At 42.3% G+C, this 72,089-nt stretch overlaps 3 protein-coding genes and 1 long non-coding RNA gene across 7 annotated transcripts; 2 read left to right on the top strand and 2 right to left on the bottom strand.

The window, feature by feature from the left end:
• Positions 1-4,686: 4,686 nt before the first annotated feature.
• LOC128460636 (ubiquitin carboxyl-terminal hydrolase 42-like) lies at positions 4,687-9,281 on the top strand (the record flags this gene model as incomplete). The annotated part of the gene is made up of 12 exons (XM_053445880.1): positions 4,687-4,876; positions 5,518-5,724; positions 5,887-5,997; positions 6,212-6,311; positions 6,952-7,019; positions 7,119-7,189; positions 7,318-7,400; positions 7,499-7,610; positions 7,724-7,864; positions 8,223-8,323; positions 8,871-9,178; positions 9,253-9,281. Coding segments are annotated over 12 exons (1,521 nt in total), but the record flags the coding sequence as incomplete, so codon positions are not given.
• A 4,745-nt stretch (positions 9,282-14,026) lies between these two features.
• On the bottom strand, positions 14,027-22,761 carry LOC128459925 (serine/threonine-protein kinase Sgk1). 4 transcript variants are annotated; one of them, XM_053444887.1, is made up of 10 exons: positions 22,479-22,761; positions 18,397-18,472; positions 18,130-18,205; positions 17,807-17,995; positions 17,559-17,690; positions 16,586-16,822; positions 16,378-16,473; positions 15,833-15,988; positions 15,638-15,727; positions 14,027-15,474 (listed from the first exon to the last, which is right to left on the bottom strand). In XM_053444887.1, exons 1-10 carry the CDS (start codon positions 22,504-22,506, stop codon positions 15,307-15,309), a joined length of 1,248 nt encoding a protein of 415 aa, XP_053300862.1. In that variant the 5' UTR covers positions 22,507-22,761; the 3' UTR covers positions 14,027-15,306. The 4 variants fall into 4 exon arrangements, with proteins under 4 accessions (XP_053300862.1, XP_053300860.1, XP_053300861.1 ...); XM_053444885.1 differs by having other exon boundaries at positions 22,546-22,761; XM_053444886.1 differs by lacking the exon at positions 22,479-22,761 and adding an exon at positions 20,363-20,522.
• Positions 19,251-20,461, top strand: LOC128459927 (uncharacterized). The gene is made up of 2 exons (XR_008342169.1): positions 19,251-19,504; positions 20,342-20,461. It is a non-coding gene; the product is annotated as an uncharacterized LOC128459927 (long non-coding RNA).
• Positions 22,762-27,399: 4,638 nt separating the features above from the next.
• Positions 27,400-68,790, bottom strand: LOC128460635 (uncharacterized). The gene is made up of 7 exons (XM_053445879.1): positions 68,702-68,790; positions 68,006-68,106; positions 58,214-58,333; positions 47,603-47,771; positions 42,656-42,895; positions 30,715-30,930; positions 27,400-27,483 (listed from the first exon to the last, which is right to left on the bottom strand). The coding sequence occupies exons 2-7, from the start codon at positions 68,023-68,025 to the stop codon at positions 27,400-27,402; spliced, it is 849 nt and encodes a 282-aa protein (XP_053301854.1). The 5' UTR covers positions 68,026-68,106; positions 68,702-68,790.
• Positions 68,791-72,089: the final 3,299 nt, after the last annotated feature.

Below are 72,089 nucleotides of genomic sequence, written 5' to 3'. Positions count from 1 at the left end.
AGATGTTCCTTCTTTGCGGCACTGTTCCACAGTGTGGTTTAAAACTTCTTTATCTTGCACTTATTCAATTAGAACTGTTTTTATTTAAAAAAAAATACCTCTATGGACTCTGGCTGTTTGCTTGAAAGAGGTAGTGTCAGTTTTCATTTTGTTAAATCCACAATGTGTATTTTGGTAATTAAGGCACAATATTTAATTTTTGTTTTAAAGTCTTAATGGTGCACTGCTACTTTTTCTGGTAGAGGGTCCTCCACCTGCTTGTTTTGTGTAGATGGTCTTTCTTTGCGGCGATGTTCCACAGTGTGGTTTACAACTTCTCTATCTTGCACTTATTCAAGAAGAACTTTTTTTATTAAAAAAAAATACGTCTTTGGACTCTGGCTGTGTGTTTGAGAAGAGCTGGTGTCAATTTTCATTTCGTTGTATCTACAATGTGTATTGTGGTAATTAAGGCACATTATTACATTTTTGTTTTAAAGTCTTAATGGTGCACTGTTACTTTTTCTGGTAGAGGGTCCGCCACCTGCTTGTTTTGTGAAGATGTTCTTTCTTTGCGGCGATGTTCCAAAGTATGGTATAAAACTTCTATCTTGCACTTATTCAATTAGAACTGTTTTTATTTCAAAAAAGTACCTCTATGGACTCTGGATGTTTGTTTGAGAAGAGGTGGTGTCAATTTTCATTTCATTTAATCCACAATGTGTATTGTGGTAATTAAGGCACAATAACAAACTTTTGTTTTAAAGTCTTAATGATGCACTGTTACTTTTTCTGGTAGAGGGTCCGCCACCTGCTTGTTTTGTGAAGATGTTCTTTCTTTTCGGTAATTTACCAAAGTATGGTATAAAACTTAGAACTGTTTTTTTTTCTGTTTTTTTCAAAAAAATACATTAACAAACGTGCATTCTTACTGTGAGGGGGCTTACCTCTCCACAGATCTGACCTGAAACCTGGCCTGTTGAAGCTTCTTTGTATGTTGTATACATTGAAAAAAATGCATCCAATTGATTACAACTATTGAAAATGGCTGTTAAATAAATATCCTTAAAAGTGTTATTTTCCTCTCTTGCCTTTTTCAAGATGTATTTTTGCATGTTTTGGTTTAGGCCTAGTAGAAATAATTTTGCAGCTTTAGAAGTACATTTTACATAATAACTTGATTATTAAAACATAAAAAATACAGCACATCATGAATCTATTTTATGTATAATATACAGAACCGCTCCATTTAAACTGCAAAGTTTTACTGTTGTTCTACCAGTTTAAATAAGTTTATGTTTGATATTTCCCTGTTAATTTTATAATTTATTGATGCACAATGAGCAATTATTGGATGTAAATAATACAGGAAATGGTCTATTTATATACAACACCGTTATGCAAAATTAACAGTTTTTTTTGTAGACGTAATAGTTTTTTAATGTGATTCCGATGTAATTTCATTTACTGTAAATCAATTTACATATTTTATCCGTAAAGTTATCTACTGTGCTGCTGTATTTTTTACAGGAATTCTCTGGTAACCACAGCTGCCAGCGTTTTCCTGTAAATACAACATTTTTTTTTTTACAGTGTACCTCCTCTGATACGTGTATGAACACTTGTAAAAGCTCTATTACGGTGGACTGGAGAGGCGGTGGACTAGTGGCAGAAATTTGGACTATGGGCAGAAAAGGTCTCTGGTTCGACTCCACTGAGAAACAACAAAAAGACGAACCTGGATTGATCTGTCCAAAAATCCAAGAGGATTACCCTGTCTAGTGCCCCTGAGCACCTTACTCCCCCAACATCTGCTCCCCGGGCGCCGTACATGGTCGCTCACTGCTCTGTGTGTCCTGCACCAGATGGGTCAAAAGCAGAGGTTCAATTTCCCTACCTGCAAGAGTTTGCCTGTGCATGACTCTGCATGTGTTTGGGACAAATAAATGCGTCTTAATCTTAATCTTAATCAAAAGCTAAGACATCTAGATCCTGACACCAAGGCAAACCGTAGTTTGTCAAATAAAAAAAGCACGGCCAGTGTTGATTTGTCCCCACAACTCAGTTCTGACATCAGGGCTGGCCCTGGCAATGTTGGCGCCGTTGGACTGTATACAGCTGCACACACTGCCCTGTTCTATATGCCAATAAACACGTGTGATTTCTGTCCTCGACGACCAAATTATGATGTTTTACTCAGTTTCAAGATTCAAGATTGTGTGTGTGTGTGTGTGTGTGTGTGTGTGTGTCAGGACAAGAGAGAGAGAGGTAGAGAGAGAGAGGAGTAAGGTCCCGGTCACACATACCTGACTATATCAGTCTTCTCCCTCCAATTTACAATCTGTGCAAGCGAGGAGGGGAATTAAGCTTTGGCTTCCTGTGCTTTCTGTGGCCGAAATCGCTTTGACCGTGAAGAAAGATTTGACCAATCCGAGGGACGTTTGAGTCATTATGTGGTGATCAGTGTTGATAATGTGGCAACAAATCAGCGTATGGACACAGAGAAGGGAAAAAACACGCTTGGTTAATTTGTGAAACTGTTGCAAGTCCTTCACATCCCAGACCACCTCAGTATGGAGTCAAATGGAGCTTTAGCAAGTGTTTAGCGCGCGCAGTGTGTTAAAGTTGTATCGTTTACATGCGTTCACACTCGGATTTGATCTTAAACCAACAATGATCAAAAGCACATACGTGTTTTGTGGTAGTAACAAATGCATGCATTTGTTTAATCTGGAACTTCAAGAGAAATGCAACACTTTTCAAACACAATTTTTTTTATTATCCTGTTGAATGAACACAGTTTATTAACGTTACAAACGGACAGCACTGATAACGTCTACTTTACAGCTCCCACATTGACATAAGTCATTTTATTTGTAGCCATAGCCGCTAGATCAGGGGTGTCCAAACTTTTTATCCTGAGGGCCACATACAGAAAAAAATGTGAAGGTCTAGGCCACTCACGCCGCCACGCCCCCCTGCACTGGAGCGGACTGTTGACAGTGCGCCTCAATCGCGTAGCTTAGGGCGGGGGGCGTGGCGCCACCTAGTGTAAAAACTGAGTAGTACAACACAGTGGGCCATAGTCCATTACATTACAATTAATTTAGCTGACGCTTTTATCCAAAGCGATTTGCAATCAGTGCATTCACGGGAAGGGGAGAGTGGGGTAATGTGAGACACCCCCTGTATCTAGGCAACGGAACAGATTTGTGGTCATGTGATCATTATGTTTTCAAGCCCCTCCCATTCCACCCTTGCCATGAAAGAAAAGTTGGTGCTGATGCTGTGGTTAGAATATTTTTTTCACAAAAATGTTCTTTTTGCATGTAAAAGTAAATTATCTTGCATCAACTGTTTTGTCAAAACAAATTGATTCAGGTAGAAAAACTTATATCATACATGTTGGTGAACTTCCAACATATAAAACCATGTGATTGATGCTAGCTGAAGATTAGTCTGAATTGCTAAGAGATGTAGTTTTTTCTAAAATGTTGGCTGTGGGGTAAAGTGAGACATGTAGCAAGTTTAAGTTAAGTTTAGTCTTAACCATATTTTAGTGTAATATTACATTACATATGTTTTATTTTTAATGCCTTAAACATTGTAGAAAAGCCATCATGCAAAGAAACTACACACCAGGAAGACAACCTGGGGCCAAACACCCCTCCCAGAGATGGAGAGTGAAGACGCTGAGGTCATGCAAGGAAAGAAGTCCTTAAGAAAAGCTGGAAGGGATAGAAATATTGATAAGACAACCCTCAAAAGATTCATAAAGAAAAAAGAGAAAGGGGAAGTAAAATCAGTAGCCTGGGGTGCAGTAGCTGAGGCAAAGAGAATATTCACAGATGAGATGGAGGAGCTGGCCAAACACTTGAAACAACTAGCTGACCAGTTCCATGGCCTTGCTCCAGTTAAGTGCCGTGAACTGACATTTGAATATGCAGAGAAAAACAATATCCCTGTCCCTGCCAATTGGACAGAGAAACAATGTGCAGGCAAGCTAGGGTGTGCAAGAGATCACATGAATCATAATAATCATTAATGTGCTTAATTGACCTATTACAACATGTGTTGTTATGGTATTTTTAAAGTGGAAAAGGTAAGTGGATCACTCTACCCTCTTGATTTCTCCAATGCTAGGAAACATCCTGAATTAATGGGAAATGTGTACATTTTACTGATATATGATTTTAGCTCGCCTAGAGGGGAGCAAATGTAAAAAATGTCTCACATTACCCCGCTCTCCCCTACTCGAGTGTACAAACCTAGAACAACAAGAATCAAGAAAGTACAATTTCTTCAAAAATAGAGCAAAACTACATAGTGCTATAAGTAACTGCCATTTCAGTGCTACTTATTTGTTAGGTTAAAAAAAAAAATGTATTATAATTTTTTTTTTTTTTTTTTTGAGGCGGGCCAATTTAAAATGGATGGCGGGCCGCAGATGGCCCGCGGGCCGTAGTTTGGACACCCCTGCGCTAGATGAATACCGGAGCGGGCGCGCTGTGCATTAAAGTTGTATCGCCCCGTTTACATGCGTCACACTCGGCCTTGATCTTAAACCAACAAAGGTCGAAGGCACATACATAGGCTTTATGTTTCCTAATTCAACAAAGGCATTCCTTTGTAATACATCCCATTAAGAACAATATATTTAAAGTGTACACTTCTGTTTCTGTCGTCATACAGCAGTGAACAATTAACATAGTTGACAGATCTTCAGAAATGTCTTGCCACGAGTCAGACGGGTGTGACCGTTCTCCCTTCACCAGTGGAGACGCGGGGATGGACGGCACCTGTTCCAGCAGCTGGGCGGTGGGTCCCACCGTGCCGAGTGACTCTCCTCATCTGTATGATAGTTCTGTCTCATCTGTGGACCGGCCCAAGGAGCAAGGTAGGAGCAAGCAACAGTTAAGCTTATACTTGAGACAAATGTCCAAATTTTGCCACTCATATTAGAAATGATTCGTCAGACTTTTGTCAGATCAGATGCAAAATGTAAAAAAAAAAAAAAAATGACGTTTTCACAATTCATTTGTTACACAAAATACAACGTATCTATTTTCCATTTGCTGTGATTTTTTAAGTGACATACTCCTACAGGATGGTTTAGAATCATTATCTGGAAATAATTGCTCTGCTTGGTCAACTTTCTGTTGGCTCCTGTTTCTGTATGGGAGTGTGGGAGAGCACAACTTGTTTTGTGGGTGTGATGTTGCTGCTTCCAGTCTACTTCATTTATCCAGTTGTGTAAGCCAGTTTTGAAGCTGGAGCATGATCAATCATTTGCGCTCGTGACAAAATTGTTGTTGATATAAAGAGTAGTAATCTGACTTGTTCAGGGGAAATTGCAAATTCCTAATGTTCTTTTTTCCCCCTCAGCTTGTTTTACAGTGTAAGACATTCATAAGAATCACATTTTAGAATATCAGCAATGACTTTAAGGTGTCAGATTATACTTATATAAGTATTTGTCCTCGATTTTGTAAATACGTTAAATCTGATATAAGCAATGATGTCCCTCTGTTTGTCCAGTGCTCAGCAATGATGACGGCATTGAGTTGCCGCAGAAGGTCCTCTTCACTCCAGACCGCCTCAATCTGGATTGGACCCAGGTTCACCCTATCGGTGCCGGACTAAAGAACATGGGGAACACATGCTTCCTCAACTCAGTGCTGCAGTGTCTCACCTACACGCCTCCATTTGCTAACTTCTTGCTGACCGGCGAGCACTCTAAAACATGTGAGCTAGTGTTCATTGTTTCATGGTGGGACTTTGCACCCATGTTTTTGTGTATTTATACGGTGATACAATACATATAAGTTTAGCACCATCTGTGAGCTGTTTTCATTTCTTAATAACATCTTACTTATCAGTGTTTTTGTGAATCTTTCCCTGCACCAGGTGACGTTCCGGGGTTCTGTATGATGTGTTCCATGGAAAACCACATCATTGAGGTCTTTTCCAAATCTGGGAAAGTCATCAAGACCGTTAGTGTGGTTAATGAGCTCCACTGTAAGTATTTGTAAAGCTAGAATGCTGAAGTTGTGCGCTTATAGAAAACATTGACCTAAAATGAATGACAGGAGGCACTGTGCTGCTGTTTACCTTTTCATTTTGGAGGGAATCCATCTAGTTGGATTATAAATTGAATTATCTTCTGTTAAAATATTTGTTGGTATTTACCAAGCTATCATAACCTCCTCCATTGTGTTTTTTCCCCTCACAGGGATAGCACCGCACTTCGACATTGGAAGTCAAGAGGATGCCCATGAATTCCTGCGGTGCACAATGGAGGCTTTGCAAAAGTCCTGCTTACCTGGAACCAAGTAAGTTTGAGCCGAAGCTGTTTCATATATGAAAGGGATGAGACGCAATCATGTTTACTTTAAAGGGTTGTCCCAATATATTCATATTTTTCTTATTAGATTTACAGGTCATGATCTTAAGTCAGGCACGTGAAATGAGAAGGACATTTTTTATCTAGACATTTTGTCAATCCACTGAGCATTTTAGAGTCCATCCTGGACAAATCCTGCATAAAAAGTCCATGTAGATTATCCAAAGTATTCTTTTTTGACTGCTGAAATATAGGAAATCAGTGCTGAGCAATGTTGCCAAGTAGGTTTGTACCAATATGAAGCCTCCTTGCACTTTAACTTAAAGTTAAGAGCAGGGTATGTTTAATAGATGCACTCCTGGCCATTGTGGTTTTCAGGAGACTCTTTAATAATAATTTTAACAATGGCAAGTTTCAAGTCGGTTCTCATTCTGTACTAGTAGCTGGCCTCTCCACTAATCACTCTTTGGTCTAATTCCTCCCCTTTATCTCTCATGCTTTTTGGGGCTGTAATATTTTGAAACTTGTCACTGAAAAATACTAGAAATTTGACTTATCTCTGTTTAGGTATAGACTGAAAACATTGATTTGTTTTGTGATATAATAACTAATATATATTTCTGTGACAGATTGGACAGGGAGACAGAGTCCACTTCTTTCATCCATCAAGTATTTGGCGGGTACCTAAGGTCCAGAGGTAAGACATAAGTGTTTTTTTCATGATTTTTTCTTCTTATTCATGTTTTTTGTTTCTTCTCTGACCATATTCCCTCTCTTGTCTTTTCTTATTTTCCAGTTCAATGCTTAAACTGCAACGCAGTTTCGGATACATTTGATCCATTTGTAGATATCAATCTGGAAATTAAGGTAATTCCTCAAAAGTCTCAAGTCACTTGTGAGTCTGATTTACTACAAATGTGTGTCAAAATGAAAATTCAGATTTGGTCTATTATTATAGTTCAAGACTCTCACCAAAGATTTGTCTTTCCACGCAGCCGGCTTCAGGCGTCTCAAAGGCTCTGGAGGAGTTTGTTAAGCTAGAGCTGCTTGAAGGCGACAACGCCTACAAGTGCGCCGAGTAAGTTGTGAGATGATTAAAAGGATCATCAGTGTTTTTATCTATGTATTTATTTATGTCAGTTTGTCAACTAACCACTCAACATTTGTCCCCCTAAGGTGCAATAAAATGGTCACAGCCGCGAAGGGATTTAGCATCCACCGCAACCCCAATGTGCTAACCCTCTTACTCAAACGCTATGCAGACAACAGAGGACGCAAAATTAAAGAGGTACACGATCACAAATTTAGAGTCATGCTACAGTCATAGTGTTGCTCCACTAAGCAGTTAAGGGAAAATTTGATTTGTGGTTTGATATTAAGCGGTTGCTCTGTGTCCAATAGAAAGTAAAATATCCAGAGTACCTGGACATGCGGCCGTTCATGTCGCAGACTCAAGGAGAGGCCCAACTCTACAGCCTGTATGCGGTGATTGTCCACTCTGGATACAGCAGTCGCGCTGGACACTACTTCTGCTATGTTAAGGTATGGGCAATGCTACAGATCACCGTTCTACTCTATCAGGACACTGCTGTTGCCAAGTGTACATGTACACGTTTATCTCCCCAACACTTCATCATCACAACAACTTAATGTAGCAGAGATAAATTTAAATCCCCACCTAATAGACAGAACGGAGAAAAGACTAAAAAGACAAAACTTGGAAAAATGTATGAACAATATTCTATTGTTACATTATTCTATGTCTTAAAACACATTTGTATATGGTGATATTTGTACTCAGATTTCTCACCTTTAAAAATCATTTCCAGAGACTGAGTAAACATTTGGATAACAAGGATGAATCTGTTGTCAAATCTGCTGCGATTCTGTTGTTTCACAGTCGAGCGAGGGTGATTGGCATGAGATAAACGACGCCTCTGTGTCCGTCAGTGACATCACCACTGTTCTGAACCAGCAGGCCTATGTCCTGTTCTACATAAAGTGAGTAACCATAATAGTTTGTGATTTCTTTGGTTCTAAATTAACTTTAACTTACAAGAAATGTAATCAAAAAATGTTTTAACTGTGGAGTAACTAAATTAACTTAGTAGCATTTTGATAATCAAGTTCGCTACTGATTGCCGTTCTAGTTATTTATCCATTTTGATGAGAAGATGGTCTGAAAAAAATTAACATGGTCATGTAGATGTATCTCATTGCTAATGTGCCTTTCAATCGGTTTATACAGGTCCAGTGATGGGGAAAAAAGGCACATGAAGCACAACCCTGGAAAAGCCTCTTCCTTATCCTCTATGTCTCCCTCTCCCTCTCCCCCTGCCTCTCCCTCTCCCTCTCCCTCCTCCTCCTCCTCCTCCTCCTCCTCCTCCTCCTCCCATTCAGTCAGCCGGCCCACGATGACAAGCCCAGACCATGACTTACTTCAGAAGCTGTCATCTTTCATTAAACAGAACCGCCCATCATCATCCTCCTCCTCCTCCTCCTCCTCCTCCTCCTCCTCCTCCTCCTCCTCTTCCTCATCCTCTTGCAGCCAGCCTTCCTCTGCCAGCATCTCCTCCTACACCTCTCTACCCCCCCCACAGTCTACCTCAGACGTCCACACTCCAGATAATGGAGCATCGCTCCTGGTGCTGCACGGCCAGGAGGCTTCTGAGGAATCAGACCAGGAGAACTGTGGTGCTCTGGATAATGGCTGCTTAGCCAAGTTTCACCTTAACAGAAACAACGGAACAGGAGGCGTCTTTGAGAAATCTCCTCAAGCCACATACAGAGAGTCAGAAATGCACCATCCCAACCCAGCGACCTTACTTACCCCGGCAGACCGCTCCGAGAAAACCAGTTCAGCTCCCAGACGGGACAACCGAGATCACCGCGATAATCATCGCTTGAACAGGGATAATTTGTCTCTTCAGCATCGACACTACAGAGACTGGGACTCTGAGCGTCGCTATGAGCAAACTGTCCACCACCACAGGGAGAGCTACCGGGACAGGTCCCCTCACCATGCCCACTGCCACCGATCCAGAGAGGATCGGGACTTTGAGCAGAGAGGTAACGGTCGATGTAACCAGGAAGAGTTTCGTAGTCGCTGGAGGTGGAGGCAGGAGAGAGGCGAATCCCGGGTAACGGCGGAAAAGAACAGCGGCAAGGAGAATAACTCTTACCGCGACAGGTCCCCTCCCCATAACCCCAAGAGGGATGCTAATAATAAGAGGAAGAGAGATAAGTCAACGGACAAAGACCAACACAGAGAGAGCGGGTGAGCGATATTATTGAATCCATCTTTACAAGGAGAAAAATGCTGACCATTCTGTGTTCAGCTTCTCAAATGTAAAGTTTGCTGCTTTTCTTTATTATATAAATGTGACCTTCTTATTTTTGAAGATGTCGCCTCAGACTCTGTTGTTGAAATGGCACTTTTTCTTGATGTTTTAATAAATGTTTCACATGGTTAATCAATAATTAAAGCCCTTCAGACAAAGCCTTAGATCTCAGTTAATTGTGGATTAAGACTAATCAGGTGTTTTCCACTTTATCCTAGAAATTCTGACGTGGATTCAGATGCTGAAATAAAAAAGAAGAAGAAGGATGAGGAGGCCAAGCAGCAAAGCCAAGGCGCCGCACAGAGGCCCAAGAAGAGAAGCCGCTTGGAACCTGAAAGCCGTAAGCGGAAGTTCTGTCACATCGAGGACAGAACATGCATCGATGATTTTCCAACAGCAAAACGCCGCCACTGATTCTCCAGTGGCATCAAGTAGATCTGGAAACATCCTGCAGCAAGTTCTCAGCCCAAAGACCTAAAGTACAGGAGATATCATTATAATGGAATAGTCGGCTGATGATTTCGTCACTGTTTGCTCTATTGCTGTCAATGCTAATAACTGTATCCCTTCTCGATATCGATTTCAATAACTGGACTTTTGGTATTGGCTGATAAAGAGAGACGATCTGATACCATTGCATGTCCCAAAATATATGTATTTCAATTTCTGAAAAAGAACACAAATAAATAAATCTTGTCTAAAACAGTACTTGCCAGTGGCAGTCCAGCACCACTGCTGTTTTGCAGCAGAAAAGATATTAAACAAGTGATTACCGGGAAAAGAAAATTGCAGTTTTATCTGTCTGAAACTAAAATACTTAAAATATATAGTATTGGATCGGTTTATAGATTTAAGTACTCTGACCCGGCACTTTTCCAGTATTGGAGGCATTTCTGATGCTGGTAGCCCAGTATCTCTACATGTTTTAGCTCATCATTCTGCCTACCAATTTTGACATGGTCTGTTCTTTTTCATTTCAAGCACATCAACAACATTTTAACAGCAGATGAATGACATCAACGAGCTTTTGACATGGTGCTTCTTCTTCGTTGGGAATAATTTGTATTTTTACCAAAAGTTAAGTGTTATGAAATATTACGAAAAATCTTTCTTTAAGGCGTTAACTATTTGCCGTAATTCTCTTTTACTATTGGTAAAAAAAATAACGGTCACCTTGTTGAGCATTTATGATTTAAATAAGAATATATACTCGTATGAACACAAACAAAGCCTGGAGCTTAAAACATGTCAACTTGTGGAAACAAGGCTTCGCTGACTGATACCTCCACTTTAACCCTGGAAAGACTTGAGGACATTTTCCTGCTATTACGTTTACTGTTTCCCTTTTTGCTCTGAAGCCTAGGATACACTCTGTAATTTAATTGCCTTTTTTCACAATATGAGGAGTTTTGTCTCGCCTATCTCACAAATCTCTCACTTGCTCTTTTTTTAAATGTTCAGAAAGAAAGCATCAAAAATGTATCACCGCTGTGGACCATGTGTGTTTGCTTTTTAATGAAAAATAAAGTTTGTGTTTTCTAGCATCATAAAAGAATACTGTGAATTAAATTTTGAACTGTACTATCAGTTATTTTATATGCACAAAAATATCCTGTATCAGGATTAGCAGTAGATGTTTTGATTGTTTTGCTTCTTTTTTTTTTAGAACACTTGTTAATTTTGACCATGTTCTTTGGAGTATGGATTGATTTTTTTCTTTTTTCGTTTAGTTTTGTTATGTTTTGTTTTTCAACTTTGGACAGACGTATTTGTATTTACTTTGAAAAATCTCTTAAGCTATACAGCACAAATGTTTGATCTTCAGTATGTAGATAGTCAGAGAGGTCCTGAACACAGACATATCAGTTTCTCTCTGAACTTATTGAGCAAAATGTTTTTATACTTCTTTGAAATATCCAGAAATCAACTGATTTGATTGTACACATGTTGGACTTTACTTTAAAAAATCTCAAAATCTATAGAGTACAAATATTTGATCTTCAGTATGTAGGTAGTCAGAGAGGTCCTGAACACAGGCATATCAGCCTCTCTCTGAACTTATTGAGCAAAGTGTTTTTACAGTACTTTGAAGTTTCCTGAAATGATCTATTCCACAGTGAAAATGCAGGACTTTACTTTGAAAATCTCTTGATCTTTACAGTAAAAATGATTGATCTTCAGTAGTCCTCTTTGATCAAAAAGATGAAGTAAATGCTCCATCCAAAAGTTTCTCACCGGCGCTGAACACTTCATACAAGAGGGTCAAACCTCACTTACCCAAACCCTCAGACTTTGTACCATTCAAATGTCTGTTTCCTACAGTTTAAATTGAAGTTTAAAAACCTAGAAAAGCTATGTTTTTCTTAAATACATAATTTATCACTATTTATAACCTCAAGAGCTCAGGAGATGTAAACGTTGATAGACTCGTTCAGATAAAATGCAAGCTGTGAGATGTATGGCTTGAAATCAGGCCACTGCACAATTGTCCACTCCTGATCTCTAGTGGCTGGACATGGTATCACACGCTGTCTATTGCGTCCATTAGTGTGTAGATCCAAGCGCTAACAGAGAGGTCACCTGACTGCTGGGAGTCCCAGGTAGTAAACTTGTGGGGCTGTAGGAGCCATTGAGGTTATGTGAGAGGCTCCTACCGCCCAACACTGGGAGTCGTTGAGAGTCGTTGACTCAATCGACTCTTGTGACTCATGTGTCCTAAGGTGTAAATTGAGATGAAACTTCCTGTGAATGGAAGTCAGGACTGTGTTGTATGGGGCTGATAGCTGGTGTCTTAAAGGGATAATTTAATTCAAAATGACAATTCACTCATTATCCACGCACCACTATGCCGATGGAGGGACGGGTGAAGTGTGTGAGTCCACAAAACACTTTTGGAGTCTCAGGAGTAAACAGTGTTGTAGCCAAATCCCATGCAATAAGCCCCGCAATTTAAATTAGACTCTGAGTCATTTGTACCATTTTTAAGTAATCGCATGTTACTTAACACTTGCCGATGTTCAGCCATATTTCTGATTCAATATGATTCAGGTTCTTTCCCCTCATGTCAGAGGGTTTGAGGCTGTAATAAAATTCGTCAGTGACTGTGGTCTGTTTTTATGTTAATTATTCATCATCCGTGTGCATCGCAACTCAGGCCATCAAATTACTGTCCAGGCCACAGACACACTCATTCTGTGTAAATTTGATCACTTCAGTGCTTGGGCCAGCAGATAGCAGTGTATGACTGTGGCTGCTGAGCAGATCTGGAAACATCCTGCAGCAAGTTCTCAACCCAAAGACCTAGTAAAGTACAGGAGATATCATTACAATGGAATAGTCGGCTGATGATATTCAAAAAGATGATTATGATCCTTTTTTTATATATTATTATTATTATTATTGCACATCTGCCCCCTGGATTCATCTTTATATTTTTATAAAATAAACAATAAGAATGATGACAAGAGTAAAAACAACTGTTACAGTTTTAATTTGGTGTTTAAATAAAAACAGGACATCATGTTCGGTGAAGGGCAGTGATTAGAAGACTGTCATCTCAGGTACACAATGGGTCTTTGCATACTATCATTATAAAAAGGGAAATGGCCTCTTGAAAAGCTGTTGTTGTGTAACAATTTTGTAAATAGTACTTTGCTCAATTTAAGTTTAATTCATAAAATCTTTCGGCCTTTATTTAGAACCAGATTTGCTGTATTTACAAGCAACTTCTTAGAGCAACAGTTTCAAACTGTCGAGTCCATTCAGTCAAATCTTGCTCACAGTCCTTTTTTATAATGTGAATCCTGAAGGGACAGGAAGGTAGAGGTCAGAGGTCCAGACACAACAAACCACTGTTTCTGGCATACAGTCAGGATTCACACACACTATTAACCCAGAATGCAACCTTGAACTTCAGCACCATAATAATATATATATTCTGTATCAAAAAAACAATGCTCCATTAGTGCAAAGGTAAAGCTTCTCTACCGAGGGTGGTTGCTTCATTTTTTGTAAACCAAAATTTTCCATCCACACACTTCAGACGTCACTATTGTTGTGCAAGTCTGCTGACGTAGGGAGTGCGATTAAAGTCCATTCAACCCTGATGTGGGAAGTTTAGCAGGGGTCAGTAGCTCAAGCCTCTTCCAACCAGGACTGGTAAATGTTTGATGTTTCCTTATAATTTACCTGTACCCAAAGGTTTTAAGAAATCTTAAAAATAAAAGCATAAATCTAAATTACATAAGTTAAAATAACAATAATAAATAAAAAAGTACAATAGAAATATAAGTTAAGATAACATTTAAAATTTATAAAAAAAACTAATTCAAATAAAATAATTAAATCACTCCTTAAAGTGTAATAAAGTTAAACTTTTATTGCAAACCAAACATGGTCACTTAAATTTTGAACAATTTTACAATTTACAGTACATTTAACATGAATTGTTACATATATATATATATTTAAGCATACCTTTAGTCGTCTTTTGTTCAATATACATTAAAACTAGTACACAGAACTCCAAATATACAAACAAACTTAAATACCATCAAACTGCATTACAGCAATATTAACATGGAATGTTCAGTTTCAATGTTCGCCGGCCTGTCTGCATGCCGCCATTACATTGTCGTGAGGTGGATGGAAGACTAGGTGAGGGGGACACAGTTGGCAAGCAGAACTACGCAAACACGTTACTCTCTTTCTCACCTAGCAGCAGTGCTCTCTCGCTCTTTATCAGCATTATCCTCGTTGTTTCAATGTGCAAACTAAGACACGAAACGTCCGTCGAGTTCCTACGTCTCACGCGTTTAAAAAGACAGAACGGGTGCGGGTGAAATTTTAGTGCTACGTCGTCATAAACCTGTAAAGATGTGAGTTCTGAGGGTGAGAAGAAAAATAAAGGCACCTCTGAGAAAATAAAAATATCCCCCTCTGTAACATTCAGCTGAAAAGGACTCCCTTTTTCTATCACCCAGACAGGAAATTAGAAGAAACTAAAGCACCAAAATGAATGTCATCTCCGAGCTACGCGTTCAGACTCAACAGGAGACGTCCCTGCGGGGGGGTAGGACACAATCTCAAATCGCAGAAGAGGTCTTCGCTACATAGATAAAGATGGTATTCATTTTCAGAGCTGGTGCAGTGCATCCCAGCTTTTAAGAAAAGAGGGTGGGGTGTGCTTGTCAGTTGTGACTTCAGGGTTGAGGAAGGGGGGGGGGGGCTTTTAAGCTGCCTGATCTATGTGCAAAGGACATCCACTATCAGATTAAAGACGGGCAATCGAAAAACTGGGGAGGGATGTTGTTGTGTGTCCGAGGCAGAAGGAGGAAGAATTTGTGCATCGGTAAATCGTGGTAAAAATGGAGGATTACAACCCCAGCGAGTCATTTGAGCTACAGGGATCCTCCTGTAGCAAGTCATCTCAAAATGCATTCAAGAGTTGGAGAGAATATGGCAAGAACACATGTATACATTTCATTTTGTAGATGCTGAGCTGTTGCAGGGGTTGGTTTGAAAAACATCCATCCCCATGACGTTGAGGAAAAGTCGGGTGGGGTCAAGATGCAGGTCCGTGGATGCAGTTCATGCCCGGTAAATCTAAAACTAGTGTCCATCTGATTGTCTTGTGTTTAAATCCTATAGGTAGGAGTCCATGGAGGGGGCGTAGGAGAAGCCCACAAAGGCCTCTGACGCCTCTTTGATGCTGGCCGTGACGAGTGCGCTGTCCGGGGAGCAGCCGATGGAGCTGGGCACCGGCTCGTCTGTGAACTCGGGGTCAAAGTGCCGCAAGTCGTTGGGTCCTGTCTGTGGAGAGGAAGGCGAGAGGGGACACGTGTCAAATAACAAGACATCACTGTTTTAATTCACAACATGGATGCTCCAAATACTGAGGGCTTCGACAAGAAAAAGTTATTCTACTGTAGAAAACCATAAAATCTGCTGTTATCGTCACAAAAAAGGAACGTACCACGTTGGGGTTGAAGGGAGGGGTGATCTTCTTGGCATTGAGTTCATCCCAGCTGATGGGAGAGAAGAATACGTGGTTCTGGATTTCGATCTGGAAAAAGACAAATCACAAAAGATTAAACGATGAGTTTCAACAGGGAAAATAAGTGAATAAAGCACATGGATTCCCACACACACACAACGGCAAGACACTTACAAAGTCGTCCGTGCAGCCCAGCCTCTTGGTGCGGTCCTTCTGCAGAAGGCCCTCCAGCAAGTGTCTGGCCGCGTTGGAGATGTTGGGTTTCAGCTGCAGCTGCTTGTTCAGGATGTTGTCGTACATCTCTGCTGTGTTGCGGCTGTAGAACGGAGGCTGAGGGGGGACCAGAGGAAGTGATTGTGATCAATCAAACAACAAAGACAGAGGAATCCACGTGATGATCACTGATTGTGTCTCTATTTGGACTTCTGTGCATTTTGTTCTGGCACGCGCTACATGCCTTTGTCCATGTGTTCATCCGTCACACAGTGATGTAATCGACTATTTATGCGTGTCTGTGCACGTGCTTTGGTGTTATTTGGATGTTTGAACTCTCAGATCAAAACTCGCATGCATGGCTAAACCTGGAATGAATCTAGGTTTTCCACAGTTTACAGAATCCTGCATTTGTCATATTCTTTACAGGATTCAAAGAAGAATAAACTGAGGGTGAGGTGTAACTTTATATAAAATGATGTAGCGAAACATTGAATGTTACTCACCAGGCCATAGAGCATCTCGTAGAGAACAGCTCCTAAACACCACCAGTCCACCGTCCTGTCGTACGGCTGCTTGTGAAGCACCTCAGGAGCTAAATACTGCAGATGAGGAATAGACAGGGGGACGTGGTAAGAACTACTGAATCTTACAGAGTGACGTCCAAACACAGAAACCACAGGAGGTCAGCAATGCCGGAGATCTCATCCTCACCTCTGGCGTACCGCAGAAGGTCGACGTGGTCCCGTTGGGCTCGATGTTCTCCTTGCACAGGCCGAAATCTGTGAGGATGATGTGTCCCTGCGAGTCCAGCAGGATGTTCTCCGGCTTCAGGTCCCTGTAGACGATGTTGAGCGAGTGGAGGTAGCCCAGGGCGCTGGCGATCTCCGCGGAGTAGAACCTGGCTCTGGGCTCCAGGAAGCAGCGCTCTCTCTGTAGATGGTAGAACAACTGCAGGGAAGAGAAACAGGAGAGCAGAGGTTATTCCTGAGTGTGTCATTTGTCTTACGTTTATCTACAGGGGCTCTGTGATGTTAGGGGCAGAAGAGACAAGCGCAGAAATAGGAAATAAGTACAAGAAAGACCAACAATAAAAGAGGAGATAGAAAGACACAGAGGAAGCCGGATGGGAGGAAAATAAAGAGGCAGGAAGGCAGCGGCTTAAAGCGTTTGACAAGGGAAGACAGATGAATTGATGGGCCAAAGGTGGAGTGGGAGACGAGTGGGATGGAGAGACACAGAGGGGAAGAAAAGAGAAAGGGAAGGAGGGTAAATGCGTCCTGTTTCCTGACGAGGCCCCCATATTTAATCAGCGCTGTCTCTGCTCGCGCAACAATCACAGGAAATTAGCGCGATTAGACTCAGTGGGTCTGAAAGCCGCTGCTAAATTTGGCCCCCTGAGTTTCTCCCTCTGTCCCAGCCCCACCGCATGATTTCCTGAGAGCTGCTTCCTTTAGTGAAAGAACGATAGAAGAAGAAAAGAGAGAACAGAGCGGCCTCCTGCTTGGAGCTTGTCATGACAGGAAATCCCCTCTGTCTGTCTCTGCCTCATCGTTATGTCTGATGATGCGGCGTGTGTCTCCCCTTCTTCTTTCATCCATCTTAAGGACCCCCCCCCTCCCCCTCCCCCTTCCTCAGTCTCCCTTCTGCTCCTTCATCTCTGCTTCCTGGTTCTTTTCTGACTCACCTCTCCTCCGTTGATGTAGTCCAGGATGAAGTAGAGTTTGTCCGCTGTTTGGAAAGAGTAGTGCAGTCCCACCAAGAACGGGTGCTTGACATTCTTCAGCAGCACATTCCTCTCTGACATGATGTGTTTTTCCTGCGGAGCACAGAGAGCAGAGGGTGAGACATGTCGATGAGGCCACAGCTCACGTGGTATGAGCTTGTTCCACTCTGTGTCTCTAAAGCGAATCCCTGCACAGGAGTTCCATTTACCTCCTTCTTCTTGAGGATGGCCTTCTTCTGTAGGACTTTGACGGCGTAGAACTGGTCGTCCGTGCGGTGGCGCGCCAGCAGGACCTTGCCGAAGCTGCCCTTGCCGATCACCTTGAGGAAGTGGAAGTCGCTGGGTTTGGCTGAGGGGTTGGAGGACGGACCGAGGTTGATCTGCTGGGATGGACTGGGCTGCGAGAGGGGGAGGAGGACGAGGGCGAGGATGTCAGAACCACAAAAATAACATTTGTGCATCTCTGCAAATGTCAAAGTGTAAACAAAGGAGGAAGCACGGCAATGCTTCTGTTTAATAGAGCTATACTTACAGGGGGAGAGGGGTTTGTGTTCATGAGCTCAGCATCCTGAGGAGGACTCAAGTTCAGAATAGACTGAACCTCAGGGCTGAAAAAACAAAAGGAGTTCAAACTTAGTTCAATCTAATAATGATGAAGCACCAAATCTGTTTTTCCTAAATATGGAGTTGCTCATCTGTGAGTCACACTAAGCCAAGTTTCTCAAGAGGTGCAGTAACTGGTATTGCAGCTTTTGTTCCAGTGAACGCGGAACAACAACACGAGTCAGACTGTACTCACTGCTTGCACGCATAGGAGTTCGTGGCGAGCCTCTGAATGAAGTCGTTCAGACCCATCCTCCTCTGTTTCATGAAAGCTGCGATGCAAAAGAGAAAAACAAGAGAGGAAAATATTACATTTTTGGTTTAAAAAGAATAAGTCGATCGTCCATCGTTGAGGAATCAGATTTAAATATCCAGTTGTGCTTCCATACCGATGACTAAAGTCATGATCCCTCTGCATTTGGAGTAAGTCAACACAGTCTTCTCTTTTTCTGTCGGGATCGTCATGATGAGATGAGTTGTTCTCACCAGGAGCCAAAATATAACTCTTTTGCTTTTGGCTCTTGTTTTATAACAAGTCAGGAAGAGGGAGGAGAGGCGGAGCTGCCCAGCCCCCATACACGCCCACAAACCTCTTTGTGGGCGTGATCCTATGCAAACATTTAGATCCGGTAAATAGACCAGGGTCGGGTGATCGATCTGGTTCTCCACCAATTAGAGGCCGTTGCGCCCCGTGCACGTCATAGCCTCAAAACCTCAAACCGTGATTGCTCAAAAACACAGGAGAAACTTGTGGGAGGGGAAAACCTTGTCTGTACAAACACTTGCATAAAGCATACGTTGTACTATTTGCACATATGTTTGTGCAATGCCATGGCAACTTTGCCTAACATGCCATATGTCCCAAACACTCACAGTCAGAAAACGGTACCAAGAAAATCAAGACAAATGCACATGGGTCAGAGACATCCAGCTGTGTCCAGACTCCCTGCCCAAACCCTCCCGGTGTCTGCAGGTTACACTCCTGTACAAATAACCTGAGAGCCTCCCATGACTGGGCCTATCAGCTCCACTGTTTGGCTTCGTCTAAATTAAATCGCTCGGGAGTGACGCACGTTGCGGAGCTTTACAAAAGACGAGAGGGGAGAGCGTGAGCCGAGGGGAGGCCAGATGCCAAGAAAAGCCGCGCCGGTATAGTGGAAAAGTACAGACTGGAGAGAAACTCCTGCGAGTGCACCAGGCTCGAGTTAAAAAAAAAAAGAGAGAGAAGAAGAGAAGAGCTCAGATCCACAACGTGTTTGAACCCAGCTCTAAACCCCTCAGAGCAGCCAAGAAAACACTTGAATGTGAGGATTGAGATCTTGTGGGAAAACGCTGCGCTTTTGGACGCTGGCACAGACACACACACACACGCGCGCGCGCGCACACACGGAGGAGCAGACGGGCTCAGCAGGGCACGGTTATGTAAGGCACCTGGTTTTATCAACACCCCCCCAAGTGGAAGGAGAGAAGCCAGCGTAAGGAGAGAAGCCAGCGTGAGGCGATACCACTCATGACCGTGCATGCGTAAAAGGGAAGGAGCAGGGCGCAGGAAAATCCCCAAATTGAGTGATTGGGGTGGGGGGGGGGGAAATCACGTACTGGAATTGCGACAATGTGAAAATGGAAGCAAACAGTAGTGGAGTTCACTTTGGAGGAATGCTGTGCTGCTCAATTCAAACTGTGTTTCAGAAAAGAGCGTGCGTAAAAAAAATAAAAAAAAGAAACCTTAATCTACTAACCCCACAGCAGATTATGTTTCCATGAGAAACAAACAGACCTCTCGGTTCTAGAGGAGTTCTCAACTCGACTGCCTGCAGCGCCAGGGTTCAACAAGTTGCAAAATAGCACAAGCGAGTTGTCAAGGTTTCCCTGGGCACTTTCAACAGACCCCCCCACCCCACCTATACCCACCATAGATAACGGCTTCATAAATCCAGGTCACGGAAGCATTGAGTGAATGGGGCGCCCCTCGAAAAGGCACCACAGAAAGTGGGCTAGGAGCTACAGCTTTACCCTTACTTCAAGGAAGTTTAATTATAGATTTAGTAACAATTAAGTTATTGGATAAGTTTATAAATAAGGGTTATCGTCCTACAGTGTTCTCAGAGGGTTAACAACATGTCTCATCCGTTCCATTTCAGATCAACCAGCAGTCTACTTACAAGTCAAAGCGGTGGTTTTGTCTTTCATAAGGATGCTTAATGTCCCACCAAGCAAGAGAGGCTGTAGTTCCTCGGCAGGGAAGTAATAGATCTACACTGCACTTCTTCTTCTTCTTCTTGGGGAGTTTCATCAAACTGATTTTTTTCCACTGCCTTCCTTTCAGGGCGGAGACGTCCCGCCTCTATTTCCTTCCACTCTCTCCACGGTTGGACGAGTGCTTTTTTTTCTCAGGGCGGGGGGATAATGCTGCCTTCAAATCCTCCACATGAGCTCATGCTTTAGAGATCGGCGACTGAAAACACTGCAGTAGACTTATGCTTAATTTCAAATGAACTGATTTATTTATTTATTTGTGTAGCTTCCTCCCAATAAATATAAAACCACAATTCACTCCAGAGTCACATAACTTTGCATTAGACACAAGTGATGGAAACATGACATGAATGTGAACACGCTCACTTCTTCTTCTTCTTTAAATGCAGATTCTGCAACATTTCTGTAATGTTATGACATGCTTTGGACATCTGGGCTTTGGTGCGTAAAGCCATTACGCCATTAAGTTAGCAACAAAACTTTTTCTTCCGTTTCCTGCAAAATGCAACACTAGCAATACGGCTAGGTGTCCGACGCATTGGTTTCCCACATGTTGGTTTCCCACAGAGTTGGAAACACAAAGTTTACCTTAATTCAAAGTTGGCAGCGGCCAAGAAGTTAGAGCCTGTGAGTTCTCCCTGCAAGTTCTCTCCCAACTATTCTGTGCATGAGCAGGTTCGTACACCCAGGTATTCTCTCAAAATGCTGTTTGGCAGACTATATCTTCTTGTTTATGTTTAATGAACGGTTTTATCACCTTTTATATCTAAAGCTTAATTTTGTAGGTCTTTATTTTCCTGTTGTGTTTTTATTATTAGACTGGAAGCACTACTTTTATGGATAAATTAACTGAACCCTCCAGGTTTTCATGACAGACAGTACTGACAGCCTAAGCTGTAACAGATTTGTTTTATATCCTTCATTTTCTTTGGGAACATTCATAGAGAGCTGTGCTCTCATTTTTAGGAATGCCTTGATCACACTCACACAGTTGCTCCCATTCAACCCTGGAAGCTGCCCAGTGCGACCACAGTTTGATCCAATGGCCACCGAGCAGGATGAGCGAGAGGGTCCCTCAAAGATGGTAATAAAGGGCAAGTGCTTATTCTTTAAGCTCATCAACTACATTTGTCCTGACAGTCTGGGTTCCAATCGGCAGGTTCAAAGGTGAGCACAGGCTAGTGTGTGATTTATAGCATCTGTGCGACAGCTAGCCTCTGTGTAATCGTTCTCAGAATGTGATAAGGCAGAGCCAAAGACAAGTAGCGATTAAGAGTCATCCACAAATTCCACAGAGTCAGGAAAATGGCTGTGTATGAGAGAGAGAGAGAGTGTGTATATGTTACCTCCTGACCTCAGGACCTTCTCAGAGAAAACTCTCTGTGAGGCTGAATGTATGACTCCTGAATCCTTTCCCCCCCCACTATTGTCTCTTGTACTCCCTTGATACACATTGAGAAAAATTTAAAATTGTTGGAGCAGCTTAAAAATAATCTTCTTTTCGTCACGAACAAATTAATTTAGTTTGTCACACTTAAAGGTTACAAGTTCAACTAGCACAATTGCAAACTTTTAATTTGAAAAAAACATAACTTGTGCATGACTGATTTAAGTTGGTCCGACAATTTCTGACTCAGATTCATCATTGATCTGACCCACACAATCATATGATGCACACACACTCTATGGATACACACATGCAGAGCTGGAGGGCAAAGGGAGACAGAACACACACTCATTCACTCACACACACACACACGCACACACACACACACACACACACACACACACACACACACACACAGCTTTATGTAACGGAACAAAAAGGAACATCAGGTATTTCCCAAACTCCCTACAGGTCTGAGCGCTGCAATGCTCCAGCAAGCATTTGTTATCTACGATATCCGACCACTGACTCAACAGTGGCAGCCTGGGTGTGACACAAACCGACATCTCTTATCAGCACTTGAAAGCATCATGAGCCAAAACAAGCGAAGACCTTGTCCATGGCATATTGCTTACCCAAAAGAGAGCAGTTAGACGGGGTCATGAATCTGCAGCAATGGCGATGAAGAAGATGTTACGTTACCTCTGCAGGGATGTAAGCCGAGCTCTGCCTGCATCTGTGGTCATAACCCAGAGTTGAATGAAATGAGAGAGGGGTGCTGAGAGATGATCAGAGGAGAGGGAAGAAAGAGAGAAAGAGAGAAAGAAAGAGAGAGAGAGAGAGAGAGAGAGAGAGAGAGACACTAACAAAAGCTTTACTCAGTGTTTTTCCTCTCTGGCCCCATTTCCCTTCTGGATTTAGAGGCTGCTCGAGGCTCGGACCATGAAGAAGAGGAGGCTCCACAATACTCTATCTGTGTGTGTGTGTGTGTGTGTGTGTGTGTGTGTGTGTGTGTATTGTGTGTGTGAGTGTGAGTGTGTGAGAGAGAGAAAGAGAGACATTACATTTCATACGTTATGTAACCTCCTCGTGGCACTGCCATCATGCCAAAGACAGCACTGACTCATACACACACACACACACACACACACACACAGGCACTCCAGGGGCCATTTTACTATTCCATAAAAGTACCGGAGTAGGATTGCAGGATATTAGAGTTGTAGTATAAACAGATACAAACAAACACAAACACACTCCCTCAGCCCCTCACCTGCAGTGTACCCACACACACACAAAGACCAACGCATGCCCATTTCCACGCTGTCTCCGGGAGATGATATCCATCCATTAGGTCCGTCCAGGTCCGCCGTCCCTCTATGTTTTAGTGTCCATTCTCTGTGGCGGCGCCGATGCGTGTGTTTGCTGCCAAAGTTGATCTGGTGATGAATGTGAATGAGCCTCTGTAAGTGAGGAGCCAAATGACGGCGTTACATAAAGGCCTCGGCTATTCAGAGAGGACAGCCGGCCTTTTTGTTTATCAGTGTGGCCTGCTTGGCGAGCGAGGCTGGGCCTAAAAGCGACACACTTCTAGAGATGTTGTGAGAAAAAGACAAATTGCTTTCTGAAATCCAATCATCTTCTCTTTGGCAGCCAGAATGGGAAACTTACAGCCCACCGTGTTGTCAAACTCAAGTAAGTAAGTGCACTGTTCAGAAGAGCTTCATCTGATGTGGCAGCAGGATGGGGCAGGTGCAGACAGAATAAGCATGGACAACAAGGATATCATGCAAATATGGACTTTATGACATGCCCATAAGGTGAATTCGTTTTCCATTTGTTTAGAAGTCGAGCAGAAGTCTGTGTTGTGAAACCAGTTGTGGCTCTTTCCCTATTACGTAGATGAGGTTCTGGTCTTGTTTTCCAAAATAACGAAATGGTGCCAGATGATAAGATCTCTGATTCTTATCCCTTCATCTACCTCTTTACCCAGTCATATAGAGAAATGGAAGTGTGAGGCCAACCTGGACGAGTGGCCGTGTACGAAGGTTCTTCGGTAGTTTGTGTGACCAGCAACTGGGCAAACAAAAATTGTGCATTGTGTCCAAGAACAGCCACCTCCTTTGTTATCTCAATATGCTGGCGAGTTTGCAAAACTCCCTGCAGCCTCTGTCGAGAGGTTTCAAGGACATGACAACTAAACAAAGGAACCAAACAAGTTTAATAAGCCGTTTAATGAGGAACCAGCTGATGTGTCCGACAACCACGGACATGAAATCATTGAGCTGCGAAACAACCACAAACTCACAACAACCTCCCTCTGCTCCCGTTCAACAAACTGTACATCCACGGAGTACTGAAGATTGCATCTGATCGTCATCATCATCATCATCATCATCATCATCATCATCATCATCATCATCAAAATCCTCAAAATCATCATCATCATTACTACCATCTGACTTCATCTGACACTCGAAGGCCCCCCAAGGATGTTATGATGTTATAATAATATTTTTGGTCTCTGTCCTTTTCTCATGAATGAATTCTGAATTTCCGATCGTCCAATGAAACACCACAGGTTTTAGTGAATTTAGGATTCAGGGGTTTTAAAGAGGAATGGATGAACTTTATATACACAGCACATACAGCTTCACAAACACACAATGATGCTGCAGATCATGGTCAACAGGGGCAGAGTAAATATCTGAATAAATCTGTCCTTTTTCCCCTAGAATATCATTGTGAGATATGTGTTTGTTTATTTGTGTAGAAAACTGTTGTTCTCAAAAAACCTTTGCTCAGGAAAATCCGATGCGAGATGGAGTGGTGATTACCGGGAGAGGAGAGCTCTAAATTCTGTGTTACAGTTGTGGTCTGGAAAGGGTTAAAGGGAAATGTCAGATCCTGGGGAGGAATTTCTAATGAGGAGTTTATTTAAAGACATTAAATGAAAAGTGGTGTTGAAAAGGTCAGCTGGGATCCGGTCAGGAGAGCAGGAGGAGGGTTTCAGTCTGGATTATGTCAAAGAGGAGGAGGGGTGGCCATTGTTTCCCGTTAAATGTTCAGCCTAATATTACGTTTCTCTTTAAAGAACAAAGCAAGTTGTTTGATTTTAGTGGAAGAGGCTTGGGCTAGTGGACGTCTGTATTGAAGGTTAAAATGCTATTTATTTGTTTTATTTATTAGGTATTATTTAGGTGTTTGAATGGAGAAAACGAATGGACCCGTTCATTATGCTGATTTCATTGCTACTGGGATGTTACAACCAGCATCACCAGCTTCAGACACGGTACTTTTGAATTCAGAAGATGAACGTCCTCATGGTTCAAACATTACATCTGCAGAGATAAGGACAACAAGAATCCCTGTGAGCCGAGAGAACTCAGTTAATGGAGAGACCATTAAGGCTTCTGCTTCCTTTTCTTCTTCTATCGTTCAACGCTGTGGTCCAACTTAATTTCAATCTGAGGCTCCTTTAATACCCGTTGTTTTGGCTTGGCCTAAACGGGAAAGTCAGAAGGACAGGACCAAACGAAGTAGGTGGACTACTAGGTTGTGTATGCAATACTTTTGCATGCAGTTGCGTGTCTGTGCTAAGGTGTGTTTGTCTGTTAAGCTCTGAAGGGCAGGTTGGCACAGGTGAGGATGACAACCAGGATGTTTGGATCACATTTCTTTTCTCTGAGAACAAAAGGATGAAGTTTGACACACATGCACGGACACAAGCTAACCGAGGCTAATCAGATGTTACATAAAGCTGTTGGCATCTTGGGGAAAGAACAGCTGAATAAGTCAGTGTGTTAATGCTGTTTAGCGGCACCATAGCAAACAGATGATCATGCTAATGTGCTTTAATCAGGGAATCCGCAGCAGATGCTTTGTTGAGAAAAACCACGCTGTACTTTTTTCTGAAGGAACACAGACATCCTTTGCTGTTTGTTGTTCTGTGAAATGAAATGGTCAAACTCTGCTCTATACAATTATAGTTAGGGGATCCATACATCGCTCTCTACTGCTCCCTGTGTCGCACACAGTTCACTGCATCACTGTGAACGACTGGGAGCCACATTATCTGCTCCTGAAGCCAGTAATTGCTGAACTTGGAGCAACGGGGTGTAGCGGCCGAGGCTACAGGAACAAGCTTGTCACCAGCTCGGCTAATTGCTCGGATTTCTCTCTCCGAAAACTCCCATAATTAACGGGGGCAGACTACTCCCAGTGAAAAACACGTTTGCCAGTAAAAGGGTTCCTGTCACTTTTGTCTCTTGGCGATGCTCCAGCAGCCATCAGGTACCTGCACCGCTGCCAAGTGTCCAACTGTGTCCAGCAATTCAGTACTTTGAATATGTCCATTTAAAGCCTGTATTTTACACATAAGCTGTGTCACAAACACATCGATAAGTCACAGAGGCAACTATATGTTTGCTTATGATCCTTATCGTGAGGATGTTTTGCGGAAAATTATTATGACTCTTACTTTTAAAGGGGAATTTTCAAATACAGTGTTTTACTTGTTATGGATGAGTCAAGGATCTGAATACTTCCTCAACCACTAATCCATTGGATTTGTCCATAAGAAATGAATGGTTTCTATGTGAAAAAACAAACTAATGTTGGACTACAGCAATGAAGTGGAAATTACAAGGTGTTAAATGTTAGTTTCCATTTGCAAAATGGGGTTTAAATGTTAAAGTTTTTGCTTAAAATGATGTAACAGTGATCTCTCACACACTCTGACATATATTCATGGCACACACACACTTACACACCAAATTGTGCCAATATTGGACACGTAAAGTCTTATCTTATCTTATACAGTCATGAGAAGAGCTCATGTCTGCAAGGTGCTCTGCAAAGGTAAAGGTACCAATAAAAAAGGCAATGCAGCAGATAGGCTTGCTGCCAAAATGTAACACACACACACACACACTGTGCCAATAGGATTGGACTCTGATTTGTTGAACAAATCATGAGCATGATGGAAAATTAAAGTACAGTCGTGTTGGCTATAAATCCATTCTGACCTCTCACCCAGTGCCACATACACACACACACACACACACACACACACACACACACACACACACACACACACACACACACACACACATACACGCACACACGCACACACACACGTAACAAGTACAGAAACATACAAATGATCAGTCCTGTGTTTTTCTGCTTGTAACCACTGTTTTACTGGTTTCGGCAAAACAACAAATAGTAATATTGGTTTGAAGACACTGGTCGTTATCCTGTGATAAGGTGGGATTAGAGGCCCCTGTGGTGAGGTAAGTGTGTGTGAATCATTCCTGCTCCCACGGCCATCAGGTTTATAGGGCAAAGGAAACGACAAACAAGAGTAATAGAGGAATAAACGGCAGAGGATAAATTTGAATTGATGTGGAAAAAATAAACAAAGGAGCAGATAATGAAGAGAAACACGACCCGACAGTGACGTAGGGACGTGACGGAGGGCGAGTGAGCAGAGGACTCTCAATGTAAAGTTGAAGGAGAAACAAGAGGAAGTGGAGGAATACAAAAACAACAAGCTTAGTTAGGTGGTGACTTACTGTTGTCGCCGGGGCAACAGTAGCTGTCTGGGTCTGACTCATTGTGGTAGTACAGGTCCATCGCCTGGGAAAGAAACACAGTAATACTTAGTCAGAAAAATTCACACTCTCAAACAACAAAAACAAATGAAAACTTTAATTCCGTTTCACACTGTTGAATTGTATCCCCTCCTTAACTTCCCGGTGTTCTGCCGTCTCCTCAACTCAGGAGTAATGTTCACATAAATACAAGCCACTATAAAATAAACACAATATAATTAAAAACTATACGACTTGTAGAAACCTACATAAATCATTTATTGATTCATTTTACAGCGACATTAGAGTCTGTGCGTCCAACCCTACAAATCCAGTTTGGGCAATTTACAAATGGTCGAATAGACTTCTTGTGCAAACTGTAAAGCCCTTTGGCTTTTAAGATTTGTTCAATTACATGGCCATTAAAGTTAAATGATAAAGGCTAAACGCAAGACCCAAACAAATCTGATGTGAATTAAAAAACATACTTTTGCTGCACTAAATTATATTTGATTTATTTGGTTTAATTTACTTCTATCTATTACTTCTCAAAGACAAAGTGTGGAAAGCACAAATCTAAGCTGCTCATTCTCAGCTCCTTCAAAGTTCTGGTTTCGCGGTGACAACATGAGACCTTTTTGAACAGAAGAACCCTAAATCAGCATTTCCCGACCCGGACTGGTCCGTGCCCCATTTTCGGTTGGTTCACCAGAGTGACTCGTTTTAATGTGACCGAGTTTCCAGGGTGAGTCTGTGTTAAATCACTCGGGGCACTGGGCTGAGAGCGGTGAGAACCCTCTGCTCTATAACATGACGACACCGTGTGAGACCCAGCGCCAGATTGAAAGACCAGCTCGGGCCAAATGTTCAAGAGGATCATCTGCCACAATGTGCTCATTTACACCTGTATACTAAATGTGCAGTATACATTATGAATCTATCAGACATCTTTAACATCACAAATAATAAAAACAATTCTGTTTTCTATTATTATACTGTTTTTGTTTAAATGTTGGATTTCTGTATTGTTTTATTCCCTGATCTTAGTTACCTTAGTCCTGAAATGTTTACAAACATCTAAAGCACTTTGTTTTGAAAAGTGCTATATAAATAAAGTTTATTATTATTAGCATTATAATGATTATTATGATATTGATTTTTATTTTATTGTACTGTATGTTACATTTTAGATTTCACCTGCAGCTGTTAAGTAGATGAAATGCACTAAAAAAAAATATTTCTCTTGACATATAGTGGAACAGAAGTGTCAACTCAAAATGTGAACTTGAGTGAATGTATGTACTTTGTATGACTGCATGTATGTGTGTAGTTGTGTGTGTAGTTGTGTGTGTGTTTGTGTGTGAGAGTTGATCTTATACATGTGGTCATAATAATCAATCCATTGCTCTTTCCGTGGCTAAATGACTCAGGGACATACAAGCTAACATGTCTCAACAGGAGTTACTTCGGGTTGCTCCACTTTTTCACTTCACAAACAGGCACAGTGTGTTTTGGCAGCTGTCACAGGACCAGCAGCATGAGCATCTCAGGACACTCACATGAAAATGCTCAGTCGTGTCAACATTTGTTCATTTTTTTAGGGATTTCGTTGTCAGGCATCAACTTTTCTAAGTGGCTCTGTCAAATACAGTCTTAGCCTAGTTTGCCGTTCCCCGTTGTAGCTCGGAAAACTTATCGCATCCCTCTGCGTTCTCCCAAGGGTGTTTACTGAGAGTGGTGCAAGCTGAGGCATGAGCGTGTGCGCCTGCGTTTGTCGGTTGTTTATTCATTCGGAGATGCTGCTGTCAATAATCTGCCCATCATGCTGATCATTCAATATCTGTGTAAGTCTTATAGCTAACAGTGGCCTCGTCTGTCTGTCTTTTTCTTTCAGATGCCCGGCACATAAACACACACACAAACACAAACGCACACAAACAAAAACACACACTCACTCAAAATCGTTTGTCCTTTCCCTTTGACTTTGCCTCTCCTCCGTCACTCCCTTCCTCTCTTTTACTTCAGGTTGTTTATCGATTCAGTCAAGAGACTGGATGAAGTTTTGATGGTGAATCCGTTCATTAATATTTCATGACGGATTTATTTTCCCAAAAGAAGAAGAAAGGACAGTTTGGGTTTTTCTGTCATAGGCAAAGAGAGACAGAGGGAGGAATAGTTCAATTTTGTCTTTGTAAAGGTCAAGAGGAGGCAGAGGCCTGAATGACTGGTCTGTGAGTCATAATATAAACATGAAGCTGATTCAATTTAACAATAAAAGAAATATGAACATTTCTCTGAGTGATTTTCATTGGCTTTTGTCGATGGAAGCACAAGTTTAAATAAATAAAAAAAGGTGCAAATGTACAAAGGAAGTGACAGGAAGGAAAGTAAGAAAACTTTGTTTTAAGTTATCAATGTGGAAATGTTCTTTTTTTTATTAAGATCTTAAGATATTTAGGTGTCTTATTTTGCATATATTGGTGTTATATTTTAGGGAATAGTTAAGTCACCATTCAAAGTGATTACACTTAACTTAATGATTTCTAATTTAATGATGCAAGAAAGTGTTTTCCCAGACAAATTTTTGCTGTGATTTTGTTAAGAGAGCGACGAATGATTTATATTACTCCGTCCATCTGTTAGTCTGTCACACCTCATTTGCCTTCATTGTACTTAAAACGCACATTTTCTTTGATTTGCCCTAATCAAGTCATTTTCTGATGCTCCCTCAGGGCAATGTTAAAGAGTTGTGTTAAGTTGTGTTGAATGTCGTGAACATTTTTCATCTGATCTGTGGTGAAATCGTGGGTGAAACAGACAAAAACTGCCTTTAAAGTGGTATTCTCTAAAACCAGGACACAAAAACTGTACCACGCAAGAGGATCATGTGCTGAAATCAGTGTTTGGACATAAACAAACAAAGTGTATAGTATTTGCGATAATTACAAAGTTGCTTCAAACTTATCATCGCGTGAGGTGTTGTCATCTGAGACGTACCCTTAGTATTTTGTCAACTGTCAATTTGTGTTATCATACAAATGTTTACTCAACACAACTCAGAGAAAAAAAGAGTAAGAGCCCTGTTTTATTTTATTGTTATTGTTTTAATGGTTTCTTGTGCAGTGTATCTGATTTATAATATTCATGCAACCAGACATGATAATGAGATCATTTCTCTGTGGATTCCCTGACGTCCCCTGCTTCCCTGGGCTGTTTACAGTTAGGAATGAGTGTTTGCTACCTGTGATTTAATTAGCAGCAGAGAGGGCGAACTTGCCTGTGTGCGTTGGCGCGGCTGCCAGATGTCCTCCATGGTGTAGCTGATGTAGGGTCCGCTGCAGACGGAGCACTCCAGCATGACAGGGCTGGCCAGGCGGGGCGAGGCGTGGAGCCCCCAGGACTGACAACCCCCCGGGTGGCCGTCCGACTCGGCCTCCCTCTGCCTGGCTGTGCCGTCCTCGTGATGGCGACCCAGCATCTTCCACTTCCTGACCTGTGAGGACGTAGATGTGTGGAGAACACGACTCAATATCGCTGAGAAAGTTATCCCAACGAAATGATATGCAATCAGATAAGCACACAGCCATGATCCACAGTGTTACTTCCAACACAAACCCCCAAGTGGGAGTTTAGATTGAATTTAATGACGAGCTCAAACTGTTTAACACTTACAACAAGAATCTTAATTATCATCATTATCCATCTGCAAAAAAGAACTGGAATCAGATCTCAACTTGCTATCGAAGGAAAACACGTACAGATAAACGTCCTCCTGTATTTATTGTCACCATTTGTCCTTGAGCTGATTATGGTCTGTTTTCCTCATGAAAAAGTTAGCGTCTATCCTAATCTTAATTTTGTCAGCTTATTCCAACAAGAACCCCAATCTTAACAGTTTTATAATCTTAAAATACAGCCATACCCAATCCAGCTGTGTATTGTTAAAACAAAAACTGATCTTACTCTACTTTACTCTGATTTGAAGGCCTCGGGTTTAGTTTACAATTACCATTACATTACCATGAATCAAACATGGCCTAAACAACCCCCCACAGATCTCCCCAATAATCATAACGTCATTCTGAATTTAAAAAAAAAACTGTTTTAAAACATGATAAAATGGTTGGTTTTTCTCTATTCAATTTAATTTGCAGTTTTATTGTAGCTGCTTTGACTACAAGCTAGTTGCTATTATCTGGCAAGTATGGCGTTTTAAATAGTATATTGGTGTATCAATATGAATTGGTACAAAATAATAATTGAGGCATTATCTTGGTATTATTTTCAACCCCCTCGATGTTAAATCCACGGTCACGCCCCTAAATAAGACTGAAATTACCTAATAGTAGTTCAATCTTCATTTTAATTTGACAATATTGACAAAGGTCATTTTATTTAGACTCGCAGATGAACCAACCAAAATCTTAAGTACAAAACAAAGAAGGACGCTAAATTGTTGCAGTAAGATGTGAAGCCGACTTCAAATGTATTCTAATCACTCACAAAGGTCTAATTTGATTTAAAGATCAGCAAACAAAATAACTAGCTTCAGTGAACATCATCACTTTATGAGGAAGATAAACGAGGCTCATTGTTAAAGTGCACAGGATGCAGAGAGTGAGTCAGTCTGAGCCTCAGCAGTAATCTCCTCTCATGTGACACACATAAACATAAACACACACACACACACACACACACACACACACACACACACACACACACACACACACACACACCAGTCACACTCAGTCTTCATCACTCTTTAGCATATGACTTGCAAAACTGACAAAATCTTTATCGCAAGCATAAAAACACCTTCAAAGCACACACGCACACACACACACACACACACACACACACACACATATGCACAGAGAGAGACAAATATAAGGAGCAGGGAATAATGGAAGATAAGGTCAAGATGCACATAGTTCCTCAGGGAAGCCAGTTGCACAGATGGATGTGTTAGTGACCCAGAATGGCTCTTAGGAAGGTAATTGGTGTCCTTGCCTCGCAGAGCGGACAGGTTCAGTGTCTGCAGCCATTTTAAATGACTCTTATCAAGGCCTCTATCAGCGGCTGCTGCTCTGCCGGGCCTCGACATTACCAGAACGCAGAGTGCATGGGGAGAGGTTGTGTGTATTTTAAGATCTCGTGTGTGTATTGGAAATTGTGTCCCGTGTGCTCGTGTTTGCATTTGAGTCCAAACCTGCAACTTGGCAAAAAGTCGTGTGAATAGTTGTTCACTTGACTATAATTATAGCTCAGTGCTAGAAGTCAGAACCTGATTCAAGCAATTATAGACAGCGTCAAGTGCAACGTGATACAATAACAGTGTGCGGTAAAAATAAAATTGTCTTCGACCTACAGCCAAAGTTGAATACATTTTAATTATATAAATACATATACAAATACAACTATTCACGTGTTTGCAGGGTAACGCTGTTCTTTTAATTATTTATATGTCTGTTTTTTAAGGAAAGAGGAGTAGCAATCCAAATTTCATTGTTTAAAGCACTTACATGTAAATAACACGTCATGCCTTGGCTTATAAAAAACGTTTAGTTGTTTAAGCTTTATGTAACTAGTAAAAGTAAAAGGTTAACGCCTACAACCGGTAGACACAGATTACAAAAATCAATGACAACAGTAAGACAGTGGCAGTTAGAAAGTATGTTGTTGTGGTGCACCCCTTCACACACAATAACACCAAAAAACAAATGGACGGGGGTGAATACATAACCTCCTCAGTGCAGGTAAGTACAGAAGAGGAAGTCCTCAGGGCAGAGTGATGGTGTCTGTGTGTGTTTATGTATACAGGTCATATACGTGTACTTTTCCCTGGGCAACATTTCATCACAGTAACGTATGTACGGAGCCATAAACTGTTCTTTATTAAGATGAACTGCAGCTCTAATACATCATCCTTTAGTCTGAGGCCTCTTTCTGAACCTTGCTTCAACTAGAGAGCCATGTTTTCTTTCAGTGGGTAAGAAATATGTCCACAGGAAGTACAACACTCACCCATTAGCACACACACACATATATTTGCAAGCCATGTCCAGACTCCCCATCCTCTTAACCCCCTTCCCTGCCCTTTGACCTACTTTCCTGTGGGGTATTATTTAGATTACCTAAGACCTCTCCTAAAGATCTGTCCTCTCCCCTCATTAAATCCGGATGTAATATAGTGCAGGGAAATTCTCATACCCAGGCCAGGATGTACACATCAGCCACAGAGTCCCATAAATCAAGAAATGAAAACATCACATGCTCCGGATCCAGACTTAAACAGACCCCTTTATTCTGTCGTCTCCTCACTGACCTCTTTAACAGCCCTGTGGCTTTTTGATAACAGTGTTATAGTCAGCAACAAAGTTATGTAAAGCATGTAAAGAGTTGCACTTTGCTCTAATACAGTAGATTATAAACAGTAGGATAAAGCTAAACTCAAAACAGTGTTATCCTGTTTGACAGGGTTTTCTGTTACATTAGGCACGAACCACAAAACAAAGTAGATTAACATATGAAATCATCAAGTCTACATATTTGATATAGAATCAGTTGAGTATGCCAATGAAAGCAGTTTGTCAACTAATTTGATTTCACCTTTATTGTATTGAATAACACTTCTCTTATTTGTTCCATGCTACACGAGCAACACCCCTGCATGAGGCCTTACTACAATAAACAGGAGATAAGGAAATCCTCCTTGCAGAACGGCCCTCTATCCTGGTAACCTCATTTCATTATTGTCCTGCCTATCCCCCCCTGCCCTCCACCTGCTCCCCTCGATGCATAACTCTCCACCTCCAACACGATGTGTGATGTATGTCTGAGCATCGAAGGGTGATGCAAACTGGGGGGGAAAGCGAGAGAGAGTAGCTGTGGGGATTGATGCAGTAGAATGAGGGAATAGGGTGCGAGCGGAGACGTGAGAGACAAAGAAAAATGAGTTTGAGAGACAAAAAGATAAACGGAGAGAATGGAAGAGCAAGATAGTCTTACATGCGCCATCCTGTTCTCAGTCAGAGATAAGACCTGCTCATTAACACCGAGGTCAGTCGGCTCCAATCGCTTTCTTTCCTGCTCTCCCTCTGTTCCTAGATCCCAAACGCAGCTCTTAAAATGAATGAGCAAGGGGAAAAGTCGGATTGCAAAGGTGGCGAGGCAAAGAGCTATGAGGCCGTGCAAATGGAATACAAACACCAAGTGTACAGTATCTCCCATGAGAGATTAAAGGCCTGTATCAAATCAACCCTTCGCCCTGCCACTTAACCCTACCCCTTCATTTTAAGAGTGGCCATGAGTGTTGTCCAAGTTCTCTATTCGATGTAGGGGTATTGACCATCTAGCCCAACAAACACCTCTTCAACCGTTGTGTATTCAGGACCAACCCTTAAAACTAAGGGGTGGAGGAAAATTCCTGAATGCTTCACGAGTGAAGAAGCAAATCAACATAGCGACTGCTGCGGGTGAAATGCTTATAAAACACTTAGAACATAAGTATAACATCTTGCAAAATAACCCTGAAAGAATCTTGAAATCCAGCGGAAAATCTGATTTTAATCCAAAACTGGATGAGTCACTACATAATGTTGGTTGATAATGGTTTTTAATATAAAAATATAGCATCATTTAATAATAATAATAATTATTTGTCACTGTAATAACATTGGTCGGTTGATGATGATGTAGCGAGTGGTGTCCCAACTCCTAGGGGAAGATTTTCCAGCCCTTCCCCTTGTTGGTCCGTTTGGAGGGGACACTACCCTGACTGGGGCACTTCATATAGGAGTACAGCAAAGGGAGAGGAATATCATATTAATCATAATGGGATATGGACCCTAAGCTGCTTTTGGTTTTGCAGATACATTCATCCTCCGCTGTCAGACTCTGACCGTTTTCATCTTCAAACCTTGACTTTCTAGAGAAACATTAATATTCATGGTCGGCCACTGTGCCTCAACCCATGCAAGTCCTATTAGAAATTAAAAAGCCTCTGCCCTCTCCCTGGACGTCTTTTCCTCCATCCTCTCACACATTTCTCTCTCATCTCTATAAATAGAAAATGACTATATCTGCGTGGCATGGAGCCTATTTACTCGCTGCAGGGGCTATTATGAGGTTTGTTTCGCTCTCCTTTGTTTTGACACTAAACCCTCGTCTTCCTGTCTCACAGAGATAGTCATAACAACCCAAACATTTCAAATGGCACAAGCACAGTTTGACTAAATAAAACCATTACAAAATACGCACGCAGACCAGGCATTTGAGGATGTTTGAGGTTAAACTGATTTGTTACAGGAAATTAAACTTTCTCTTGAATAATAAAATTGTGTGTTAATGTCACAGATTTGCGATGAGCTAAGAAATCAACACGTCATTGATCTGATGATGGCGCAAGAGGAAGTCAGCCAAGTGAACAGTCCAATGGTTGTTGACTCAAAACCAGGGGATCTCCCGCAGGTGATGAGGTATTTCAGTCTGGACCAAAGTGGAGAAGCAACCACTGGACCTTAAAGACCAAATCTAAACTTGAACCAAATCATGTATTTTAACAATTAACAGATATATTGGTTTCACCACATCTTAAAACACTGATTTTAACATATGTGTTACCTATGTTATGATCATTTCTCCTTTTTTTTGCTTGTTCATGGTCCTGCCAAGACTTTGTGACCACATTATGTGTATCTATTATTTTGACTGGAAATGGAATCCCAGTAAGTATCAACAGAGCCTTTTTACAGAACCACAGAATGCAGTGTGCAGAAACAAAGCTCAACCACAGTAGCCTTGTTGTTGTGCTTATTGTGAGTACGCATATTGGCCACGTGGAAGCAGATCAGGTCAGCTTAAAGCTCGATTGTCAAGTGTGTTCCATAAGCCTGAAAACCACAATGCACAAAGCAGTTTCAACAGAAAAGAAATGAGCATATGCACTGCAGAGTCCGGCTGCTGCTGAAGCTCCACCTGTGGTGCAGCGGCTTCAGTTGTTTTGGCTCAGCTCAGGAACATCAAGATGGAGGATGGGATTAGCCGGGTTCTCAGGGTAGATTAGATCGACAATAATTCCCAAATTCCCTCAGAATGAGACTTGGGACAGAGGGTGAGAGGGTGAGAGAGAGCGAGAGAGAGAGAGAGAGAGAGAGAGAGAGAGAGAGAGAGAGAGAGTATAACGTCCATTTTACATCAAAATTATATAAAAAAATCTGAATAGTCTCTTATGTCAAAATGATAATTCCCAGTGTTTCTCTAATGTTTAACCTGATTCTTCAATGACTCTGGCATTGAATTCTGAAATAATTTAAACCAAAATTGACATATTTCCCTTAAAAAAACTTTCCTTATATTTCAATACAAAGCCATGCAGACATGAACCTCAAATGCCTTCTATATCCCTAACACAAATGATTTAGGATATTTTGTATCATCTAAAATAAAAATAAAAACCTGTCTTACTTTTCCCTCCTCCGCTCTCCTCTTTTTTCTCACAGCTAATTCACACATCCGGCTGCATAACGATAATAATTCGAAATAATCTGAGAAACTGCTGGCAGTAGAAAGAACCTGTGTAATACTGCGGGAGCAATTTTGAAAAACAAAGGCACTGTGGCGTTTTGGTATGTATACGTAGACAGTATATCGACTGTGAGCAGAGAGGAGAGCTCCTGAAAGAGAAGCAATTCCAAGTGTATAACTCCAAACCACATCATTCCACTGCCAGAGCACTTGGCTTCGAAACAAAAGCATAGCTAAAGGATTAGCGGTTTCCCATTGCTAAGTGTATGCTAAACAGTGGTAGCTTAGATCATCTTTCCAGACCAGAGCCGAGTTCCCTCATGAAAATATGTTTAATCAGAGAAAGGTTGGAACAATAAAGAGGAGAAACAGCTGATTGCAGGAAAATGTCAATATTGTGAAGGATGTGAGGGACGATTGATTTAAGAAACTGATACAAACTGGTTTTGATACCACAGAAACTGGAAGATTCCGGCATCTACATGGAGAGAAAGTGAACACCTGCTGAGGCCCTCAACAAAGAGAGAAGAAAGTTTGAAGTCAATTAGCTGATGGATCAAATGAGCACAAACAGACGTTAAGAGTGAGAGGCTTTCCTCCCTGGTATCGCTACAGTATGCATGACAAGCCTGGAAAGGGATTTTGGCTCCCTGTGCGCTCTGTGTAACTCTTTGTATAATTGGATCTTGTGGGTGGTTCTTCTTAATTCCGTGTCATTCCCGGTACTGGCTAAAAAACCGTTCTGACAATAATGCGATTCAAGGCAGATACTTTTTTGCAAGGCTGTGTTACATGTTTAGCATGTTAAGTGTTCTCCACTCTATCAGCTATTCTGTTGACTGCAACTTGTGGTGTCGCACTAGATGTCATTATTATTGAAATATCTTTCCACAATCTTGACCTAAACATTGACTGATGCGTTTTGCTGATCAAGATCCTTCCTCTAGTGTCCAACAGTTCAGATTCAAACAATCCATGTGGGAGACGGCTGGGGTCCAGAGTTCGTGGCCTTGCCTTGAGAACGTCACCGGTAACCCGGCTCAATCTTTGACTCTGACACGCAAGTCATTAACCATTAGCTCCATCAAGAGTTGAACTCCCTGAGATCTGCTGCTTCTCAGAAGACATCAGTCAGATAAGGCGACATCAGGGGTCAAAGACTGGAGAAGCCAAGGTCCAGCATCTATGTTATTCCCACAGCAGAAAAACCAAAGCACCTTGTGAGATGTATTTTCATAAGAACAAAAAAGCTAAAATGTTAAGTTGTCTTAGGGTGTGGGCATTTCCACTCAGGGGTTTTGCAACAGGGTAGGCGAAGTAGACGATTGCTTGAGACCCAAAGCCCCCCCACACACACACACACTTGAAGAAATCTGATCCACGGCAACAACAATTATGTAAGAACCGCTTTCAAATCCATAATCGGCTCTTTACAGGCGATTGCATTCTCTCGCCTTCTGTTTCGATGCACGTGACCTGTGTTTTGTATTTGTGGGACATTGGCTGAACAACACCACCCCTTCACCAACTCAGACAGACAGGTGGTCTCCTCCTGTTTTCTTTCAGTGTCCAACTCAAGAGAGGCATTTAAAACACCGGTGACCCACTGATCATCTGAGCCGTGGCTACTTTTACTGTCTGGACAAAGGTTTGATCGCCCTTTCGCTCGCTGACAAAACATTAACCTGATGAGCTCAACCTAGCTGACAGATGAGGTGAAAGGTTGTTCTCTGCGTACAAACTAATTTCCCAAGAATTCAGACTCCCTTTTTTCGTGCCACTCCTTCGAGCTGAGGTCTAATCAATAGTCGGCCACGTCTCGCAGGCTGCAGGGGGAGTAAATAAAACTCACTGTTCTTCTTGGACACGCTTGGTTTCTCCCGTCTCTTTGGATTGCTTCACTCATCGTCTCCTCTGATTCACTTCCTGCCGTCCCGCCTCCCTCTGTCCTGTCCCTTTTTCTGTCCTTTTTCTCAGTAAACACACATAGGACCAGAGAGGGCAGCTAAAGTTGGTGTTTAAACTAATACAGAAAACACTGACTGATTAACACTATCACCTGATCCACACCCAGAACAGACCACAAGGAAACGGGATTACGCCTGTAAGCAACTTGTGTATTGGCTCTAAGCTTTTATAATGTTTAATATAACTTACTGGTTGTATATTTCAGAATAAAAGATGAAGAAATAAAGAGTAACTTAAAAATGTTAAAACTGTATAAGTGAGGTTAATATCACAGCAGGTTAGGGATAGGTGTGTTTTAGTGTTAGGGTTTATGTATGTGTGTGTATTTGTTAACTGCTTTGACGGCATGATGAAAATTAGTTACTTTTTAATCTATGAAGAGCTTAAAGGGGTCAGAGGGAAAACCTTTAGGCAAATATCCTGCCTGAAAAGTACAGGTGCACACTGGTGTTCTTCCGACATCAGGGAGTTAATAATTGTAGTTTGGTGCTTATTCAGCGCATCAACATGGTCAGTGAGTTGGAGCAAGGCCTCCACTCCCTCTCCGACTCCCAACTCATTCAAATCTGAGCAGACGTGATCAGAAGAAACTCAAATGTGTTTTGAGTCAGTGTGTTTTAGACCTCTGGAGGTTATCAGTGTCAGAGTAATCTAATCTGAGATGTCTGAGTCCAAACAGGACCGGCTGTAAACTTCCTGTTTACAGCCACCAAACGGCAAAATGATGGGTGTAGTTTTAAAACTGGGGTTGGGTTTAGCCCCCAAACTAAAATAAGATGTATAAGACTTTTTAACGTGTGTGTGTTAATCCCAATTAAATGTATGACGACAAATCTGGACAAGCAGCAGTCAGCACAAGTTCATGTTGTTTTTTCATTTTCAATTAAGTAGAACAAGAACAGAACAGGCCTGATGTGTGAGATTAGTGGCAAGTTTATGTTTGCACTAGCCATATGTGTGTGTGTGTGTGTGTGTGTGGTTAGGGTATCTGACAGTGTGTGGCAGGGTACAGGACGTCCTTATCCAGAGGATTTATATGCTTTTGATTTCTGTCCACGCTCAGCCAAGGGGGGGGGGGGGGGGGGCAGATGCTCTCACCTCATCTCCTCTATCTTCTAATAAAACTGTCCTCTCACCTCTTCTCCTCTCTCTCTCTTCCCCCACTGCTGCTGTTCCCTCTATTTATGTCTCTTGCCCCTCAGCTCTATCAATCCCTAATTTCTCATGTCAAGCCATTATATCTTTAATTATAATTTCCCCCAAACAATCCTGCCCTGTCCACCTGAACTTACGGTAAACCACTCTGTATACAACACTGTTATCATCACCCCCAGGATAAAAAAAAAAAGATGATGTCATAAATGGAATACACCGATTTCATCATGAAATGACCAGTGCTATAAAGCTTGGCAAATACAGGCCTATATTTAGCTGTGGCTCTGATAGACTTATCGAAAGTGGCGGCGAGGTGAAGGCTGTGCAAAGCGCTGGGTCAAGGCTAAGCTAAAAGAAGAGGTGCTGTGATAGATTTTTAATAAGGCGACGGTGGCAGAGGAGGAGGTGGGCAATCTGTCAAGGACTTTTTGGAAGGAGGACAACACTCAAGTGTCCACGAGGGTTGAGCAAATGTCCTTGTATTAATTCAAGTATTGCCGAGTTCATATTTTATGCATGGCGCGCCTCTCAGGGAAAACTTTAATTTCAGTTCCGATGCAGCTCCTCTGGCAGCGAGCGACTGCAACGACGTTTCGCTGCCAAGTTACAGATTAACAGTTTCTTGAACAAAAGCCCCTGCGCTCTGCGAGTGTAATGCGGGGACGCTACAGAGAGCACGACAAAAAGCTGAATGCTCAACAACACACGGGCACTTAAGGCGAGATGATATGCCTCTGCTTTAAACGACAGTGAGAAAGGGAAAGACTGTAGAGCAACAAATGAGACTGGGACAAATATCCCCAGAGCTTTCAGCGTCTGACACTGTCTGTCATCATCTGATGTCTTCGTCATCTCCCCCCCCCCCCCCCCTCTACAACGCCACAGCATCATCCCAGTCACTTGCAAGTCCGGGACACTTGCTTGACAGCGACTGATGCTCATAACTTTGACGCGGCTTACATATATCCCAGTTTGGAGCATTGCTCATTTGCATTCCAGTCGGGTCGGGGAGGGGGGGCTCCTTCGGCGTGCAATGTTTGGACAGAGTGTGCCGAGATATGGTTCAACACTGTGTGTAGGGGGGGGGGGGGGGGACACTGCGGAACATGACGTCTGAGTGCTGAACTTTGTCATATTTTGCAACGCCACAAGAAATCAAACACGGGAGGAATGTGTTACTCTCTCTGGTGTTGTAAGTTTCCACTTTAATCATTCATGGAGCCTTGGTTCACAAAACATAAGAGAAATGAGTAAGCTACTGGAGTCATGTCTGTTTAACTCCACATTGGATTTGCATTGACACACACACACACACACACACACTCTGCAGTGAAAAGCAGCTGTGACTCACCGCTGAGCCCCCACCTCTTTAACCCGTCAGCCTGCTCCCACCGCACCACAACGCCCATTAATTCCACACACACACACACACACACACAAACACACACATCGGTTGTCTCCACCGAGACATTGGTGACAGATCTATTGGTTGAGAGGGCAAGAGGTGGAATTGATGGAGAGATAGAGCGAGGCGGAGCGGCAAGGAAGAAAAACCACAGTCATAATAACATGGAGGGAAAACTAAAAGGCTGCAGGGGAGAAAACAGAGTGACGGGTAACTACAGGTCCCTGTTCTACATTCGCTCACACCTCAGTGTTGTTTCTCAGTACAAACACACGCATGCAAACACACCGAGTAGACCGTGTGGCATTGTCTTGCCGGGGGCTGGTGATGACTCATTCTCTTCTGATGGCAGATTGGGACGGGATAAGTAAACACACAACCACACACACACACACACACACACAAACACGAGTGGGGAACCCAACAGAAGGGTGTGATGATTGATAAGGAGTGGGATAGCTATTGTGTTTGCAGTTGCATAACCAAGGACAACTTGGGACACCTGCAGCATTAGTTAGACTCTAGCGTGTGTTTGTGTGTGTGTGTGTGTGTGTGTAACAGCTCCGTCCTCCTTCCAGGCTCTTTGTTTTCTTTATTTCTCATGTTTCATTTTTATTACAAACTTTAGAGATCTTGTTCTCCGCTGACGATCTGCCTCTGTCTCTAATTTCAAAAACACCAGCTCATGGTGAGCAGCATCAACAAGGGGATCTTTGGAAAAAAAAACAACAACAAAAACGACCCAGTGGCTTTAATATTGCTACACAACAGCGCAGTTGGGCTTAAAGGCAGAACAGAGGCAAAACGACAACCAGTGTCTATAGAGTCCTGTTTATAGATTATATACTTGGTGTGGATGTGATTAAGGGTGGATCCAGGATTTGTTTACTGTCAGAATGAAATCTGAGATCCCTGGGGTGAGGATTTATTGGATAGGAAAACATTAAGCTGCTCAAAATTGTATTTATTTCATTATTTCTATTGTCTTCGCTTTTCTTCTTGTTGGTTGTTGATCATTGAGCGTTTCTAGGCATCAAAATTAGAACATAGGACTCAGGGGAATTCAGTGCAGGTCTATTTGGTCTGAGTGGGACTTAATGAAAAGGTAGTAACACAAGTGCACTCATCGACACGCACACACTCTCTGTCGGTTTCTCCTTTTTACCTTGCAGCCCTTGCTCTTGTCATGGCCGCTGGTTTGGCCGCCGGCAGGGCACGGCGAGCACGGCTCATGATGGTAGTACTGGCCCCCCTGCAGTCCGGCGTAGTGACAGCAGCCGTACGGCGATGGAGTGTGCGTGTACCACAGGTCCTCGGCCAGCGGACCCTTGGCACAGGGGTAGAAGTGGCCTTTCCCCTGGGCCTTCTCCACGCTCACCTTCGGGTTCCGCATCCATCTTCGTACCTGCGTGGGAAAGAGGCGTTAACGTCAGGATGGGACAAGAAATATCACTGGAAAGATTTGATGTCATTGTTTCTCTTTTATTCACGTGCACTCGCACAGGTTCTCAGCAAACACACATGCACACACACATACAGCAGACTGTCAGCCCTGCCATCTGCAACCTTTGATCAGAGAAGAAGGAGGATTCTCTGTTATCCCTAATTACCTGTCAGTTTAAGTGGGGCACACGCACACACACACAAACACACATACACACACACACACACACACACACACACACACACACACAGTCGTGCACTTCAAAGAGCCACACACTTTGCTCTGCCAAACTTTGAACACATGAATCCGAGGGAGAACACGCGCAGCATGACACACACACACTTGTCACATATGTTGATGACACAATAAAACGCTGATGGCACCTTCAAGACTGAGAGCAAAGTCTGTATCATCTCACCTGATGTCAGTTCCTGTGAAACATTACACTTTGACTGACTTCAATGTCAACGACACCACTTGTGGAAACTGGTGCAGAGAGCAGGCAGATCAATCTATATCGGTATCATGATGATAAATGATCACAAAGTAAACCCCTCTACGACGTCGAGGCTATAGCAGATGCTCACATTATGCAGCCATAAGGCAATAACAGTGAGAGAGACGTTGTATTTAATGGTGTAATATCCCCCACACAGACACAAGCTGATGCATGCAGAGCACAACTCGAACTGTATGCACATCACACCTGTGGTGACTAAGACTCCCCAGTCACTCCCTACTGGCACAAACAGTCAAACTGAGCGTGTGAGTGTGTGTGTTTGTGTGTGTGTGTGTGTGTGTGTGTGTGTGTGTGTGTGTGTGTGTGTTGGGAAAATACAGGTACACACACAAACAGGTTTGCACAGCTTTGTTCAGGTAATTATTTCTATTGAAATTGTATTATTGATAATAACTGTTGTTTATAATAAATGGTCATATTAATGGCCTCATGTTTTTGCCAGCAAGGGGAGAGGCCTTTGTGTTTGGGGGAATTTTTGTAAGAAACAAAGTGAGCCTAAGCCCAACCCTGAACCCTCCTAGTTAAGTCCAACCCTGAACCCTCCTAGTTAAGTCCAACCCTCACCCTAAAATGAAGTCTCAACTCTCAAACAACCCTTTGACCTCGTCACTTTCTCAAAATGTCTGAACTCCATAAGGGCAATCCTCAATATTGTCATCACAGAGATATAAGTACAAGAACACACACACACACTGAGATTAACTGCCTGAATCGAAGGGCAGCCTGACAACACGTCGAGGCATGTCCCGTCTACAGAAAAAACACACTTGTAAAAATGCTCCGACAGCTCAAAACAAAAACAAACCAGTCAGTGTCGACATCACATTGGCTCGGTGACACACACCTCAAATGAACTAACAATACTTTCACGGATAAAACATGCACTGAGTTAATGTGTGATCGACGTATGGTCGAATTAGACGACTTTTCCTCCGATTATTTATCATCCGATTTTAAAACTCACCACAAAAAGCTCAACACTTACTCATCTCCTGAACAACAACACAAGCCACGCTGAGCTCGCAGCAGCGGCAGCGTGTTTTCTTCCTATCTGGCCCATTCTCAAATTCAATGACGAGGCATACGTTACCTCTGTGATTTAATTTAAGGAGGTCTGTAGCTTCCTTTTTATTTCTAACTACGCAGCTGTGCGTCTTCTAATGACGCGCAGACAGAAGTAAGCGCTTGCCCTCGCGGAGCCATAGATTTGATATTTCCTCTCGTCGTTTCCTTCACTCATTTGTATGACACAGAGCTCGGTCTGGTCCCGAGCGCTCCCCATTATGTGATTAGGTTTATTTAGACACAAATAGAGAGAAGAAGAAACCTTGAAGAGCAGAACACATTCACTCAGATTAAGTCTGTGTGCTGGTTCTGTTGGGTTTTTCCTCACAAGGGAGAAAAGTGAAGGGAAAGACAGATTTATATAGAGGAAGAATGGATGGATGGTGTGATGGATGAGTAGATGAATGGATGAATGGATGAATGGATGGATTGATGGATGGATGGATGGATTGATGGATGGATGGATGGATAGATGGATGGATGGATGGATAGATGGATGGATGGATGGATAGATGGATGGATGGATGGATAGATGGATGGATGGATCGATGGATGGATAGGAACAGAGATAGGTAGGTAGGTAGGTAGGTAGGTAGGTAGGATCGATTGGTTGGTTGGTTGATGATTGATTGATTGATGATTGATTGATTGATTGATTGATTGATTGATTGATTGATTGATTGATTGATTGATTGATTGATTGATAAATAGAAGGATAGACCAAAGTGAGATAGATAGATGGACAAATAGAAAAACAGAGTGTGCCCGCGGAGAGCATGTGTGTACATGTGTTTTTGTGTCTCTTTGTGTGTGTTTGTGCGTGTGGGCGTTCACAGTCTGCTCATATCCACCAGGCGCCTCATCAGCGATCCACACCATACTGTACGCCATCTGAGACCGACACTCGCACACACTCAACACAACACACATGTAACGCAACGCACACTGAAGCCATCCATACTGTGAGCAGCAACATATGGTGATACATCCACACTCTAAAACTGTTTTTTAAATCTACCCAGCATCCCCGGAGGCAAAGAAATGTTCATCACGTCCGAACTGAAAGCGATCGTTGCTTGTTGCCAGTTTGTTTTTATCCGGGAACATTTTAACTCCTCGAGGCTGAAAATGTGTTTGCATGAACCTGTGCAATTAAACCCTTTATTTATTATCTGCTTTGTTTTATTAAATGTGTTTGTGTGTGTGTGTTAACAGAAAATGAATGCTCTGCTATATCTTCCAAGCATATATATTGACCAGATATTGAACACATCAATCCGCCCTCTCCAAAACAAGCTGGAGGTTATGTTGCTCATTTCCTCTCTGTTAAACCCTGCAGTCTTATTGTTCTGTTTTTTCTGTCGTAAATCTAGTTTCACAGTGCATTACCAATTATGTGCTGTAATAATAGAGTAAACTCTTCTTACATAAAGTATTTAACAGTCATGTATTAATTGGTTGTGTTTTTATTGATTCGTTTCTATTAATGTTGTTATGGTTGACAAATTATTCTTTTGTATTATATTCTATTTGCACTTCTACTTTAAGAATGACATAATCACTAAATCAATCAAACTTTATTTGTAAAGCCTAAATTAGCAAATAACAATTTCTCTCATTGTGCTTAATATGGTGCAACATCCCCTGCCCTTAACAAAATAGTTAAGCATCAATTTACTTTTTAATGTATCAATAGCTGTATATGACCATATTATTGAGACAAACAATACTCTTGAAAGACTTTGCAAAGTGCTTTTAATGACCTTAACCAATGTTGGTTATTGATTCATTGCTTTTCAGCGCAGTAATAAGCAATTATTGACAAACAACTTTTTTATGCCTGCCAGTTAAAACCTGCATATGGCTTCTGTGCATCATCCTCCAGCAACTCTTACCTTTCCCTCTTTGCTCACTCTTTGGTGTATAATTTAAAAGAATGGAGGCCATTAATTACCCTTTATCTGAGACTTGAAAATAGCTGCCCCCCTGATGGGATGTTGGAAAGTGAGTAAGTCATTAATAAGGATTAATGAGTTTCTTGCTCAGAAATAAGCCCCCAGGCGTGCAGTTAGAAAGGTTATTTGATCAATAAAGAAAGTGTTATTCTACCATAACAGTTCAGGAAGACTGGAGTTTAATAATTTAGCCGTAACTCTTCAACAGAATCATCCCGGATGCATATTTACTGCAAAACTGATTCTAATATGAAAAGTATCAAAAAAGTAATGAAAGTAAATTCATCTTTTAAACAGTGTGATATGAGACACTACTGTTATTGCTAAAACATCTGTAGCAGCTTTAGTCAACTGCTTATTGATGAGATTTGATAATCAAATCATATTCTGTAATAAATTATAAATTTGCCACTGATAAAGCTGTAAGTTATAACTCCTACATCATTGTAAAGTATTTTAAAAGTGGCACTTAACGAAACCTCAAGTGTAATTTTGTCCACCAGTTCATTGCTGCATTGTGGCTTTGTTTTGGAAAAGGCTGCACACACACACATCTATCACCCCAGCACACCAACTAAGGAATCCATTTAATGCAAACCATTAACATTACACAGGAAATGAGCCTTGTGACAGCAATGCAGCATAATGCAGGATGTGCTGAGTAGATCCTGAACTATAATGATGTCATGCTTTCTGCACAACAGACACTTGTAGGTCTTGTAATATAAGTGCACGCACACACACACACACACACACACACACCCACACACGCACACACAAAGAGACAGTAAACACAGATTCACAGGCAGATCCACAGGGAGCCGATTCTTGCGCCTGATTAGTGCAGCTTAGCTTCTACGATGACATCATCTCTGGCACACGCACGCACACACATGCACACACATACAAATACACACACACATGCACATACACACAGAAAGAGAGAGGGAACACTCCGGCTGTGTCACCTTCTCTCTCAGCCAATATATCTTGCCCTCTGTGTGTTTAGGTGCATGTGTAGGCACAGACTCGCAGATGCACCCATTGAATATTGTGTGTGTGCGTCTGTGTGTGTGTGTGTGTGTGTTTGTGTGTGAATGTGTGTGTGTGTGAGTGACCCAAACTCACCTTCCTCTTGACAAACTGGAAAGCAGAGCACTTCTTAAAGGAAAAGGCAGTCTTCTCGCCACCTCCTCCTCCTCCTCCTCCTCCTCCTCCTTCTCCTCCTCCGTTCACCAGCTTCATGGCCGACACCGGCACTCCGCTTGCCTCTGTTGATCCCAGGATGACGGACAGACTGGCGGGGAGTTAAAAGAAGACAAGAGGTGGAGAGTTTTGTCTAAGGCATGAGGAGAAGGTCCTGGCTCCTGTGGAGACAAGTGCGGGACTGCGAATGAGGGAGGGTGCTGCTTCTGTGTGGCAAAAAGAGGATGCAAGGAGGAAAGCGGGAGAGTGAGAAGAGGTGGAGTTGGAGGAGGCAGATGGACCCAAAATGTGGGGGAGAGAGAAGGAGGATGCTGCAACGAGAATGAGTCTACTGGAGTGACGAGGTGCCAGGGCAGAGATAAGGGTAAAGTAAGGGAGGAAGTGAGAGAGAGACAGTAGAGAGCGAGAAAGATGCTCTTAAAAGATGAAGAGAGAGGAGGAGGAGGAGGAGGAGGAGGAGGAGGAGGAGGAGGAGGAGGCAGATGGAGGTAGGTGCTCGCTCCTGTTGCTGTGAGGAGGAGAGAGCTCTGTTTACAGCTCAGAGGTCTCAGAAGGCATCTCTTTGAAGTGTGTGTGTGTGAAGTCTCTCATTCATTTTGAGCCGATACAAACAGAAGAGTGAGGACATTTCGTTCGGTCCTCACTTTCTGACCCAGCTTTAATGGGCTGTTTTTAGTTAAGGGGATAGTTCATCAAAAAATTTAAATTGACTCATTATCTACTCACCACAATGCTAATATCACACTTTTGGAGTTTCAGGGGTAAACAGCGTTGGAGCCTAATCCAATCCAATTCAAGTGCCACCACTTCTTCAAATGTAAATGCCTCTATACTGCTCCTGTGGTGTCATCAAAGTGTGTGTAAGCTCCGACGTTCTAATTCCACTCAAAACAGAATCAATTACACTATGTTTTAGCTCTGAGTGACTAGGAGGAAGACAACATGGTGTAAAAATGATAACATTTCGAGTAAAAATGTTGGGTTAACTAGGGTTAGGGTTAGGCAATTCGTTTTGATAGTTAAGGTTAGGGTGGGGGGGCCAGGTAATGCATCATGACAATGAGTGTCGCGAGTAAGATAAATGTGTTATGTGTGTGTATGAACTCCTGCACTGTATACACACATGCTCGCCTCCATCTGTACCTTTATGCCGGTGAGATGGTTGGTTCCACTGTTTCTGCTGCAGCTGGTTTTTGTCCAAGCGCTGATCCCGGATCAGAAGCGCCAAACTGCTCAGTTACAGGTGTCCCCTTCCAAGTTGGCAATGAGCTAAGCCCACTTTAGTTGTTGGTGGGGATGATGATGATGTTGTTGTTGTCCGAGAGCATGGCACTGTGTGATTGTTGTGTGTATGTCTGAGAGCTGTTGTTTTGTGAGTGAATGCTCTGTTGCCTCCGTGGTGTCAGCCTGTAAACAAACCAATGATGTGTGTGTGTGTGCGTGTGTGTGTGTGTGTCTGTGAGAGAGCATGATGAGGCATGTGTGCATGTGTCCAGTTCCAGTACCACTTTATCAATGAAAGGCTCTGCAGTGAGCAGATGCCGCCTCCCCTCCCTTCCCCTCCTCTCCTCTCTCCTTCCATCTTTCTCTCCGACTGCCTCTCCGTCCCTCATCACCACTCTGCCCTCCCCCTTATCCTCCGCTCGCTCATTTTTCTGCTGCAGATGATGGTGGCTCCTCCCTCCCTCTCTCTCCCTCTCTCTGGTTCTCTCCTTCAATCTAACACAGCTCACCCCTCCTATGATTTCCTTCTTATTTCAGTTGTCCCTATGAGGATGGCAGAAGACAGGGAACCCCAGGATATGTCTTGTCTACTCATTACACTGTGTTTATTGTAGGGAACTGTTCCTGACAGCTTTGGTCCACCTGGAGTTGACACACGAACACACAGACACACAGACACACACACACACACACACACATGTGTGCCCTTGCCTCAGTACCTATAACACTGGGGCAGTTTAATTTCCTGATGTGACACCCAAACACGATAAAGCTGAGTCATGATCCTGTTATCTATCCCGGCACATCACATGGGCAGTAAATGTGGCAACAAAAATAGAACAAATCTTCCATTTGCGAGCTAAAGGCTATATATCCTTGAAAATAAAAGATAATAAATGAAATTTGAAGCCAAAGGAAATGACAGTTTACTTTTGGTTACAATACTTCCGTCCTTTTTTAGTCTTTTCCATCGAGAATAAACACAATAGAGTTGATAGATGGAAGGATGATAAAACAATTGAAAGAACTGCAGCTGTTTTTCTTGTATCATCTGTCCGTCTTTATTAGAAGATTCGTTTATGCTTCTTCTCAGCCAGATTTGACCTTATTTGAGGAGATGTCTGGTCCATTGAAAAATATTTGGTCCATGTGCCACTTTATCTTACTCAGCATCATACAACTGTGCAGAAATGACATGTGCACCATCTGTCTGAAAAACATGTTGATGTCATTCAAGAAATCGGTTTGCTGGACTCTTTTATTTGTCGGAGAACAGTAGCACAATAGTGCAACTACACACACTGGTAGTGTATTGATCACGCCAGAATCCAAAGTAAAGGTCAAGAAGCTGATAATTCAATGATAACAATAGACACAGTGCAAATTAAAAGGAATAGATAAGAATGCTCTGCTGCACATGTGTTGAACACCCACTGAAATGAAAGTCTCATCACACAGCAAGCGAGTCTGTTTGCCCCATTCTCAAACAATGACTGTGCTGTATTCACTGTAATCGGGATCAGTCAGAGGCCCATTCATCAGTGACTCAGCAGTAATGGCATGGGACAATGATTGGTGAAATCAGCTCTGCAAGCAGCTGCTTGAAAACAGAGAGGAGGCTGTAATTTGCAAGAGAAAAGAAAAACCGTGCATTTGCTTCTTCGGGAAACCACAAGATCTGTTCATGGGCTTAGCAGCTTCTCTTATGCTTTATGCCTCCAAACTATTATTTCAATGGATTTGTTTTTATCCAAGACGATGACCAAGAACTCCATCCTCAGAGTAGTTTTATCTGTTTCCCTCAAAGGCTTTTTGTACAGAATATAGACCTACTGCAGGAATAGCAAAAAAAAGACATAGGTTTGAGCTTTTTGAGTACCTTATTTATATTTCCCTCACTGCTCCTTGTAAATACAATAAAGGCCGCCAAAGTCTATTTTGACTGTTTGCATTTAAGCACCAATGGCATGATGCATTGAAGAGTGAAAGAAGAAAATAAAGGCCATTTCCCCCCCAAAACAATCTCGTCATCGAGCTGTGAGGGCTCCAGGGTGCGATTACATTGTGTGACACCAGTAACGCTTCTTACATAACTGCAAAGAATTCCTGTCTTGAATATATAGCTCCACATCACTGATCAATTATTCTGTGATCTCCCAAAAGACCGCAAAGGTTCTCCGCTGCTGCTCTTGTAAAAATCCAAATGCAGCCTATAAATAATGAATTGAAAAGTTTCTTAAATGGTTCAGAGAATCGCCAAAATGATCCGAAAGTCAATAAATTATGGATTTTCTTCTGGCAGCCGGACACAGCGGAGTTTTATATGTAACCAGCCCCCCTCATAAACCCCCCCCCAACTGACATGAGATGTAGGGGTAATGTTTTGATGTATTTCCATGCTTTACATGTACATCAGAGACTGAGAACTTCTCATTTGGAGCCAAGTGAGGCTGTATTACTCCTTTGTGATGGTCAGAGATGATGTGCTCTTACCATCTCAGACTGCTAATGAGGTCCACTGGGCATGTTTTGATCATATACCAAACAAGACCTGGAAAAAAAAAATGTTAGATTGAACGGAAGGCTCATTACTTGACTCCACTCTAATATAATCCAGTGCATCTGAGAGATAACACCAAACTAATTTTACAGAGTGCATACATCTACGTCAAACAGTTCTCTTATACAACCACATTTAAATTCCCTACATCCAGATTTGTATGTAGATCTGCAGCAAATAGCCTAAACTTAAAAACACCAGTCCTCTAAATATACCAGATTGTTTTTCATCAAGAGCCATGAATTATTCTCTGAGAAATCAATGAAAAAATGCCAAAAGAAAAAAAGTTTGCCTGTATCTGCAAAAAAATTAAATCCTTTCCTTGACCCATATTGCATCCCTCCACCAAGTTACACCTACACCTTGCCGGAGGTAAAAAATACCAAAAAACTCTACTTTTCTATTCACAACTTAAGCGATTCATTGTTATACGTGGACTCCTCTCTGCAGCCAAAAGTTGAATGGCAGTGTAAAGGGCAGTGAATAATCCTCCATCGATCATGGTTCTGTTTATCCTGAGTCACAATACTACTAAAAAGTGTATCAAACATCATTATTCAGATTTTCCCCTTTGCAAGAAAGGAGCTAATCAACATTGCAGATGTGAAGATAATGAAAAGACGTCTTTTTTCCCACTGTCTCTCTCTATTTTCGACTTCGCCCTCTGCCTCCATTGTATCAAACCCAATTGATTTCCACTGTCCTCCCCTGCTGCTGTCTCAGGGACAGGCCGGCGGCTGACGACCCAAATGTTTGCCACCATTTGCCTCTGACTGTGTTGTGCGAAAGCGGTTCTCTGAGACACCTTCACACCCACAGCCTCTTCTCGCTCGCTTCCACTTCAAGGAACCTGCTCTTCACTCCGAGATACTTTCATAAATTAACCATATTCCTGCTCTGCCTCCACCGGCTGCAGCAAAGAGCAGCTATAGGGGAAAAAGTGCTTCTTGCTCGCGGCTCCAACTTCTCTCCCACGCTGAAAATAGTAACTCTGACAAGCACACGTGTTGTAGCAAAGCTCCGGATTTCTTCAAGCGTGGTTCACTGGGATAGAAAGTGTCCATGTCGGTGTGTGTACAGGTGTGACGCATTGTGTTGGTGTGTATTTGAATGTAGGATTATTTGCATATACACACAAATTGACATGAGAAGAATGTGTCTGTCATACTTTCTCATTTGGTGCAGTTTACCTCAAGGCTCTCCCAGGACTTCCTAAAGTCAAGCTCCCTGAATCTATCAGCTACTAATGAGCACCACACACAGGTACGTGCCTACTGTTGGTGTGTGTGTGTGTGTATATGTGTGTGTGTGTGTGTGTGTGTGTGTGCCAGCGTGAGTGTGTGTGTGTATGGGTGTGATAGATGCGTGGGAGTTTGCAAAAAGGAGGGAGGAGCAGTTCGAATTTTATGAGGCGCATTTGTGTGCGGGTACTTTACTTGTGTATTTCTGTTTGCCAAGGTACAGTATTTTGCTGGTGAGTGTGTGTGTGTGTGGTTGTGTGGGTGTGTGTGGGAGGGGGTGCAGCCACGACACAACTCCCAGTGGGACTGACAACCCTGCACTGCTGAGCTAGGGAGACAGAGGGAAAGAAGTGGAGAGCAAAGAACCAATTACAAAGGCTCAGTGGCCGACTCTCATCACTGTGCTCAGTCAGCTGAACCGGGAGCAGCGATTGCGCCGCGCGGCGATCGAGGCTCACCCGCACGGGGCTTATTCTACACGTCTCATTTGGCGTGACGCTTCAGAGTAAACATTTTAGCTTCGGCACTTACCGGAGGCATGGTGATGAGCCTCTTGACTTGGACTTGAGTCCCAAATCAAAAAATGAAATGCAAATCAAATTTCAAGGTTAGGGATTGGGAAATATCCTCACACACTGAGAAATGGCCTTTTTTTGTAGTTTGTAGGACTTAAATCACATATATGACGATCGATCATTACTTTATAACAGTTTTCTAGAACAACACGAGGACTGTTAAAAAACACCGTAGCTAATTTAATGTGATGCAGAGCTTCCAATTGTAGCCCATGGTTTCGTTAGGAGAAAGTTGGTCAGTTGCAAATGTTTTACATGATTCTGAGAAACATGCTTCATCCATAATTTTTAAGAAATGGATCTTGAGCTTGGAAACAACTCTGAACTCCACTTGTCCTTGGATGATGACCATGTGATATGGTCAAAAGCTTTGAGTTAAGATGGTTGGAAGTGGATGGACCGCATGACAAAAGTAAAAGCCATATCTATGTCTTTAGCGCCCCCTGTGGCTGGCTTCAGTACAGATCATACTCCCAGCCTCATCCGCGTTAGTTGATGGGAAAGGAACCATGGAAAAAAATAAAAGTACTATTTTCTTAAAGACGATTTCTTTCAGTTTGTATCAAATTGATTTATGTTCCAGTGTTTTCAGTAAGTTTGATCTTAGTTATTTGATGACATAATAAACGGGTGAATCATGGTGATTGACAGCTGAGACTAGCTTGCCATCGGCCGAATGTGTGTATCGATACCGCAGCTCCGTATTCCAGAATATATAAGCTCAACTTTCGTGTAATGGAAGGAAGTGGAGATGCGATGTCCATCTTTATATACAGTCATTTTATATGTATGTATGAATGGACAAATCAATGCATTTCATACTATTTACCCTTCAAAGCGTCCCTTGCAGAGCCTTGTGTACAATATAAAACCAAACTCAACCCAGATAGAACTTGGGCAAGTGAGAAGAAGTTAAAAGAGGAAAAGCATTAGAAATTCATGGCAGTGAGGTACGCTGTGAAGTCTTGGATGGGTTGACAGAAGTGTCAAGGTTGAGTCACCTGACGCCGACATGCCTCGGGAATGTGATTTGGTTTGAGATATGTGGCGTGATCCACAGAGCGAGGAGTCCACAGGGTTGACATTGTCATACAGAGGGCGTCTGAATAAGGTTTTCATTGATAAGTACTTTCGTGTCTCCAATTACACAGAACACCTTGTTCCTCTTCCTTCTTTAATTCTGCACGTGTGTAAAGTGGATGTCAGGGATCTCAGCCAGCACGTGTGGTGTGTGCATGAGTTTGTGATAGAAGAGCTGCTCTACCCTGTGACTTGGCCGACCTGCCTGTTTGCTACCTCCCCTGTCACCAACACGGGAATCTCGTGGCCAAATGGAGGAAAGACATTGGTGGCGCTCGGCTGGTGCCACATAGCTGCAGACAGGTGACTCACCTTGTGGGTGGCCTGAGTAGAAATCCAAAAAGGTACATTCTGTTCTCCGCAGACGCAATGTTACACAAGCCAGGAATGTAGAGAAGCAGCTTGTGAAGTTTCGTCCGATGATTTACAGTCAGGAACTGTTGGGTTTCTCTTTCAATTCTAAGGTCTTGACCTTATGTTAAGATTTGGCATTTAAAATTGAACTGAAGTGAATATCTTTTATTTAACTTAAACTTATACTTTTATTATTCAACTACATTGTTTTTTAAGCTTAAATGTTCACTATCACAGCCGACAAGATAAATGAGTAGATCATGAGTGCATTTTAATTTTTGGGTGAGCTATCCCTTCAAGACATGGTTGGACGAACTCAAGAAAGGAACTTTGTAATTCTGAAACAAAATGAAATTGGGGTAAATTCTTCTTTTCGTTGAAGGCGTTCATTTATCTTTCTTGTCTGTCTAAGTAGGTTGCAAAGATATTTGAAATAGTTCTCTCAGCTTCTCCCTGACTGTGTTTAGCAGAAACCATGTGACCTTTTCACTAATACAGTCTTCAATTGATGATTGACAGGAATGAGCCAGGGGACACAGGGACATATTACCTGCTTGTGCACACACAGACACACACACACACACACACACACACTCAAGTCTGTAAACCTGAGTCACATGTCTCCAAGGACACAGTGTAAAGGGCATTTTATCATATCCTTTCATCTTTTGCTCGATACAGATCTTATTTTGCCCAGAAAATACAAAAGAAGGAATGCGGTCATATATAACACCTGTTGTTTGCATAACATGCAACTCCAGATATTACAGCCATCTTTATTACATCTCAAGACCCTTTGAAAAAGTTATGAGGCTGGAAAAGTTTCTCACCAGACATGAACAAGTGTCTTTACTCAAGTGGCAGGGGAGAAATGCTCAGCCTGTGGTGTCTCCCCTTACAGTGAATATTAAATCTATGTGTTTGTCAGTATCTTGGCATTACAAGTTCACTGCTCAGTAGTGTCATGTGATTTATAAATAACTGTGAAGTAAAATGATTATAAGATGATTAATAATATTTTAAATATACCTCTTTACATAATAGTTTTTGGCTTGTAGTTTATTATAGTGGATGGATACACGCGCGCAGACTGTCTAATGAAACCTAACCTTTACTACCTATAGGACTTCAGAAAAGAGGTTTGCCTCATTAGGACCAGGCTTTGGTCCCCATGAGGTCTATTGGTCATGACAAGGTCAGTGTTTATGCTGGAAAAGATCCTAAAGAGGTAACAAAACGAGTACACACAAATACGCCCATCTGGCTCATAGCTTGCTAAATATGGACCACACCACATGGCTACAATCAACCGTATTGAGCGCTCAATACTTCCCCTATTGTCTGCTCTCCCACCATATATGGCCCATATCAAACCTTAACTTTGCCCCGTGTCCCTGCTCTGTCAGTCCCATTGTACCCGCAGTGGAATTCCAGTCTTTCCAGGAACAATGGGAAGCGTTGACTTCAGAGGAGCAATCCACGCGATGCCTCTCAGATAAGGAAGTCTGCAGGAGCCACGGGGAGCACACAGACGTACGGCAGCACTATTTACAGACACGCTTTGTTTCTGTCTTTTGTCTCTCGGGCGGCTCATGGCATGCCAACCGTTTCCCTGCATGAGCCCGCTTTGAGTTTCGGGTGAGAAATCCCAGTGGGTATTTATTCTGTTTCCTCTCAGTTCATCTGTGAAACTCGACATGCACTCGTAAAAACATCTATGATGATTGACAACAGATGTTAGCTCAATTGAAGTCAGGTTAAAATATTATGTTAAAGGATTAAAGTCATTCTTAGCAGTTTAGATGCACATTATGAATAAATGGCAACACCATGTTGTGATTCTCCCTGTTTAGCATTTAAGCTCTATATGTACTTAAAAGTATAATAAAAAAAAAAAAGTCTGGATACGGGAACAAATCATTAGTTTGTTACCATTAAGTTGTGCTATTATTTGTTTATACACCTAATAATATATGATATGTGATTAATTATTAATTAATCAGGAGACTTTTTTTGCTGTCAAATACATCAATAAAATCCAAATTTAAATGTCCTAATGTATTTATTGTAATTACACTATAACCATACATTATTTTATCTAATGATGTGTAATTATGTGACAGAAATAAAGTTTAGTTAGTTACTGCCCTTCACTGACTCCATAAATGGCACCAAAGAAAACAATGGTCTGCATATTAACAAACTATGACTCTCTCTCTCTCTCTCTCTTACACACTCTCACACACACACACACACACACACACACACACACACACACACACTTCTGTTCCAGCCTGAGGTTCAGTGTGTCCTTCATTGTCCACTCCCTGCACAGCGGTCAGCTGCTTCCTATCTGGCGCCAGACCAATGAGCTACTGCCGACCCCCCATCGCCACGGTAACACCATGAAGAGGTGGGGGGGGGACCAGATGAGAATGTCGACAGGAAGTGAAGAGGGACATTCCCTCATTCAAAGTTGTGTAAGTTTCAGATAGAAAATCCACACAAATTTGTGATTGTTGTGAGAATTTCCCTTTGTTAGTAGGAACAGCATCATTCATTGATTCACCAGTCACACTCGGTGCCATCATTTATTAAAGCACACAGGCTATTAACTCATCTTCTACTTTCTGGTGTGATTTTTATTCGGCGTGAAAGATAAATCACAAGTCAGCCCATCTGTTCTAGCCACGGGGCAAGAATTTCAATTTCATCATGAATAGCACAGACATGTGCGGAGGGAGAGGGGAAACCAGTTCAAAGTGAAATCCTGATAGAGTCGGAGGGAGCGATGCGGAGAGCCAGATGAGTGAAATACAGGAGAGTGTGCTGGAGGGGCCGAGTAGATGTGAAAGAAAATAAAAAAAAGACAAATATAAAGAGGAGAGCGAGAGATGAAGGCATGGGGGAGAAGAGAGATACAGAGATCTGACAGGGGAGACAAGCCTCTTTCATAAAGAGCATTGAATATGAGCCTCGGTCTGTCTCCCCGGGGGATGAAGCCTGGTTTTTCCTTTCACACACACACACACACACACACACACACACACACACACACACACACACACACACACACACACACACACACACACACACACACACACACACACACACACACACACACACACACACACACACACACACACGTATATAGTGAGCTGTCAGTTGAAGCCAACGCTATATTAACTAAGAGAACACAGACAAAACATTTGTTGAGAACCTTCTGATTAATTCATGTATTTAAGCCCGGAGCCAAATTAGTTTCTCTTGCGCTTCTATACCCCACCTAACATATGGATTAACCAAACACTTCTACAAACTTAAGGCAGGCAAACAAGCACCAACAGGAAGTGTCAGCCTTTGGTGCCAGATCCTCGGCGTCAGGGGCTTCATCACTTCAATAGGGTGGAGGTCGAGGCTGGGTGATGGTGGTGGTGGGTCAACGACTCACACTTGGATTGTTCCCGTTGTCCTTCATTTATGTTTGTTACTTTCTTACCTTCTCATAACTCCGCCAAAGAACTTTGTGATGCTCTTCCTCAGCGACACCATCTGAGAAAAACTCCTCATCGTCCTCTCCGATTCCAGCGTCTCCATTTTATCCAGAGAATCTGCAAAACTGAATTAAAAACACATTACTCAACATACAGGTTCAAACTTCAGTCTTAAAGGAACAGATATACAGTATGTGTGTATGCAGACGTAATATATATGTACTTTGACGACACATCAACACAATACGCTATAGAGATCACATATTTGTGTACTGCAACAAACGGCTGCACCATTTATCCAGGGACCATCCTCCCTTGTCGAAATTAACAAATCACCTACTGAGATCGACACACTCTATTGTCACATATACAAGTAGTGTGTTGTTACCAGTTCTCTCTCTGTTGTCTGACTGACCCTTAAGAGTCGACCTAAAAGTTTATCCTTTTTTTTGTTCTGGTATTTCCTGTCCTTTAAATTCCTCTCAGGCCAAAAATTCTAGCTGAGCAGGACAAATCCACTGCCTGCTCCCCCCGGGGGTCGACCGGACTGATTTATTATTGCCAGTGAGGTACATCCTGTAAAGTGCAAGGATTTTAGCCGTTTCTTCTCTTTCTTCATCGCACTTCAACTGAATTATTCATTCCAAAATAAAACACAGAGGTTGAATACACAGCCCACATAGGGAATGGCATCTACCTCAATTAATAAAATAAGCTGAAAAGATAAACACACTTTTTTTTTTTCTGGGAAAAATTCAAGATGGACTGAGATGAGCTGCAGCCCCCAGCGGAAAACACTTCATCTCTTCCTGCTTCCGTATTCTCTCTCATCTTTCAGGATCACTGTTTTACTCCCTCTGTTGTACATGCATTTCTTATCTATGCAGTTTTTTGGGGTAGTGGGGGGGGGGGGGGGGTCTTATATAACACACACTCCTACCTCCAATTCTCACAAATATAGTTTTTTTTCTGCTTCAGATCACACATTCATATTTATTTTTAACACCTTCACCATTCAATCATGTGTATTTTCAGATTTCAGCTGATGGAAAGAGAAACCGAAACTCAAAGAAGTACAGGATCATCAAGTTTTTTCAGTCAACCGCATTGAAAAAAATAAGACATATATATATATATATATTGAATTATTTATTTGAATCATTAAACTCTTGCTGCATTTACAACAAGCAATTTCAGGTGACCTGGGCTCAACACATCGGAAAATGTGATTTAGACTTTTAACCCTATATAAATCTGAGTGGTTTTCCACAGACAGACAGATAGATATTTGTGGATTGAATTAATAAGTAGATATATGTTGATAAAATAGGTTTTCCAAATCATCCTTGTGTGCCTCCACCAATCAGGAAGTATGATCTCAAACAAACAACGTATTGTTTTATGCGCAAAATTTACTGGATCCTTACCAACAGGCAGAACAGGTCTTACTTTAGCGTGGACAAAGTAAAAAGGTCACTGAAGCTGCTTTCAGACGAGCACTGAACTTCCTCGAAGCTCCCAGGGCTGGAGGTGGGAATGCACATGTCAATGAGAGAAAACAACAGGGGATTCTCCACAGGATTCACGAGCGAGTGGCTGTTTTGATGACGTGTCTAACGTGTGGAAAAACTCAATTCTGTGGACATCCTCCAGAATTCATGTCTGTTAACGACTTAATTTCAATAGATAAAGCTGGTCCCAAAATAAATAATCCGGCTAACTCAACCTTCCAGCTCTTTCTGATGGTTTCACTGCAAGAAAAGAAAAGCTGACTTTAAGAGAACTTTTTTTAAAGTCTGGAGAATAAGTTGCTTAGGAGTAATAAAATAAATTATAATGAGAGAAAGGCATGAACAAAAGCAGGTTTATGACTTTGAACTAAACATGTTATAGCCAGGGCATGTCCAATTTGTGTCATTAGCGCATAATCCTGTTCATGGCTGAGAAAGTAACCTTCTGCATTAATCTTGGCTGAGTCATATAATGTGTATTTAAAACACTAATTTCATGGCCATTCATACTCATGGTTTGTTCCAAGGCCATAAACGCATGCAGCACCACTCACCTACAAAGCTCCCGAAGTTATCTTTTACCTCTTCACCTTATTGACTCTCTCTCTGGGGGGAAAAGTGCATTTCCTCCTCCTGTTTCTTTGAAGAGTGCATAAAAGAAAACAGCTTTGCTTTTTGGGTAAGAGGCAAACAGAGATGTCACTTAACATTTGAGCAGGATATTTTTCGGAAAGCTGTCCTCGTCACAGAGTTCAGCCGTCTGACACACATGCATACTCGAGCACAGATGAGCACACACACACACACAGACACACACAGACTCACACAGACTCACACAGACTAACACAGACACAACCACATAGATACTCCAGCAAGGCTTTGAAATGGAAATGTTTCGGCCGTGTTCCAGTGAATACGGAGCCGAGCGGGAGAAAAACACTCCCCTGACACAAGCGCTGGAAAACAAAAATACACAAAAAAAAGAAGGGAAATGAAATGACAAATTCTGGCACATGCAAAATAACTCCTGAAGTCACTTTGTGAATTTGTAAGATTTGCAAGATTTGTTTGGCAAAGTACAGTACGCATCAGGTTTGCGAGGAATCATCGGGATATTTTGCAGGATCTGTTGGTTTTTAATAAATAACTGAAAATGTCCGTGAGCCCTGAAGCTGGTCATCCTCTCATTTCTCCAGCCGCTAATAGAAGAGTGGGCAGTGCACTCTCCTGTGGTGGCAGAGACTTTTGGTGTGGTTGTCTCCGCACAGCGTGAACAAAGTGAGAGTGCGACGGTTGTGTAACGCTGTCGACCTCTCGCATTGTGAGAGAACTTTGAACAGAGCAGTCCAGACGTTGCCCTCATCTTCCCCCAAACTCTGCTATTGGGACATTTCTTATGATGTTGACTTGAATTGAAATGCACTTTTAGTCCCTTAGCCTTTCAACGGTGCCTGAACAAATGAGACTCTCTGTGGCTTTATATACATAGTAAACAATACGAGTAGTCATTATACTGTCAGGATCAAGAGATCAGAGGTCCCTCAACAATATATGTACAGTGCAAATTACTTTAATTTTCAATTGATTTAGAAAAGTACTTTTGAGGGAAAACACACAACACACCTGCTGAAATATTTGAAAGGAACATTTTTAATTGGTTATTCCAACAGGTTATCACCACCCTGACATGTACTTAGTGTACTGTGTAATTGACTTTTTAGTTTGGTCCAAGTCCCATCCACTAACATGGAGGAGTGTCTTCATGTGACGAAGACACTTTGGCCTCAATTTAGAGGAGTCGTTATGTCGTCCATATTTACATATAGTCTATGGTCTGAACATATCAATGATGTAAATGTAAGCACACTGTAATAAAACTTCCACGAAGAGCAATTAGGAACTGATTACTGATAACATTCATATCTGTTGCACTCAACCGATTTTATATTTCATCCATTCGTTAAATTAATTTCTTGGAACCTGCAGAAACTCCGTTTTAATTAGTTGTCCTGTACTGATAAGACTGCAAGGTGTATCAATGCAGCAAAATCTTACTATCCACTGTGCTTATAACATCTGCTCACCTTATCGTACTGGCACAATTCTTAAGGTCTGCACTGGAAGAGCATTTGCCCCCTATTAACCCACAGAGTGCCCACAAGTACAGTGAACAGAGCACCAGATACTGCCGACGTCTTTAACCCCTGAGGTCAGTGGGACTTCGGAGGAGATTCTTTCTTCTCCTTCCACCATTAATAGAGAAGGAGGAGGAGGAGATAGAGAGTCGGACACAACTGCGGGCTGATTGTTCCCAGTGCCTCAGTGGAAGCATTACATTGCTTCTAATGTCTCATTATGCAGAATATTATCTTGTTTTCTCACTTCGAGTGTCCACAGTGACACAAACAGAACATTTTGTACAAAGACAGACCGGTTTAATAATGTTTGGACCATTGTACTCTCCAGGCTCTCTCTCTCTCTCTCTTTCCACACGCCTAACTCGACTGCTAACACATGCACACACACACACACACACACACACACACACACACCAATGTTGCCATAAAATCCTGCTGCAGTGTCATTGGCTGAGGCAGTACATCCCTGCAACCAATAAGTAGGCTGAACAGGTCTGTGGACCGGTGGCCTGGTGAAACTCCTCGGCGACTGAATCATCCTGGTATGCTGATGTGTGTGCATGTACACAGCACACACACACACACACACACACACACACACACAGGGCAGATGAGGGGAAGTGGGATACCTCTTGCATGCAGATCAGCCACATTCATCTGAAAGAGGAAAAGCAATACAGATATTTTAAAAAGGATGAAGGAACTGTGGACGTGACTGTTATTACTTATGACTTCTTGACTCTATCTGCTTGTGTGTGTGTGCATGTGTGTGCCCCCCGTCTCCTGTCTGCCCCGTCTCCTCCCATTTTCCTCCTCCTCTCATCCCCCCTCACTAATTGACTCCTCAATGTCAGCAGCCATTTCTCTCCATCCCCCTGCGTCGATCTCTATATTTCTCTCTCCCGGCCTCATTTTTCCTCCAACTAGTTTATTATCTTGGCTCAAGTCCTCCCTGTGTTCTCCTCCAGCAGCATGTTCCTACCAATAGTCATTAGCTCCTCAGTCATTACCTTTTTTACGGTATGATATATTAATTAAATCTGATTTATCCTCCCCTATATCTCCTCCCTACAAGTTTCCCTTTTCCCTCTCCTCCTCATACCCTCCTCCTCCTCCTCCTCCTCCTCCTCCTCCTCCTCCTCCTCCTCCTCCTCCTCCTCCTCCTCCTCCTCCCTGCGTCTTGCATGTTGCTTCCAGCCGTCTGAGTAATGAGCGTCTCTGTTCTGGCGATCAGCCCATGTTCCCAGCGAGGATACACACGTTCATGATTCAGCTTGTGTGCCTAGATCTGCAGAGGAAAGCCAGATAGGAGAGATGAAACTGTAGAGGAGCAGATGTAGGATGTGAGGGAATGATAGAGTGGGAGAGGCTGAACGGGATTAATGTGTGTGTTTTATTTTGTCAAAAGGAAATGATGTAATCTGACTCTTCTTTTATCCATCACCTGCCTTTGCGTTCGTTTAGAATCCGATTGGATGCAAACAAATGCAGAAACACCTCTAAATTATAATGACATTCAAGCTTAATCATTCAGTCACTTTGTCTCTCTCCTTTTTAGCTAACACTGTGGTTTTGAAATGGCTGCAGTTACTGTAGTATTACATCACTGCCCGCAGGGTTGCATCATGGGAGCAGGTTGGCTGGGTCTCGGGTCACAGAGAGGGAGCCATGTGTCCACATATGTCTGTGGAAGACGGAACAGACACAGCGCAACAATTTGTCAATCGTGTCGCCTCCATCTCCAGTTGTCTTAGTCACACGCTGGTACCACTTTGTAATCAGACACCATTTCTGAAATATTTATAAATGTCAAATCTCTTAACATTTACATGATAACAGTTTTTAATCTATTTATGGATGTCAAGTTTCAACAATAGCCAGAACATGCACTCTGATTCTACCATTAACTCAATTTGCATATTATTCTTGAGCTGAGATCAGGTATTTTACCTTTTAATGAAAACTGGACAATACATTAATTGCAGATTATGCAGAAGATATTTTAATTTTTGTTTTCGACTGTCCCTTTTATTCAGACCTGTGTAATGTGTAATGTTTTGTAAGATAAAAAAAAAAAATAATGCTAGAAGGATTGATTTGGCTGTTAATAATTATACTTATGATCTAGTCAGTTATCTGGAGAAAACCTGGGTGAAGAGAAACAAAAGCTTTATATGCAAGAGTAAGTTTTTCTTTCTTTTTAGTGGGTGTCTTTTTCCCATGTTTGGTATTGGGTAAGTAATATGGGAAGTTTCCAGTTATTATGAACTAGGGGTGTCTGGTAATCCCAAGGTGGGACGGGCCAAATGCATCGGTATGATACAGAACTAAAAATATTATATGCAAACAAAAACATATCTTCTTTGGCGAAGGTGGCATTGATGTATGTTCTTCACCCATAATGTTTCCTTTGCCTCAGTCGTATCACAGTATTTTCCCATTATTGCTTAATATTGAAGGTATTATATCATCAAGAATGTTATGAAGCAGTCACATGACACACAATCCATGTTACAATTCCTGCTTAATAACATTCAGCCTATTGAACAAGTCACTAATTATGATCAACATCTCTCATGTTTGTTCAATCGTATCAGTCAAACAGCTAAAAAGGAATTTCCTCCTGAAACAACTGTTTGACTACTGAGGTCATTTTTAAACCGGCTGCCAAAAAGGGCACAGATGCTATTTTCTCATTCTTTTACAAGCTTCCATTTATCCTCCTCATGGTCCAGGTGTGGGACAGTTTGCTTCTCGGACATTAACAATGAGTCATAAAGACGAGACAATCGCAGGAAAGCACTCAATAGTCGATTTATTTATCACACCTTTCTTTGTGCCGGCACTCAGAGGAGATTTGAAAAAGACCCTGAAATCAGTATCTCAAGTGGGGCTCGGTTCAGGTTTGAGTGGCTGGTTTCAAATTGCAGGATGACACCGCTGTCCGGCCGGTTTTCTTTTTATCTAATCTCAGAGTGGGCGACAGGCTTCTGGATGAAACACACTTTTGTAACTCAGTCATCCCCCAACGTTTTCTCTTTGGTATCTGCTGCTGCTTATCGAAAGATTTGAAATGGTGGCAGACACACACACACACACACACACACACACACACACACACACACACACACACACACACACAAACACACACACACACACAGACACACAGACACACACACAGACACTGAATTTTGGATAGTGTGTGTGTTCTCCACAATCTTGCCACTTTTAACCTCTCATTTGTTCTGCTATCTGCTTTTATGTAAAGATATAGAGCTGCAGCCACAGACTGCACAGTCACTGGACCTATGATCTATTAGTTATATAAGACCTGGGTCATATGAGTGTCAGTGTTTAGGTAAATCTGCGGGCTCAGAAAACTCTGCTCGGCTGAATCTTGAGTTGAGTTTTCTGCAACATGAAAAAACAACAACATCTCTTGCTGCTGCTGCTGCTTTCGTCAAAAAAACTTTTTGACACAAACTTGTTCGTGGCCCCAGGGCCGTACAAGAGAGAACAGATTCCGAGATAAACTTACACAGATTCTAAAGGGAGATAGAGAAAAGTTAGAAAGCCGTCAGCACTTCTTCTCCATCCGTCACAAATGTCAGACGGAGAGCTGCAATATCTCAGCCGCCCGAAACTCAGAGCCTCTGATGGACAGAGGGTATTTTAAGGATTTACAGCTTCACAGGCAAACCAATGGGCCGGTGTCCTGCAGGTGTTTATATATACTGTGTTGTGCTCAAAAACGAATTTCAGATTTGAAGAATTCAACTTAGGTAATATGATATGTATCACTGAGGCCCTATAAGAATATTAAGTTGCCTATGAAACATCTACAAAGTTCAATTTTGGAAAAATTTGACACTCCACTTTTTCACCACTTGCTTGGTTTGTGTGTTTGTTTGTAAGAAAGTTTATGCAAAAACTATCGGATGGATTATTACAAAACTTGGTGGATGGATGAGTTATGGTCCCTTAAAATGTTGGTGCCGATCACGATCAGGGGCCATATCCAAGATGTTTTTTTGCCCTTTTTTTGACGTTGTAAGATTTTGCCAGGTATATTAATAGCAGCTAATATCTACGAGTGTGGGAAATATGAATTTTTTAAGGAGATTGTTGGGCGTTGGCTTAGGTGTGCCCATAGCGTGCCATTCTAGTATTAATCTGTGTATGCTTAGTGTGACACATGAGATTAGCGAGTGTGTGCTTGAGATTCAAACAGTTTTGAGGCTGCAAATCTGTTTTTGTGCATGTGCTGTGTGTGCAGGTTGTGTAAGCACCGTCAATCCATGATGACTCCCGTGTGGAAGGTTCCAACTTCAAGTAGGAAAGGTCATTAGCATTCCTAACATTCCTCTGATGATGATTCATCGTCAATGCTCCACGGGGAGAAGGGGTCAAACTTTGGACTGATGCTGAAAGAAAGATAGTTGACGTTGCACTTGTAATACACTGCTGCAGCTCGGTTGAATGCAACAACACAGTTATGAAGACTGCATGTACAATAACTATAGAGACTATATAGTAGTTTGCATGATTTGAAACCTATTAAACATTATAAAAGACAACAGAAATCTTTAGGTAGATAAAGACTAAGGAAGACTCAAGGAAGAAAACTGTCTATAAATTGAATCACCCTCCTATTGTCCCTTTGCCAACGTCTAACAACAATAGCGATCCTGAAAGAATAGCGCGCAGCACAATAGCTTCCCCCCCTGGTGCCTGTGTGTCTGCTGTCCACTCGGTGTACTGCAGGGGTGTGGCGAGCAGGGGAGGGAGCAGGAAAAGAACAGACACTGGAACGGCTCAAACAATGGCTTTGGCCTGCATTTGCTATTTCGAGAGGCTTCCTCCACCTTTAGCCTCGCCCCAAACTTCACCCAGCCTCCGATGCTCGACCCGGGCGCTATCGCCTTTTGGTCTCGTGCGAGCAGGGGGTCTAATCTCGACATGTGGGTGAGTCACAGAGCGGCCTGTGGATTGAAACGGCTTCCCGGATGCTGTTTTCTGTGTCCCTGACCGACTGCTGCCACGCGAACAATAGGGTGAAGAACTGACGGGGTGGTTTTCTTGGATCAGATTATCTATTTAATCTGCTGATGCGTACTCTCCTTAATCACATTTTAGTCCCATATTAGATTTATTTTCTTTTTTATTATTTATAAATGGGCACATTTCCCTTCTCTGGTCCTGCAATGTCTCAAATGGGAGAAATCTACTGTACACACACCAACTGTAACGGCACCCTCGGCACAGGAAGCCCAGCTTTTCCGATGACAGGAAGCAGCCCTCGCCATGGAGACAGCAGTCTGAGCTGGTGTCCTGCAGGTCAAACACGAGCACACACATACACACGCAATCTGACGCCTTGTATGGTCCACGCAGCGAGGTAGAAATCTATGAAGCGAGAAGGACTCAGGAAAGGACTGATGCACAAATCCCTTCCCTGTTTATACAGACCATAACCTTTAACCACTGGAGAACACACACACACACACACACACACTTTCACTCTGACACACTCTCAACCCTGTGGTCATCACGGGTGCTTTAAATAGACAGGAAGCACAGAGCCTCTGTCCGAGTATGAGGAGGTGATGACCCGCTCTCCATCCTCTACTGTCTCATTGTCGTTTGATCTTCACTCTGTTGATCCTCACTTTTTTATTACATTTCAAACTGACTGCACGAGGCCATGTGGCTTCTGTTGTCAGTCACAAGACACTGCAGCCGTGTGCAGAACACGGACATGTTTCCCTCAGCATCTGGGATGACCGGTCAATTCAATTGCGGACGTGTAAAACTCAAATAACAAAGTTATTAGTGTGTCCCTCCGAAATTAAGATTTAATTAATGAGACAATAAGCTGAGGTTGATATTACATTACCAGCCAGCAACACAACAGTACACTATACCATGCTATACCACAATATTCTGGACCATGCTACTATATAAACATTATATTATATTATATTAATACCACAGTTATTATGCAATTTAGGATTACACAATATAGTATAAAGAAGGAACAAAGGAAGGAAGGAAGAAAAGAAAGAACCACGTTGACACTCGGTAGAGCCTACCTCCTCCATAGCTGAAGAATCCGACGTATACAAAATAAATCATTCTTGATCTTTACCTTATTCCATCTGCACCCATATTGTATGGTTCTTCTCAGGCCGAGGCCTCATCCCTCCACCAGGTTTAGTCAGAAGTCTCTTCAGTGGTTTTTGCATAATCCTTCAAACAGATGAACCAACAAACAGACATGGGGGAACCATAACTTGGACGAAGGTGGTGATACAGGTGACTGAGATCCAGATTAATTTCATATTCCTCATATTAAACCCTCACAGCTCCTTCAAGCTACAGAATAGCTGTGATATAAATCGTTCGCTGTCATTAGATACAACGCCACACTAAAGTTCTTCATGCCACATAACATAACAGTGTATGATAACATATATTTAATTTGCCTATACTGTACTTACATACTGTGAATACAAATGTATGACCTAGAGCCATAATCTGGAAGCACAACTCACAATCTATTATTATGCAATTTGTGATGAGAGTGTGACTTGTGATGTTGCAGTAAACTTTCATTCTTTCTCTCTGCTGCCTTAAGCACTTTTACTTATGTAACAAAGTCAATAACTTGTTGGAACATTAGGCTTTAAATTAGCGTAAATGATTGTGTGTGTGTGTGTGTGTGTGTGTGTGTGTGTGTGTCTGTGTGTGTGTGTGTGTGTGTGTGTGTGTTTGCATTTGCATTTGCACTATAGTAAACTCTGCCCGGCGTTCATTCATCCCTAAATAAAGGGCGTACACACACCGTTTCCCTCCGCCATGTTTATGCTCATGGCTCCATGCTGACCCCCGAACCTCACACACACTTTCCTCACACTCCCTCCAAACCAAAACACTCACCTCCTTCTTCTCCTCCTCCTCCGCTCCTCCCTGTTCACCTCCCTCCAGCTGAATCCTCCCCTTCCACCTTGAAACTGTTCTCCCGCACAGTGACGTCAGGGCTGTTATTTGACTTCTTCAGGGAAGTTCTGGGTTGTTTGCGATGCAACAGCACGTAGCAGACACCACAAGTTAATAATCTACTTGATGTCGGGGAGGAAAAACCAGGATTTGGACACATTATGTCGTATAAATAAACACAAACTAATCCGCAAACGTGGGCATTTATTTGGAGATCAAATCAATTCCCGACCTCGCTTCAATTAGAAAACACATGATCATGAAAACAAGCGATGGGTTCGAAGCATGGGAACCTCCTTTTCGGATGTTATTGGTCAACCCCAGCCAATCAGAGCGGAGCAGTGAGGGGGAGTCAGTCAGAAGGAATAAGGTCAATTGATTGTAACCTGTGTGTGGAAAAACACGTTTAATGCTGTGTCACTGATGAGTGGAACGCTGTGGAAATAACAAAGTAGTATAAACGGACATGATGTGACAGCACAACACTGTTGCATCAGGTCCGCCTTGAGGAAGAAAAATATCATGTGACGTGTGTTTGTCACAGAGCTGCACCTCACGCTTGTTATGTGAAACAACCAATTTCAAGAGTTAAAACAGACTCTTGTAATAGAAGCATTAGGACCAAAGCAGCTTTGTTCATTGTTTATCCTTTGAGGGTCACTCTAGATGGATAGCCAGTCCATTACAAGGCCAACATTCCGAGACATACAACCATACCACCTGCAGTCAATTTGGAGCAGTGGATCCCAAACTAGGGACCTCGGACCATCTGAGCAGTCGCAAGACTCGGAACCCAGATGGCATATGGATGTGGGCCACTTCAGGCAATCATACGGCATTTCTGGCCTCTTGTGGCCTGGACCAAATGGATGTGAGCCTAAAGTGTCCCTCTTGTAAAACAGCAGATTTGGACCCACATAGAAAGACCTGGACGACCAGCAGGTCTGCACCCAGTACCTTGTAGCTGTGCCGCCCCAACAACAACAATCCAAGTTATCATGTGAAAAGCTCTTACGTAAACTGTGTAGGTGTGATTTGACCAGATTTGATTACAGTGACCTGGAACACAAACCACTCTGAGACCCGACCAGACTTCAGTTCGTCACTCCTCTGTGTGTCTCTGCCACTTCCTCCCTCCCTCCCTGCCTTCCTCTTCCTCTCCTCGTCTCCCCAGCTGCTCCTGCTGTATCCTGAGCTCAGCATCCCGGTGGGCCGATGCACTGGCGGGCCTACGGGTGTTGTGACGCCCTGCTGTGCATTAACACAGCCTTTTTGTCTTTCTACATCTCTCTATGGATCATCTCGTTCTCTTTTTCCGTCCTTATTTAATCCCAAAGTCGGTTTCAGTGGCACGACTGAAACTGGCTGTTTTAAGAGAAGAGAAGCGATGATTACAATTAGAATTTTTGTAGTAATCCACAGCTGAAAATAGTCCTCAATTCATTATTTAATCCTGGTTGAGTACTGCAGTGCCTGGCTGTTTAGAAAATTATGTAATCTTAATAATTATAAAAGAATAGGCTATTTTCTGTTATTTAAGATTTTTGTTTTGAGGAATTATTAGAAGCATTGCAAAATATGTAAGAGTGAAATACAGACTAACAGACTAGTTCTTTAGAAGTGCTGTGCAACAACTTCAGAAGTGAAATGCGTTATAGTCATTCTGAACAGCCACAGCAGAGGGGGAGGATAAAAGGTCCCCTGTTATAAAGAGTAGGGGAGAAGCAAAATTGACAACAGAACATAGTTTCTCTTCAGGGGAAACAAACAAAGTGAGTCAGTTGCTCACATTGAAGTACGACAGATAGTTGAGTAACAAATTTAAAAGAGAGAGCTATAAAAAAAAAGCAAAGCCTGAATCTTCTCTCACCTCGGCACAGGATGTCACAAAGGTGAAAACAGAGGGTTTCCAGTCCACATGTAGTTTGGAGGGAGTAGAAATATTGCCTAATACTGACTTGTAACCCAAACTCTGTGTGTCAATACACATAAGGCCAATAGGTTGCAGTTTGATAACATTTATGGTTAATTGGTGGTTTCAGGCAAAAATAAATGTATCATGGTATTAACTTTCACCCTCCAGCCATCACCAAGAGTTGTACCAGTGAAGACTATTACAATTTTAGATGAATCAATTAATGCAGCTAAACTAAATTTAGCTAATATCAGAATGTTGAAGCCAACTAAATTATTAGAGAGCTGGTGTGACACCAAAGGAAAACCAGAGTTGAGTGAACATGGAACACGAAGAGGCTCTTTGTCCATCTACAAAGCATCTGTGACGTCATAAGACTCTATAGTGAAATTTAATCAAACCATTTTATAGTCCCATGGGGGTGTTCAGTTGTGGGCCGAGAACAAATGTGTGTGTGCGTGTGTGTGTGTGTGTGTAGGTGTATTCATGTGCATGTTTCAAGGCCAATGCAGCTGAAGAATCCCCGGAAAGTGTCCCTTTCTCTCCTCAGCGAGTCAGGAAACGCACAAGACGAGGAGCTATTGTCACGAAAAGACGCTTTAACAAGCTGGCGAGGTGTGTGTGCGCGTGCGTGTTTGTGCATGTGTATGTGTGTGATTTTGGATGCAGACCATCCCCCGTGATCATGTACAAATATGATGTTTTTTATGACCTACATATTAAAGACATAATTCGTAACAAATCTTCAGTAAAATGTCTACAAACAACCGGACCTATATGTTATGTATTTTGTTGACTTGTGTTCTAACATCATCCATAATTATTCCATCAATATTCACACCCACAGAAACCTTCAATATTATTCAAAGTAACAAGAAGCTAGGTCCTTTGTTATTGTTTTGATTCCGAGACCCCCTGTGAGCTAAGTTACATATTGTCGATTAGGTAACGGGGTGGACACGATATTAAATTGATAAACGCGCAATCATTAACTTGTGTGCTTGGATAGTTGACTCGAGTTATGTTAGGAATTTCCAGTGTGTTCCTCTGCCTGCGTCACCCGTGTGAACAAGGATCGATCTTGTCTGGCCCTGTCGTACTGTCGGTCATGGACGAGAAGCAAATGTAAACAGACGGCGAGGTCACACAGTGCTTCTCCTGTCATGTGTCGGGATGGGTCAGGAGTTTTTGTGTGTGTGTGTGTGTGTGTGTGGTTAGGCATGTGTTTGATCTCTTATGGCTGCGTTCCCAGGGGTGGTGTGTCCCCAGCTATCCAATGAAAAGGCAGGAAAGGGGTGCATGCCACAAAAACAAAGGA

Source organism: Pleuronectes platessa, chromosome 17 (assembly GCF_947347685.1).
Source record: "Pleuronectes platessa chromosome 17, fPlePla1.1, whole genome shotgun sequence".
Lineage (NCBI taxonomy): Eukaryota > Metazoa > Chordata > Actinopteri > Pleuronectiformes > Pleuronectidae > Pleuronectes > Pleuronectes platessa.
Note: the sequence above shows the minus strand (reverse complement) of the source record. Positions and strands in the feature narration are given on the sequence as shown.

What these genes read in the sequence shown, in the direction of transcription:
- LOC128459925 (XM_053444884.1), bottom strand. Translation starts at nt 18,776, where the DNA reads ATGGGGGCTGGGCAGCTCCGCCTCTCCTCCCTCTTCCTGACTTGTTAT. An exon ending in ACACAAACCCCTCTCCCCCT is followed by an intron (nt 17,996 to 18,129) that starts GTAAGTATAGCT and finishes CCCCTCTCGCAG; the next exon opens with CCCAGTCCATCCCAGCAGAT. An exon ending in TGGGCTGCACGGACGACTTT is followed by an intron (nt 15,728 to 15,832) that starts GTAAGTGTCTTG and finishes GTCTTTTTCCAG; the next exon opens with ATCGAAATCCAGAACCACGT.
- LOC128460635 (XM_053445879.1), bottom strand. Translation starts at nt 68,025, where the DNA reads ATGGGTGCAGATGGAATAAG. An exon ending in TTTGGCGGAGTTATGAGAAG is followed by an intron (nt 47,772 to 58,213) that starts GTAAGAAAGTAA and finishes ACTCCCCGCCAG; the next exon opens with TCTGTCCGTCATCCTGGGAT. An exon ending in TCCAGTTTGTCAAGAGGAAG is followed by an intron (nt 42,896 to 47,602) that starts GTGAGTTTGGGT and finishes TTTCCCACGCAG; the next exon opens with GTACGAAGATGGATGCGGAA.